Consider the following 72,089-nt stretch of genomic DNA (forward strand, 5'->3'; position numbering starts at 1 on the left):
ATGACAAATTGGGTATCTCGACATATGTGGGTGTCGGAGAGATGTAGGTGCAAATGTCTCCATGTGCGGTCGCGTAGCTTGACTCGGAGTATGAGTCCAATGTGGGCGCCGTCTTCATGTTGTTAAAGAGGTTCGCGCTCGTCGCCGTGGTCGAAGGGGATGGCCCTTGCTCGACCGTCTTGTCGTCGTCTTGTTGTAGGAGGCCCATATGATGTGGCACCTCGTAGCTCGTCTCCATGACCGAAGGGAATTTCCCATGCTCGACCATCTTCCTTGAGGGGCTTCCGAAGATGGAAGTGTCACCCTCACTTGTAGGTGGTTGCCTTGGACTTGATGAAGTTGTTGTAGGCGTACTCGTGGGAAGTAGGTGAAGATGTCGTACGTCCAAAGATGAAGATGCCTTGATAGCACTTGGCGAAGATGCCGAAGTGGTGGTGGTAGCCGTAGCTCCGTCTTGGTGGTACTCGTCTCGCGGTCTTCTCTTTTGCTCATGAATCTCGGACTTGGTGTGAAGTAGGGCTTGTTGGGACTTATGCATTTGCTCTTGTGGAGCATCTTCATGATGATGATGTCGTTGTCGTGCTTGAGCTCATAGTAGATGTCGTTCGTTGTCGTCGTGCACATGATGCTTGGAGGTGACTTGCCCTTCATGACGATGTGGATCACGAACGTGATGATGGTCGCCATGTAGATGTGGACATGGACGAATTGCGCTTTGATACCTCTCTGTCGTATCTATAATTTTTGATTGTTCCATGCCAATATTCTTCAACTTTCATATACTTTTGGCAACTTTTTATACTATTTTTGGGAATAACATATTGATCCAGTGCCCAGTGCCAGTTCCTGTTTGTTGCATGTTTTATGTTTCGCAGAAAACCAATATCAAACGGAGTCCAAACGGGATAAAAACGGACAGAGAATTATTTTGGAATATTTGGGATTTTCCGGAGGAAGAATCGACGCGAAACGGTGTCCGAGGTGGCCACGAGACAGGGGGGCGCGCCCACACCCCCTGGGCGCGCCTGGCACTCTCGTGGGCCACCCGTAAGGCGGTTGATTCCCTTCTTTTGCCGCAAGAAAGCTAATTTTATGAGAAAAATCTGGGCGAAAGATTCACCCCAATCGGAGTTATGGATCTCCGGATATAAAAGAAACGGTGAAGGGGTAGAATCTGAGAACGCAGAAACAGAGAGATAGATCCAATCTTGGAGGGGCTCTCGCCCCTCCCACGCCATGGGAGCCAAGGACCAGAGGGGAAACCCTTCTCCCATCTAGGGAGGAGGTAAAGGAAGAAGAAGAAGAAGGGGGGCTCTCTCCCCTTGCTTCCGGTGGCGCCGGAACGCTGCAGGGGCCGTCATCATCACCGCGATCTACACCAACACCTCCGCCGTCTTCACCAACATCTCCATCACCTTCCCCCATCTATATTCAGCGGTCTACTCTCCCGCATACTGCTGTACCCTCTACTTGAACATGGTGCTTTATGCTTCATATTATTATCCAATGATGTGTTGCCATCCTATGATGTCTGAGTAGATTTTCGTTGTCCTATCGGTGATTGATGAATTGGTATGATTGGTTTGAGTTGCATGTTTTATTATTAGTGCTGTCCTATTATGCCCTCCGTGTCGCGCAAGCGTGAGGGATTCCCGCTGTAGGGTTTGCGACATGTTTATGATTTGCTTATGGTGGGTGGCGTGAGTGAACAGAAGCACAGACCCGAGTAAGTAGGTTGTTTGCGTATGGGATAAAGGGGACTTGATACTTTAATGCTATGGTTGGGTTTTACCTTAATGAATCTTTAGTAGTTGCGGATGCTTGCTAGAGTTCCAATCATAAGTGCATATGATCCAAGTAGAGAAAGTATGTTAGCTTATGCCTCTCCCTCAAATAGAATTGCAATAGTGATTACCGGTATAGTAACATAGTCAATTGCTTAGGGACAATTCCACAACTCCTATCACCACTTTTCCACACTCGCTATATTTACTTTATTACTTCTTTATCTAAACAGCCCCTAGCTTTTATTTACGTGCTCTTTATTATCTTGCAAACCTATTCTATCACACCTACAAAGTACTTCTAGTTTCATACTTGTTCTAGGTAAAGCGAACGTTAAGCGTGCGTAGAGTTGTATCGGTGGTCGATAGAACTTGAGGGAATATTTATTCTACCTTTAGCTCCTCGTTGGGTTCGACACTCTTACTTATCAAAAACTGTTGCAATCCCCTACACTTGTGGGTTATCAAGACCTTTTTCTGGCGCTGTTGCCGGGGAGTCATGCGTGGGGTGAATATTCTCGTGTGTGCTTGTTTGCTTTATCACTAAGTAATTTTTATTTGCTGTTCTTAGTTGTTTTCTATCTTTAGTTATGGGTAGGAAACACAAAATACCAAAAAAAATTAGTTGTTCCTACTGCACCAATGGTTGAAGAACCACTCAAAATCTATCACACTACTGAAGCTTTTTACTTGGATCATCTTCGATCCCTTTGTGCTCGTGCTGAAACCCCAACTAGCTTAGTTGAGGGAAAATCTTTAGACGAGCATGCTTGTTATGTGCGACACCGTATATCTGAAAAAGGGAAACTATTATGGGATCAAATTCAACGTTTGCAATGCTATGCTTGGACTTTATGTGAATTATATGATGTTACTTGTTGTTCCGAAAACCCTAAGAAACACCTTTCCTACCAATGCTTGTTTAGTGATAATGGAATTGTATCTTCATATGCTAAGGGTGTTTATAATTACTATGATGTTCAACAAATTGAAGAATTTGTTTCTTTTAAGGGTGCTTATGAAATTGCTTCTTTGATTGAAAAGTATGATGCTACTCTCTACAAATCTGAATTTTTTGCCATACTTGAATATTGCTATGATAATTATGCTTCTAATGCCTATGTTAAACTATATATTGAGGCCTACCCCGCTGTCCAAGAAGAGACTAATATTTTGCAGGAAGGTATGGAAGAAGAAATTGATGAAAGTGTGAGCTCATTGGATGAAAAAGATGATGAGGAGAGCGAAGAACAAAAGGAGGAAGAGTGGATTGATCACACGTGCCCACCTTCTAATGAGAGTAACTCTTCAACTCATACGTTGTCTAATTCCCCTTCGTGCTTACCGAAGGATGATTGCTATGATGATTGCTATAATCCCGTTGATTCTCTTGAAATATCCCTTTTCGATGATACTTGCTATGCTTGTGGCCAAGATGCCAATATGAATTATGCTTATGGAGATGAACTTGCTATAGTTCCTTATGTTAAACATGAAATTGTTGCTATTGCACCCACGCATGATAATCCTATTATCTTTTTGAATTCTCCCGACTACACTATATGGGAGAAGTTTGTGCTTATTAAGGATTATATTGATGGGTTGCTTTTTACCATTGCACATGATGATTTTGATGAATGTAATATGCATGTGCTTGCTGCTCCTATTTGCAATTATTATGAGAGAGGAACTACATCTCCGCCTCTTTATGTTTCCAACACGATAACATTGCAAGAAACTGTTTATACTATGCATTGGCATTTACTTGGTGTGCATGAATTGTTCTTTTATGACATATGCCGATGCATAGGAAGAGAGTTAGATTTCTTTTTTGCATGATATATGTTATTTTGTGCTCACTACTAAATTACAAATCATTGTTAATTAAATTTGGCTTTGATATACCTTGGGATCCGGGTGGATTCATTACTTGAGCACTATATGCCTAGCTTAATGACTTTAAAGAAAGCACTGCCAGGGAGACAACCCGGAAGTTTTAGAGAGTCATTTATTTCTGTTGAGTGCTTTTATATAGTTTAAAAACAAAAAATAAAGAGGGGAAACCTAAAAACTTTTCAAAAAGGAAAGTGAAAGTGAGAGAGACAAGCATTGTTGAAGTGGGAGAGCTCCTTGAACTTTGTTCATGCTCATGGAAACTTTGTGAATCTTGATTACAGAAACTTTTCATCAAAAATAATTATCCCCTTATACAATTCCATTGTATTATAAAAATAATGTGCCAAGGTTTGCCTTTAGGATGTTTACAATGCTTGTTGGTTTGTACGGTGCAGGACAGAAACTTTGGCTGTAGTGCACGATTTTACATTTTTATCTGGAACGTCAAATGGTTCTGATTATTTTTGCATTGTCTTTATGTACAACTTTTTTATTTTTCCGAATTTTGGTAGAATTTTTGGGGTACCATAAGTATGGTGAATGTTCAGATTGCTACAGACTCTTCTGTTTTTGACAGATTCTGTTTTTGATGCATAGTTTGCTTGTTTTGATGAAACTATCAATTTATATTAGTGGATTAAGCCATGGAAAAGCTATATTACAGTATAAAAATGCAAAAAATAAAATAAAAATGAATTGGTTTGCTACAGTACTTAGAGTAGTGATTTGCTTTATTATACTAACGGATCTTACCGAGTTTTCTGTTGAAGTTTTGTGTGGATGAAGTGTCTAATCGAGGAAGTTTCGATATGAGGAAAAGGAAGAGAGGCAGGAGCTCAAGCTTGGGGATGCCCGAGGCACCCCAAGTAAATATTCAAGGAGACTCAAGCGTCTAAGCTTGGGGATGCCCCGGAAGGCATCCCCTCTTTCTTCAACAAGTATCGATATGTTTTCGGATTTGTTTCGTTCATGCATTATGTGCAAGTCTTGGAGCGTATTTTGCATTTAGTTTTCATTTTTCTTTTATGCACCATGCAGGTATGAGATAGTGCTTGGTTGATTTATAGAATTCTCATTGCACTTCATTTAAATCTTTTGAGTATGGCTTTATAGAATGCTTCATGTGCTTCACGTATATTGTTTGAAGTTTGGATTGCCTGTTTCTCTTCACATAGAAAACCGCCATTTGTAGAATGCTCTTTTGCTTCATTTATATTTGTTAGAGCGTGTGCATATCTTTTGTAGAAAGAATTAAACTCCCTTACTTCATTTATATCAATTTAGAGAGATGACAGGAATTGGTCATTCACATGGTTAGTCATAAAATCCTACATAAAACTTGTAGATCGCTGAATATGATATGTTTGATTCCTTGCAATAGTTTTGCGATATAAAGATGGTGATATCAGAGTTATGCTAGTGGGTGGTTGTGGATTGTAGAGACACTTGTGTTGAGGTTTGCAAGTCCCGTAGCATGCACGTATGGTAACCGTTGTGTGACAAATTTGAAGCATGGGGTGTTTCTTTGATTGTCTTCCTTATGAGTGGCAGTCGGGGACAAGCGATGGTCTTTTCCTACCAATCTACACCCTAGGGGCATGCGTAGTAGTACTTTGCTTTAAGGGCTAATAAACTTTTGCAATAAGTATATGAGTTCTTTATGACTAATGTGAGTCCATGGATTATACACACTTTTACCTTTCCATCATTGCTAGCCTCTTCGGTACCGTGCATTGCCCTTTCTCACCTCGAGAGTAGGTGCAAACTTCGCCGGTGCATCCAAACCCCGTGATATGATACGCTCTATCACACATAAGCCTCATTATATCTTCCTCAAAACAGCCACCATACCTACCTATTATGGCATTTCCATAGCCATTCCGAGATATATTGCCATGCAACTTCCATCATCATCATATACATGACTTGAGCATTTATTGTCATATTGCTTTGCATGATCGTAAGATAGCTAGCATGATGTTTTCATGGCTTGTCCGTTTTTTGATGTCATTGCTACGCTAGATCATTGCACATCCCGGTACACCGTCGGAGGCATTCGTATAGAGTATCTTTATTCTAGTATCAAGTTGTAATATCGAGTTGTAAGTAAATAGAAGTGTGATGATCATCATTATAGAGCATTGCCCCATAAAAAAAAGAAAAAAAGAAAAAAAAGAAAAAAAAGGGAAAGGCCAAAGAAGCCTAAATAAAAAAGGGGGCCAAAGAAGCCCAGCGAAGAAAAAAAAAGAGAAAAGAAAAGAAAAGGGGCAATGTTACTATCCTTTTCCACACTTGTGCTTCAAAGTAGCACCATGTTCTTCATATAGAGAGTCTCCTATGTTATCACTTTCCTATACTAGTGGGAATTTTCATTATAGAACTTGGCTTGTATATTCCAACGATGGGCTTCCTCAAATGCCCTAGGTCTTCATGAGCAAGCAAGTTGGATGCACACCCACTTAGTTTCTTTTGTTGAGCTTTCATACACTTATAGCTCTTAGTGCATCTTTTGCATGGCAATCCCTACTCCTCGCATTGACATCAATTGATGGGCATCTCCATAGCCCGTTGATTAGCCGCGTCGATGTGAGACTTTCTCCTTTTTTGTCTTCTCCACATAACCTCCATCATTATATTCTATTCCAACTATAGTGCTATATCCATGGCTTGTGCTCATGTATTGCGTGAGGGTTGAAAAGGCTGAAGCGTTTAAAAAGTATGAACCAATTGCTCGGCTCGTCATCGGGGTTGTGCATGATGGGAGCATTTTTGTGTGACGAAAATGAAGCATGGCCAAACTATATGATTTTGTAGGGATAAGCTTGCTTTGGCCTTGTTGTTTTGAAAAGACATGATTGCTTTATTGGTACGCTCGAAGTATTATTGTTTTCTATGTCAAATGATAGACTATTGCTTTGAATAACTCGTGTCTTAATATTCATGCCATGATTAGACATATGATCAAGATTATGCTAGGTAGCATTCCACATCAAAAATTATCTTTTTTATCATTTACCTACTCGAGGACGAGCAGGAATTAAGCTTGGGGATGCTGATACGTCTCCGTCGTATATATAATTTTTGATTGTTACATGCCAATATTCTTCAACTTTTATATACTTTTGGCAACTTTTATACTATTTTTGGGAGTAACATTTGATCCAGTGCCCAGTGCCAGTTCCTGTTTGTTGCATGTTTAATGTTTCACAAAAAACCAATATCAAACGGAGTCCAAACGGGATAAAAACAGACAAAGAATTATTTTGGAATATTTGGGATTTTCCGGAGGAAGAATCAACACAAAACGGTGTCCGAGGTGGCCACGAGACAGGGGGGCGCGCCCACACCCCCTGGGCGCGCCTGGCACTCTCATGGGCCATCCGTAAGGCGGTTGATGCCCTTCTTTTGCCGCAAGAAAGATAATTTTATGAGAAAAATCTGGGCAAAAGATTTACCCCAATCGAAGTTACGGATCTTCGGATATAAAAGAAACGGTGAAGGGGTAGAATCTGAGAACGCGGAAACAAAGAGATAGATCCAATCTTGGAGGGGCTCTCGCCCCTCCCACGCCATGGGAGCCAAGGACCAGAGGGGAAACCCTTCTCCCATCTAGGGAGGAGGTCAAGGAAGAAGAACAAGAAGGGGGTCTCTCTCCTCCTTGCTTCCGGTGGCGCCGGAACGCCGCCGAGGGCCATCATCATCGCCGCGATCTACACCAACACCTCCGCCGTATTCACCAACATCTCCATCACCTTCCCCCATATATATTCAGTGGTCCACTCTCCTGCATCCCGCTGTACCCTCTACTTGAACATGGTGCTTTATGCTTCATATTATTATCCAATGATGTGTTGCCATCCTATGATGTCTGAGTAGATTTTCGTTGTCCTATCGGTGATTGATGAATTGCTATGATTGGTTTGAGTTGCATGTTTTATTATTGGTGCTGTCCAATTGTGCCCTCCGTGTCGCGCAAGCATGAGGGATTCCTGCTATAGGGTTTGCGACATGTTTATGATTTGCTTATGGTGGGTGGCGTGAGTGAACAGAAGCACAGACCCGAGTAAGTAGGTTGTTTGCGTATGGGATAAAGGGGACTTGATACTTTAATGCTTGGGTTTTACCTTAATGAATCTTTAGTAGTTGCGGATGCTTGCTAGAGTTCCAATCATAAGTGCATATGATCCAAGTAGAGAAAGTATGTTAGCTTATGCCTCTCCCTCAAATAGAATTGCAATAGTGATTACTGGTCTAGTAACACAGTCAATTGCTTAGGGACAATTCCATAACTCCTATCACCACTTTTCCACACTCGCTATATTTACTTTATTACTTCTTTATCTAAACAGCCCCTAGCTTTTATTTACGTGCTCTTTATTATCTTGCAAACTGTCGGATTTCGGATTCCGGCAGACCCTCTAGGTTCGAACTCTAGGGTGCACGCGGAGATTGCACCTCCTACCTACCTATGTCTCGACGCCTCGCAAGGATCTAAACTACACAAAGAACAACACAAGGGACACGAGGTTTATACTAGTTCGGGCCACCATTGTGGTGTAATACTGTACTCTAGTTTGTGGTGTGGTGGATTGCCTCAGGGGCTGATGATGAACAATACAAGGAAGAACTACCCCGCGAGGGGTGTTCTTGTGCTGGTGCGATGAACTGCTTGGGTGAGTTCAATTGTTTCTCTCTCTCTCTCTGGTTGATTTCTAGATGCCTCTACCCTAGGGGTGGCTAGTCCTATTTATAGGCGGAGGCCTTGGGCCTCTTCCCAAATATCGAGCGGGAAGGGCGCCAACAATTGGCCATTTTGAAGGGGAACATCTAGTACACTTATCCTGAATAAAGTCGGTCCTCGCCTGCCAAAGACTCGGACGGTGACGCCGGCTTGGGCTCCATGATGACCTCCATCCTGCCGTTCTGCTGGTCTTGGTCTTGTTGCACCTAAATGGTTGCCTTTGCTTGATACTATTGCTTGCGCTTGCTCCCTTTGCACCAAAGAGGAAACAAGGACTCTGCGCAGGCCGACGCCCGCCTGGCGCCCGCCTGTCTTGGGTCGTCATGGCTTGCGTCACGGGCACTTCGCGAGGTACCCCGCCTTGATGTCTCCACCTCCTCGCGAGCCAGCCTGATGAGGCCGTGCCTGAGGAAGCTTCCTGTCGCCCGCCCCACGAGGCTTGGCCCCTCGCGAGAGTCTTGAACTTGTGTTGAAGAAGATGGGCCGTACCGGGCCACTCCTTGAGCCACGCCGCAGGCCACAGGCAGGCAAGTTTAGGTACCCCCGTTCCCAGAATGCCGACAATAGCCCCCGGGCCCACGGCGCGCCTGGACTTGGCTTAGCTAAGAAGCGAAGGGGAAAGTGCGAAGCGCCACGGGCCCCAACAGCCTGCGGCCTCGGCCGCTGCGTGGCGGTTGATTGGACGTGGGCGTCTCCGCTTCCCCACGATGCCTCGGCAACTACGCGAATTGACAAGTCCTGCATGCAAAGCGGGTCATGATTACCTGTGATCATGGAGGCCGACGGTTGGCCTCCTCTGACTATATGTATAGAACGACGTGAGCCTTTCCAGTCCATCTTCTCTTGCTGCTCTCCGTCTCCTTCTTGGTCTCTCGCCATCCCATGGCTTCACCGAAGAGATTTTCGGCCGCAGAGAAAGGTAAGGCTCGCCGGGAAGGACCGGGCTGTCCGCCGGCCAAGCGCGGACGGGGTCGCCTTCGCAAGCACCCTAGGGCCCCTGCTGCGACCTCCGGTGGTCGTGGAAGCCCTATTCTGCGTGGTGGCGAGCGCTCGGCTGCCCACGAGAGGTACGCCGGGGCTGCGCGACCCCCAAGGCCGCGCTCTCGCTCGGTGGAGGTGCTGCCGGAGTTCGTCGTGTGGTCGGCGGACCCGACCGGCACCTGGCTTCCGCTTCCCCGCTTCTTTGTAGGAGAACTTCCGGCTGGCGCCCCGGGCGGCATTTGGCTTCAGGCTGATGGTTGCTGCAGCCGGGCCTCCTGGGCTACACTAGAGGTCTCCACCGCCGGGGATGCGGCCCTGACCCGCGGTTGGCAGATGTTTGCCTGCGCGCGCGGCTTGAGCCGGCGATGCACTCTGCACTTTAAGTTCGACGGCGATGCACGCTCTACATGAGGGTGTTCGGGCAAGACAGTCTTCGCGCCGGATGCTGCCCCGAAGATGATGACGGCGGCCGGGCGCCCAGCCCCGGCGTCGGTCGAGACGAAGGCGGTGTGAGGTGCGCGGGCACCGGCGCCCGGGGCTCGCCAAGCTTCGGTGACTCCCCATCGAACGGCAGCTCCTCCAGCGGTGGTCGCGACCAGCCCCCTCACCATCGCGCTCGCCTGGGAGAGGGCGTCGGGTCGGCCCGGCCCCGCGTTTCCGTGAAGCGGGAGGCAGAATCCAGCTGAGCTCCGGAGGCAGCATGAGCTCCTGCCGAGAGTTGGCGCCGGGCGAGTCGTGCCCATTTTGCTTTTCCTTCTTTCCCGTGCAAAAGAGAATGTAGTCTGGTGCCCCGAGGGGGAGTATCGAACCATTGCTGTTTAATTGGCGCGCTGTTTCTACTGCTTCAGCGCTCTGTTTTTGTCCTTGTGTTTATGCATGGAAATCACTTAACTTGGGGGGGAAAGCTCGTCGTGGTCCTCGCCTCCCGAGGCGAGGGCCTCGTTGTGCGCCTTGTGTCCTGCAGGAGTGAGTCAGTTGGGGCAGCCTCCGAGCCTGGTGGCAAGGACAACCAACCCGGATTGCATGATCTCGTCGCGATGCCCGCGGGGCACGGACTGGGAGGGGCGCTCCCACAGCGAGCTCGGATAGGGGAGCTCCAAACCACCGGGGCAGAAAACACTCGCGAGGGTGCCCAAGTTCCTCCCTCGTGAGACTTTACGCGAAAGAAAACAGATCGAATAAGTGAAACGGACGAAGGGTCGCGAGCTCAAAACGGTAACAACTTCAGTAAATCTTCAAATAGAAACGAACAAGCCAACTGCAGAAAGCAAATGAAAGAAGCCGCGTCCGGCACCTAATCTAGTCTTTGACGTCTTCTCACCAGCGCGGAGCTAAGTGCAGCCACTGGGCGTGGGCGGGAGCCCCCGAGGCCCGAGGGCGGCACTCCGGAGACTCTAGGGCATGTACAACCCCACTCATTATTACGTGAGAGTGTCACGGGCGGCGAGCTTCACACACGTTTGCCTTCTTCACAGGCACCGGGCCTTTTCCAAGGCAACAACTTCACAGGCATTCGCCTTCTTCACAGCCACCGGGCCTTTTCCAAACGCAACAACTTCACAGGCATTCGCCTTCTTCACAGGCACCGGGCCTTTTCCAAACGCAACAACTTCACAGGCATTCGCCTTCTTCACAGGCACCGGGCCTTTTCCAAACGCAACAACTTCACAGGCATTCACCTTCTTCACAGGCACTGGGCCTTTTTCAGGGGTAAAACCTTCGGAGATGTTGAATGTTCCACGCGTTCTGGACGGGCACCCCCTCCTGGGTCTCCAAGCGCACGGAGTCGGGCCTGAAAACATGAACAACCTTGAACGGGCCCTCCCACATGGGAGAGAGCTTATGCAGTCCCTCCTTGGAGAGAACCCGCCTGAGCACGAGGTCCCCTACCTCAAGAGTCCTGGGGCGGATGTTGCGGCAGTGGTATCGCCGCAGTGCCTGTTGGTACCTTGCTGCTCGTAGCGCGGCCTGCCGACGATGCTCCTCCCCCAGCACGAGATCCGTGCCCCGCATGGCGTCCTGCGGTGCCTCATCGAACGCCAAGACCGTGCGGAACGACGCCTGACCTCGTGAGGGAGAACGGCTTCAGCTCCATAAACCAGGAAGAACGGAGTCTCGCCGGTTGGCTTGGTTGCGGTCGTGCAGATGGACCATAGTACGGACTGAAGCTCATCGTACCAGCCCCTGCCGCAGGCTTCCAGCTTCTTCTTGAAGGTCCTGGTTTTGAGGCCTCTCAGGACCTCTGTGTTGGCTCGCTCGGCCTGCCCGTTGCTCCGTGGGTGTGCTACCGAAGCGTAGCATATCTGCGTTCCAAGGTTAGCACAGTATGTTTTGAAGAGGTTACTGGTGAACTATGAACCGTTGTCGGTGATGATGCGGTTCGGCACCCCGAACCGGCTCACGATGCCTCTGATGAACTTGACCGCGGAGCCTGCGGGGTTGGTGCGGATAGCTTCTACCTCAGCCCACTTGGTGAATTTGTCCACGGCGACATAGAGGTAGCGATAGCCTCCTGGCGCCCGAGGGAACGGGCCCAGGATATCCAGCCCCCAGACCGCGAATGGCCATGAGAGGGGTATAGTCTACAGGCCTCCTGCCACCTGATGGATCTGCTTAGCATGGAATTGGCAGGATTTGCAAGCTTTCACCAGTTCCACGGCCCTCACTGAGTGCCGTGGGCCAATAGAACCTGCTGCGGAACGCCTTCCTGACAAGGGTCCGTGACGACGAGTGATGCCCACAGTCCCCACCGTGTATGTCTGCCAGCAGCTCCTTCCCTTGCTCCCTAGAAATGCAACGTAGGGACACATCATTTGGTTGTCTCCGTTAGAGCTCTCCGTCCTTGATGCAGTATGCCGTGGCCTGCCGCACCACACGCTCTGCCTCCTCCTCCTTTTCAGGCAGGGTCCCTTGGGTCAGGTAACTCCTAAGCTCCGTGATCCAGCATCCTTCATGAGGCTCCAGTGCCAGGAGCAGGCGCGCTCCTGAGCCCGGGCTGCAGACCGGGGCTCCCGAGGCAGGTGGCTGGGGGAGCTCCTCCCGAAGCTGTACCATGCTTGACAGCGATGGCGCCACCGAGGGCTTGAAGAGCCACTCCTCGAAGACGCCAGGTTCCTGAGGTAGTCGCCTGGATGCCCTTTTGGCGATGTCATCGGCCTCTTGGTTGGTGCCGCGAGGCACATGCTGCAACTCCAGTCCCCAGAACTGCTTCTCCATCCTGCGGACCTCCGTGAGGTAGGCTTCCATGTGCTCGTCCCTTGGCTCGTACACTTTGTTGGAGAAATTGACGAGGAGCTGCGAATCACCCTTAATGGTGAGGCGCTTCACCCCCAGGGCGACTGCAGCTTTTAGGCCCGCTATCAGGCCTTCGTATTCTGCTATGTTGTTGGAGACCTTTTCTCCGTGCTGGAAATAGAGTTGCACGACGTAGTAAAGCTTTTCTTGAGTGGGAGATATGAGCATTGTGCCAGCCCCCGCGCCGTGTCGGGAGAACGCCCCATCGAAGTACATGACCCAACCGTCCGGTGCCTCACTTCCGGGGGAGAGGGATCGATCCTCACCAGCCCTAAGGCCTGGCGCCTCTGCCCATTCCGCCACATAGTCCGCAAGTGCGGCCCCCTTGATGACTCTGGTTGTGCTGAATTCCAGTTGAAATGCTTGCAGCTCAATGTTCCACTCAGCGACTCTCCCAGCCGAGTTGGGGCTCCTGAGCACTCTTTCTAGCGGGTACGCTGAGATGACCTTGATGGGATGGCCCTGAAAATAGTGCCGCAGCTTGCGCGAGGCTACCAATAGCGCGAGGAGGAGTTTCTGGGGCATGGGGTACCGCGCCCTTGCGTCCCGTAGCACTATGCTGACGAAGTACATAGGGTGCTCGACGAGGTTGGGAGTGTTGGTGCCGCTAGCGTCCTCCGGAGGCGGGGGCGCCTCCTGAGGCAACGGAGCCCCCAGCGTCTGGTCGCTCGGGGGAGGGGCTTCTTCTGTTCTGGGCGTGCTTCCCTGCAGCGACTGATCCTTCTCGGCTGTGGTCATGGTCTCTGCGAGGCTCTCTTGGTCCTGCTTCGCTTCGACCTCGGCAGTTGCCACAGCTTTGGCCCTACACTCCTCCCTAACCGCCACCAAGGCTGCACTAGCGGAGTAGGGAGTGGCTGCAAGGTAGAGAACTAGGAGCTCTTGTGGGCGCGGAGCCACCATCACCGGAGGGCTGGTTAAGTACCTTTTGAGGTCCTGGAATGCTTTGTCGGCCTCTTCAGTCCATTCAAAGGGGCCCTTTCTCTTCATCGGCTTGAAGAAGGGCAGTGCTCGTTCCCCCAACTTGGAGATGAAGCGTCCTAGTGTGGTCACACGCCCAGTGAGCTTCTGCATCTCCCTGAGGGTCTTCGGCGTGCTCATGTCCTCGACTGCTTTAACCTTTTCTGGGTTAGCCTCGATGCCCCGGTGGGACACGAGGAAGCCCAGAAGCTTGCCCGAGGGGACTCCAAGCACACATTTCTCCGGGTTGAGCCGTAGGTCCACTTTGTCGAGGCTCGCGAAGGTCTCCTCCAAGTCCTGTATCAGGGTTTTTGCCTCCCGAGACTTCACCACAATATCATCAACGTACGCCTCGGCGTTCCTCCCAAGCTGCCGACCCAAGGCGATGTGCATCAACCGCTGAAAGGTCGCACCTGCGTTGCGTAGTCCGAAGGGCATGCATGTGTAGCAGTATACCCCACATGGGGTTAGGAAGGCCGTTTTCTCCACGTCTTCTATCGCCATCTTGATCTGGTGATAACCAGAAAAGGCATCCAGGAAGCATAACAGGTCGCACTCGGCAGTGGAGTCGACGATCTGATTGATACGAGGGAGCGGGAATGGATCCTGTGGGCAGGCCTTGTTGAGGTTGGTGAAGTCGATGCACATGTGTTCCTTCCCCCCCTTCTTTGGCACGACAACCGGGTTAGCCAGCCAATCTGGGTAGCGGACCTCGCGAATGACCCCTGCCGCCTCCAGCTTGCGGGTCTCTTGGACGATGAAAGCCTGCTTCTTAGTGGACTGTCGTCTTGCTTTCTGCTTCATGGGGCACACGTTGGGGCATACGTTGAGGTGATGCTCGATTATGCCCCTTGGAACCCCTGCTAGCTGATTAGGTTCCCACGCGAACACCTTCTTGTTTGCACGCAGGAACCTTACCAAGGCCTCCTCCTGCTCGGGCTCAAGGTTGGCGCCTATGGTGAAGGTGGCATTAGTGGATCCGTCCTCGTCGACCAGTATCTGCTTGGTTTCTGCCATGTCTTGGGTGAATAGCTGCTTCTTCTTGGTTTCTGCCGCAGTCTTGAAAACTAGCTTGAGTGCTTGTAACGCATCCCCGGTGTCTCCGGGTATGGTGAGGATGCCGCTGCTCCCGGGCATTTTCATGAGGTTGTACGCCGGGCAAGTTGCGGCCATGAATCGGGCTAGCGCCGGGTAGCCGAGGATGGCGTTGTACGGGAGGCCGATGGGGGCGATGTCAAAGTTGATTAGCTCCGTGCGGAAGTTGTCATAGGTGCCGAAGGTTACCGGAAGAAGAATCCGCCCTAGGGAGCCGATGGAACCGCCTCCGACGCCCAAGAAGGGCATGCTGGGTTGAAGCCGCTCTGGCGGTACGTGGAGGAGGCTGAAGGCTTCAACCGAGAGCATGCTGAGGCCACCTCCACCGTCTATGAGGGTCCTGGTGACGGCCACCTGGCAGATGATGGGGGTGCACAACATCGGGAGCGCTCCCGAGCCAGCTGAGTTGGAGGGGTGATCATCCGAGCTGAAGGCCAGATTGGCTTCAGGCACCGCCCCACCCGGAGGGGCCCCATGCTGCACGGAAGCGGCGCCGATCTGGCGGATGAATGGCTTGATGTGGCGGCCTGAAGGTGGTGCCTGCGAACCACCCAGGAGGGCGGCGACGACCGGGGGCACCGGCGCAGCGTACTGGGCGAGGAAAAGGCCACGCAGCTCCGCCCAAGAGGCCACGGAGGGCACGGGCAGGTGGAGCAGCCACATGCGCGGGACGCCAATGAGGGCCATGGGAAACTAGTTAGCCATGACCCTGTCATCGCCCCCAGCCTCGAGGACGGCCTCTTCGTACGCCAGCAGGAAGGCCAGCGGATCAGTCGTGCCGTTGTAGCACGGTGGCATCTCCGACTTGAACTTGTTCGGCCACCGCACCTACCGCAAGGCGGGGGCCAAGGCTTGGAGCCCCCCGACCCCTGTGCTGGCACTGGTGACCGGGGCGGGCGGCGCATCGCCCATCATGAGGGCGAGTCGCGGTGTTGGTGGAGAGCGGGTCGGTGGAAGGGAAAGCTCCAGTGCACCCCTACCTGGCGCGCCAAACGTCGGATTTCGGGTTCCGGCAGACCCTCTAGGTTCGAACTCTGGGGTGCACGCGGAGATCGCACCTCCTACCTACCTATGTCTCGACGCCTCGCAAGGATCTAAACTACACGAAGAACAACACAAGGGATGCGAGGTTTATACTAGTTCGGGCCACCATTGTGGTGTAATACCCTACTCTAGTTTGTGGTGTGGTGGATTGCCTCAGGGGCTGATGATGAACAATACAAGGAAGAACTACCCCGCGAGGGCTGTTCTTATGCTGGTGTGATGAACTGCTTGGGTGAGTTCAGTCATTTCTCTCTCTCTCTGGTTGATTTCTAGATGCCTCTACCCTGGGGGTGGCTAGTCCTATTTATAGGCGGAGGCCTTGGGCCTCTTCCCAAATATCGAGCGGGAAGGGCGCCAACAATTGGCCATTTTGAAGGGGAACATCTAGTACACTTATCCTGACTAAAGTCGGTCCTCGCCTGCCAAAGACTCGGACGGTGACGCCGACTTGGGCTCCACGATGACCTCCATCCAGCCATTCTGCTGGTCTTGGTCTTGTTGCACCGAAATGGTTGCCTTTGCTTGATACTCTTGCCTGCGCTTGCTCCCTTTGCACCAAAGAGGAAACAAGGACTCTGCGTAGGCCGGTGCCCGCCTGGCGCCCGCCTGTCTTGGGTCGTCATGGCTTGCGTCACAGGCACCTCATGAGGTACCCCGCCTTGATGTCTCTGCCTCCTCGCGAGCCAGCCTGATGAGGCCGTGCCTGAGGAAGCTTCCTGTCGCCCGCCCCGCGAGGCTTGGCCCCTCGCGAGGATCTTGAACTTGTGTTGAAGAAGATGGGCCGTACCGGGCCACTCCTTGAGCCACGCCGCAGGCCGCAGGCAGGCAAGTCTTGGTACCCCCGTTCCCAGAACACCGACACAAACCTATCCTATCACACCTACAAAGTACTTCTAGTTTCATACTTGTTCTAGGTAAAGCAAACGTTAAGCGTGCGTAGAGTTGTATCGGTGGTCGATAGAACTTGAGGGAATATTTATTCTACCTTTAGCTCCTCGTTGGGTTCGACACTCTTACTTATCGAAAACTGTTGCGACCCCCTACACTTGTGGGTTATCACGCTTGCATCATTTTCGCGCTCCGAAGACTTGTGGCTTGAACATCGCCACCTTGAAGATGATGAAGTGGAAGAAGACTTGATCAAGGCCCGAATCTCCTCCATCCTTGCATCTTGCTCCTCTTTATGTGCGGAAAGCTTCTTGTCGATGTAGTCCCTTTTCCTTGCTTCGGAGTGACGAATGTCGATGGAGATGTTCTCGATGCGCTCTCGCAATCTCGATTGTGCGCCTTGCATTTGTCATTGTAGATCGAAGATGGATGCTTTGGTGATGTAGTTGTTCACGTCGTCGTTGTTATCAAGGACCGGAGATGAAATTCCTTGCCTATCCATCACAAAACTTGAGCAAATATGAGTGGCTAGACCAATTGTACCTTGACCGATGTTGAAAATGGATCAATGATCACTCAAATGTGTAACAAGGAAATAGCACAGTTGGTACCAATTCTCGTCGATTTCTCACACCTACACAAGTAAGGCTTATGGTGGAGCTCGGTGAGGATAGTGGCATAAAAATTTTGATGCAAAATGTTAGCAAGAGCCAAAAATGTTGAAAGAGATTCACAAATTCGCAAGTGAAACAAGTAGGCCAATAGCAATGAATGGTACACGGAAACACACAGATGGATAGATAAATGGGGTCGTGCAACAAAGGAATGAGCACAAAATGTGGAATCCACGGAAAACGCTCGTGTTGCACAACTCAAGAGAGACGCTAGCACGATTGCTCAATAGGCGGATACGACACTTGTGCACAACCTATAAGATGCAAAATGGATAAACTGTCTATCCCAAGTATGCTATGTATGTATGGTTCCCGGTGTTTCTCTCAAGATGATCCAAGATGATCGGATATGACAATCTTATATGCAATGTGGTATAATGCCATGGCACTTGCTTACAAGATCTTTGCTCTCTCTTTTTGCTTAAAAGCTTATTCTTTTTTTGTATGACCACTTTTGCACAATGCACAAACCAATATAGCAATTGTGTATATGCGGGAACAAACTTGTGACACAAGATATGATACCAATATATGCACCACGATGATATGGTATGTATGCAATGGGAAGTATAGATCACTAATGTGCACAAGTAACGTTGCCGACAATACTCAAATGGCTAGTCTCGATAGGCAAGTAACGCAAAATGGGCTAGGGTTATCAAAGCAATTGCAAGGGGAATATACAATGGTGTCGTCGAGGTTACCGTCCTTGGTGATGATGAGAGGCGGTGTTGCCGATGTCGACCCGTTCCTAGTTAGCCGAAACACCCTAGGAAACGGAAGAACCGCAAACTCAAAATCTCAAAGGCAAATGTCAAATGGTGGTAGCGGAGAGCGGTGGAGGTTTGCACTCGGCAATGCGAAAGTGGAATGATGGGCTATACATGTCTCGGAGTTGAAGTTGCCGTCCCTAAGTAGCCGAAACACCTTACACTACAAAAAAAGACACATTCATGACATTTTGGGCCGAACGAATTTTTTTTCTGTCATACATATGACACTTCTATGACGATAATTGTGACAAAACCCGGTATCATCATAGATGTGGTGGGCTCCTACTTCTATGACAAAAAATCATGACAGAAAATGGGCTTTTCGTCCTGGGCGGGCCAGAGACGCAGCTGCATGACATTATTTGGGCCGTCCATGATGGAAAAAAGTGGTAGAAGCGAGGGCGAGGAAAATTTCGGCGAGTTCCTGGTTACGGTGGGCGGTCGGGGGCCGAGCGATACACGTTTCTCTCATACACGTATGCATGTGCGTGCGAGGCGTTGGCTCTAACTGAACCCGAGCGAGGCGTTGGGCTCTAACTGAACCCGAGCGATTGCACTGCAAGCTACGCTCTGTTGAACCCGAGCGATCGATTTCTTCACTACTGCTGCTAACTGAAGCAGATCGATGCTGTCTCTCTGGATGAACAGTGAGCGTTGCGGGGGGGGGGGGGTTGGATGAACAATGAGCGGTGGGAGTGGATGAACAGGACCCGTGGCATTGCCTCTGGATGAACAGGACCCCGATCGATTGAGCCGGTTGGGGCTGGATGAACAGGCCCCCGTGGAGGGCTGGATGAACAGGACGACCCCGTGGAGGGCTGGATGAACAGTAGACGGTGGAGGGGTGGATGAATAGTAGCCCGTGGACGGGTGGTTGAACAGGAGCCTGTGGAGAGGGGTGGTTGAACAATAGCCGGTGGAGTAGCACGTGGTGGAGGCTGGATGAACAGGAGCCCGTGGATGAAAAGTCGCAGGTGGAGGCTGGAGGAGGTCGACGGTGGATGAACAGTAGCCCATGGAGACTGGAGGAGGTCGACGGTGGAGATGAACAGTCTCCCGTGGAGTCCCGTTTTGCGGTACGCCACACCCCTCCCGATGAACAGGACCCCCGTTTCGACCGTAGCGCTCCAACACAAGTCCATTTCGTCCGTTTTGCGGTACGCCACATCCCTCCCGATCAACAGGACCCCCGTTTCGGCCGTAGGAGGTCCGTTTTGTCCGTTTTGCGGTACGCCACACCCCTCCCGATCAACAAGACCCCTATTTCAACCGTAGGAGGTCCGTTTCCTCCGTTTTGTGGTACGCCACACCCCTCCCGATGAACATGATCCCGTTTCGAACATGGCCGGTCAAACACAAGGTTGTTTCCTCCGTTCTGCAGTACGCCAGGCCTCGTTTCCATCGCCTGTTCTGTCCAAGCCCTCCCGATGAACATGACGACGCATTCCATTCTAACACAGCCGGTTGGCTCCCCATGAACACGACGAAGACGCTGTTTCTCCGTTCTGACCTAGCCATGTACATGAGCCCTGGCCGTACGTATGCACTTGCTATGTCTTGAGCTTGCGTTGGTTTTCCTTGAAGAGGAAAGGGTGATGCAGCACAGTAGCGTAAGTATTTCCCTCAGTTTTTGAGAACCAAGGTATCAATCCAGTAGGAGGCTTCTCAACAAGTCCCACGAACCTACATAAACAAACAAAGAACTCGCAACCAACGCGACAAAGGGGTTGTCAATCCCTTCACGGCCACTTGCAAAAGTGAGATCTGATAGAGATAATATGATAAGATAAATATATTTTTGGTATTTTATCATATAGATGCAAAAAATAAAGATGCAAATAAAAGTAGATTGGAAGCAAATATGATAAGAGATAGACCCCGGGGCCATAGGTTTCACTAGTGGCTTCTCTCAAGAGCATAAGTATTACGGTGGGTGAACAAATTACTGTCAAGCAATTGATAGAAAAGCGAATAATTATGACGTTATCTAGGCATGATCATGTATATAGGCATCACGTCCGCAACAAGTAGACCGTCTCTTGCCTGTATCTACTACTATTACTCCACACATCGACCGCTATCCAGCATGCATCTAGAGTATTAAGTTCATAAGAACAGAGTAACGCATTAAGCAAGATGACATGATGAAGAGGGATAAACTCAAGCAATATGATATAAACCCCATCTTTTTATCCTCGATGGCAACAATACAATACGTGTCGTGCAACCCTTTCTGTCACTGGGTAAGAACACCGCAAGATTGAACCCAAAGCTAAGTACTTCTCCCATGGCAAGAAAGATCAATCTAGTAGGCCAAACCAAATCGATAATTAGAAGAGACTTGCAAAGATAACTCAATCATATAAAAGAATTCAGGGAAGATTCAATTATTATCCATAGATAAATCTGATGATAAACCCACAATTCATCGGATCTTGACAAACACACCGCAAAAAGAGATTACATCGAATAGTTCTCCACAAGAGAGGGGAAGAACATTGTATTGAGATCAAAAAAGAGAGAAGAAGCCATCTAGCTAATAACTATGGACCTGAAGGTCTATGGTAAACTACTCACAACTCATCAGAAGGGCTATGGTGTTGATGTAGAAGCCCTCCGTGGTGGATTCCCCCTCCGGCAGAACGCCGGCGACGGCTCCAAGATGGGATCTCGCGGATACAGAAGGTTACGGCGGTGGAAATTTTATTGTGGTTGCTCCTTGGATGTTTTCGGGGTACGTAGGCTTATATGGGAGGAAGAAGTACGTCGATGGACGCCTGAGGGGCCCATGAGACAGGGGGCGCGCCCTATAGGGGGGCCCTCCTATCTCGTGGAGGCTTCGGCTGTTTCTTACTTGCACTCCAAGTCCTCTGGATCACGTTCGTTCCAAAAATCACGCTCCCGAAGGTTTCATTCCATTTGGACTCCGTTTGATATTCCTTTTCTTCAAAATACTGAAATAGGCAAAAAAACAGCAATATGGGCTGGGCCTCCGGTTAGTAGGTTAGTCCCAACAATGATAATAATGTATAAAATAAAGCCCATAGACATCCAAAACAGGTAATATAATAGCATCGAACAATCAAAAATTATAGATACGTTGGAGACGTATCACGCCACACCCCTCTTGATCAACAGGACCCCCATTTCAACCGTAGGAGGTCCATTTCCTCCATTTGCGGTACGCCACACCCCTCCCGATGAACAGGATCCCGTTTCGAACATGGCCGGTCAAACACAAGGCCGTTTCCTCCGTTTTGCAGTACGCCAGGTCTCGTTTCCATCGCCTGTTCTGTCCAAGCCCTCCCGATGAACACGACGATGCATTCCTTTCCGACCCAGCCGGTTGGCTCCCCATGAACACGACGACGACGTTGTTTCTCCATTCCGACCCAGCTATGTACACGAGCCCTGGCCGTACGTATGCGCAAGTAGGCGTTCGAGACCCCGCCCATATGTACGTACGTGGCTGTATTTTCTTTCTTGCACCCTGGCCGCTATACGTACGTGTACATGCTATGTGCGCGCCTCTACTACGACACGTGCGCGCCTCTATATCGACCAGTATATATGTACGTACACGTTCGCGACCAGAATGACAACGCTACGTACGCTTCGACCAGGTGGGTCCCGACTGTCAGGCACTTCCTTGCATGCGAAGATGTAGCTGGTGGGTCCCAGCAGTCAGGGGGGCAAATCATTTTTTTGCCCGAACGCACTTCCTTGCGTAAGAAGATGTAGCTGGTGGGTCCCAGCAGTCAGGGGGTGAATCGTTTTTTTTGCCCGAACGCACTTCCTTGCATGCGAAGACGTAGCTGGTGGGTCCTAGCAGTCAGAGGGAAACGTTTTTTTCGTGAAATACGGTGGCCCGTCCGGTGGGTCCCTTCTGTCAGGTGGAGGAATCATTATTTTCCGCGTCATAAGGAGGCACTTCCTTGCTGCGGCCGTGGACCCACCTGTCAGCCTCTCCAAGTACAGTCCATGTCCGATGGAAGTCGTTACTTAACCATGTTGACCACGTCGTGCCAAGAGCACCACGGTGGTGGTAGACGGCGAGGCCTAGGAAGGGGACGAATCAGAGCCGGGGAAGACGCAACAGTGGATGCCCACGCGAAGAGGAGTACGAGGGTTCACTGTTTTGGCTGCGGTGTGAGGCTGCTGTTGCCGCAGAATAACAGGGGGTGTGGGTGAGTAGAGGGATGGCCTAGCCTGCGGTGGGAGTAGTAGGGGGCGGTGAGGCCTCCGCGGCATCATAGCCGGCCATGGGAGGCAGGAGCAGGCGGCACGACTGGCGCTACTTTGGGCGGCTGGAGCAAGAATACCAGAGGTTGAAGAAGCACTATGGCCGTTGGATGGACATCATACGGTCACTGGAGTATTGACTAAGTTGACAAAGCCCTCCGTCCTCGTCAACTTAGTAGGCCCACAAGTCAGCCACCCACTTTGGTGGGTCCCATCTAGAGGGGGTATTCATTTTTTCGTGCGTAATAAGGAGAAACTTCCTTGCGTGCAAAGATAGCTAGTGGGTCCGACCTGTCAGCGGGGGGCATGTTTTTTTTGCGAAATACAGAAGCCCTTCCGGTGGGTCCTAGATGTCAGTGGAGGAATCATTATTTTGCGCGTAATAAGGAGGCATTTCCTTGTGTGCGGCCGTGGACCCAGCTGTCAGCCTCTCCATGCACAGTCTACTTCCGCTGGTGTCGTTCGTTGACCACGTTGACCATGCCGCGCTGAGCGCATCCAAGGTGGTGGACAACGGCGAGGCCCCGTACAACAACGAGCCAGAGATGAGAAGACGCAGGAGTAGAGTCGCAGACGGAGAGGTGTACAAGGGTTAACTGGTTCTAGTGCGGTGTGGTTCGGCAGTCAGTGGAGAAGAACATGAGGTGTGGAGGGGTGGAGGGATGGCCTGGCCAATGGTGGAGTAGCGCTTCATAGTGAAGCGTGCTAAGCAGAGCTGCTAGCAGCAGGAGGCGGGAGGTGGTCACGGCGGCGCTGGAGGAAGAAGACGAGAGATTGAAGATGGATGCCGGTCGTTGGGTGTAAATCCAATGGCTAACATGTCAGAATCATTTGTTGACTAAATTGACAACAACTTGCGTTGGCTTCGACCAATTGGCCCACATTTCAGCCTCAAAAAAGGTGGCACGTATTCAACCCATTTTTTCAGAATTTACAGTCTTTTTTGCGAGGTAGAATTTACAATCAATTTTATATTTGTTTTTGAATTACAGCCATTAGCTGGGCTGGTGAACAAATTATGTAGCATCCATGCGGCCCATTTATTTTATTTCCTAAAAAATTATAGGCCATTTGCTCTTTCTCAAAATACACGATTTTGCTGGGCTAATTCTAATTATAATGTTGGGTTGGGCCAGCAATGTTATCAAAAAATAAAAAGGGGCTGAGCATTTTGTTATAAATATATTTAAATAATAAGTGATATTATTAAATTCGTCCTTAAATCTTACCAAGCTTTTGTACACAATCACTAGGATTTTCGTGCCAAAACAATCCAGGATTGTATTGTTAAGAAATTATTTTTATAAGTTAATGAGATGTGGGATATTGTTTTCTTACATATGTAAGTATCTGTTAAATATATGATGACAATAAAAATAATATATAATAACATATAAAATAATTTAAATATATATAATATAGTTATAAGAGAAACATAAGTTGGACCTGGCGTTCCTATTCTTATATAGAAAAATAGAACAGACCTCTGCGTTTTCTTCAAAAAAATACATAAATTGGGCTGCCGATATTCATGAAAAATAAAACCTCGGATCGGAGGTCCATAGGCCGGTCAATACATGACGGCCCTCAAGAAAATACAAACATGCCTATGGACCTCCCATCCGAGGTCGTGGGCTGCGCATGTTAAAAATGAAAGCCTAGACAGGGCAGCCCAAAACCACGTCCAACACTTGCCAAAACTTCGTCCCTCATTTTCTCTGTGTTTTGCACACTCGACATTGTGTGGGCATTTTGACTGTGCATCATATGAAGATGTGCTATGCATGAATGTTGATCAACATGATGTTAACTGGCTGGTAGTTCCATTTTCCACCATGAATAAAACTTCCAACATGGTGTTAACCCTGTTTGAAAAGGCCATGTTAATATTAATGCTCTGCCTCTGAAAGTTGCAGTTTCTTATCTGAAACTGAACTTGCAGTTTCTTATCTGAAACTGAAACTTGCAGTTTCTTCTCTGAGAATCACATTGTCTGCACTTTTATACTCCTATGAAACTACATTTTTAAGTGCTAAAAATAGATCTCTAGAATTCATAAAATACTTCATATGCTTAATACTGCAAATCTGAAATTCAAAAGACATTCATATCTTAAAGTACTCTCAAAATATACAACACAAAACACAATTCACAACCTACAAATACTGACAACCCTAAGCTCCTCCTGACAATTCACAACCTGCCCGACTATTGGGCTGGAGGGGGGGGCAGTCCCCTCCTATTCCTCGGCGGCAGACAGCCGCCCCGTGAGTTGATATGAACGACGAGGGAGATGATGGCGGGGAAGCGTCGTCGGGCCAACTGATTTTCTCCTCTTGCAGTTGGGTTCGGTGGACGAAGACTCCACCGGCTCGCTCTGGCAGGACACCCTCACAAACGGCACCCTATAGATGCTCGATCCTTCAATCTCTGGTGGATTCTCCATCTGGGATCGATACTCCCACCATCGCCCCCTCACGATCGGATTCAGTGAATCTGTTTGCTCCATGGCCCAGAGGAGCAGCTCTATGTACTCCGGTGCAACTCCCTCCGGGAGTATCACCGCCTTTTCGCTCTGTTGGAGATATTTGGCCATGGATGTCGCTGTCGCCGCTAGTTGGTCCTTGTTGTCAAACCAAGACTGTATCTCCAACATCCTAGCTAGCTTCACAGGGTCACCGTCTACGATCCTTACATATCGGTTGTACTCCTCCATCGATCTACTTCTCCACAGCACCTTCACTCGTCGGCGATGGTTTTTGAATGGAAGAGGAGAGGAGCAGCGCTGGTTTTGGATTAGAACGAGAGAGGAGTGATGCTGGTTTTGGACTGGAATAGGAGAGGAGGGGCGGTGGTTTTGAAATGGAAGAGGAGAGGAGCGGTGCTGGATTTAGATTGGAACAGGAGAGGAGCGGCGGTGGTTTAAGAGGAGAAGAGCGGAAGAGCGGCGCTGGTCTTGGAATTTTTTTTTGTTGTTTTGCGTATTTTGGGTCAAAGTTTGACCACATACTGTATTTGACAAGCAAAATGTGAATGCATGTCACCAAAAATTGTATCGTTTGGTTCGTATCTGAATGTACTTTCAAATTATATTATTTTTGCAACGTATAACATATATTTTATGTGTGAAAATCATGGTCAATTATGACCCAGAATAAAAGGGAGACTAGTTAATGTGGGGTCGCTTTCTTAATTGAGGGGTAAATTGATTTTGATTTTGATCCAGTCACAGCGCACCGGCCCTCTCGTCCAATCCTAAATCGTTGCCGCACGCTCCTCTCCCTCTTCTCCATTGCAAAACCACCTCCTCTCCTCTCCATCATCTCCATTCCAAAACCACCGTCTTGCCTCTCCCTCTTCTGATCTTCTCCATTGCAAAACCACCTCCTCTCCTCTCCATCATCTCCATTCCAAAACCACCGTCTCGCCTCTCCCTCTTCTGATCTTCTCCATTGCAAAACCACCTCCTCTCCTCTCCATCTTCTCCATTCCAAAACCACCGTCTTGCCTCTCCCTCTTCTGATCTTCTCCATTGCAAAACCACCTCCTCTCCTCTCCATCATCTCCATTCTAAAACCACCGTCTCGCCTCTCCCTCTTCTAATCTTCTCCATTGCAAAACCACCTCCTCTCCTCTCCATCATCTCCATTCCAAAACCACCATCTCGCCTCTCCCTCTTCTGATCTTCTCCATTGCAAAACCACCTCCTCTCCTCTCCATCACCTCCATTCTAAAACCATTGTCTCGCCTCTCCCTCTTCTCTATTGCAAGACCACCGTCTCGCCTCTCCCTATTCTCTATTGCAAGACCACCTCCCATCTTCCAAAGCTAGAACTAGACCACTCAGAAGGACATCTATGGAGAGGCTGCAGCAGCGAATCAGGCAGATCGCCGGCGGCGACCAAGACAAGTTAGCCAGGTTGAAGGAGATCCTTAGTTGGTTTGACAATGAGTGGGAGATTTCGAGGACGGTGCAGGCCATGTGGCAATGTATGCGAAAGAGCGAGACAGCGGCGATGAGGGCGGCGATGTACATGTACTCCTTGGCGGTAGTCACGCTGCAGTCCTCCGAGTTCATTGAGTATCTCCTCTGGGCGATGGAGCAGACAGATTCACCCAAGGCGATAGTCAGGCGGAGGTGGTGGGCGTACAGGTCGAAGGTCGAGCACCCAGAGGATAACGAATCGATCGTGTACGGTGTGTCGTTCATGAGGGTGCAGAGCCAACCGAAGCCACATGAGTATTCGCTCTCCCACCGCAAGAGGAGGCCGGATGGCGCGACGTCGCTTCCCCGTCATTCTCCATGGTTCCCTCGATGCTCTCCTCGTTTCAACGGCGGCGGTAGGGTTTAAGGTAAGCTTCGCACTAACCTAATCTTCCACCTTCTCATGCTTACAATCAATGTGACAGCTAATGAAAATCATGCTTACAATCAGTCTCCGAGTACTACGCCAATCACCCTAAAATAGCTCTGGACCTTTGGGTCAAAGTTGTGACACAGTGTACAAATAAAGAAAAATAGATTGGTGCTTCTTTCAAAAAAGAGTACTCCCTAGAAAACTGCCAATATATGCTACTAGTATTTGGTTAGAGGATTTGATGCCGAGAAAGATCCGTCCACAGAGAGCGCCACACATCCCACTGGTGGTGGTGGATGCCAATGCATGCATGCAGCATGGTTGGTGTCGGTATTTTTTACTTGGCACACCTCGCACTCTGCATATATGCCGGTTCCATACGTACATTTGTGCAATTCGACCAAAATGCAGCTGAATAACCCTGTTTGCACAGATAATGAAAAAGCATGATTACATTATAGTGGCACTAGTTGATGAAACACACAAAATAAATAGAAGAAAATATTGCGATAGTATCATAGTATGCCATGCTGCGAGGGCGAGATGGGCCCTGCGACGCCTCATACAATACACCTCATACTGGACATCGTCCCAAGTCTCCCAGATACACCTTCTGCCGGTGATGAACATCAGTGTACAGCGGTAGTACAAGGAGGTGCCTTGAGACATTCAAATCTCTATTTTTGTACATATCAACTAAAATTAAGCACCCCAGTTTACAGAAACGCTTAAACATTAACAATGGGACTAGTTGATGAAACATAGATTAACAAAGAGAAGCACTTTCTTTATCTACATTGGAAATGAAATGATAGAGATGACACTCGCTCTATTTTAACTGTATTATTACTTCATTTTATCAGTGACACTAGGTCGAGCAGGTGGCAAACGAGCTGTACCGTGCGTCGCAAGGATGGAGGTCGGGGTGCTTAGACTGGGATGCTGAAGCTGGCTCTTTCAGTCACCAACATGGATGATTCAATTCATGGGACCTTTTGGTGCAGTTCACCTAAAATGAAGCAATGTCCCGTGAGCTAGCAGCCTCTTCTTCAATTTTTTTTAAGAAAATGGCTCCAGCCCCGGTTCCATTTCCATGAGAAAACGAAACCCACAGAGCTTCTTCTTCATTAGTTGCAATAAAATTGAGCAACATCAAGGTTGGTTGTGAAGCTCCTAGAATGCTCAACTATAATTTGGATATCATTTGTGCAGTTCAACTAAGATCGAGCGTGAAATGTATATCTCTGTTTGCACAAAAAGGTGGAAAGGAGGGTGACTAACAAGTGATGAAACATGCATCAAATGAAAAGAAGCATGTTCGTTATCTGAATGGCAATCCTATGAGGACAGTAGCAATTTCTAAAGGAGTGGCATTGCTAGATATTAGTGTGGGCATTAGGATTAACTATGACAATCATTAAATACGACATTACTTTGGGCACGGGAGAGTAGGCGGACCAGGACAGTTGCATTTCTAACGAAAAGAACCAACTTATCTTAATGGGAAATTTAGCAGGACATGTAAAAAAGTGCCATTGATTCATATTACTGGAGGCATTACATTGAAAACAACATTGGTTTAACGTGTCCTTACTTTTAACAGTGCAGCTGCTACATTATACTGTGTGAGGCTAGCAAATCTAGTGCTGGACTTACTCTGTTGACTTGTCCCCCAGTCCCCACTTTCTTTCCTTTTTTCAACCAATAGATCGGGTTTATATTGAGTTTGTACTGCGTTTCCCTTTATTTCGCTATTAGACCTAGAGACCAGTTGGATAGCCAGTCTTTGCTACTTTTCGCCCCCATTATTTCCTCTTTCGACCAAGTCCTAGATTCAGGTAACAAATCCTCCCCACCCCCACCCCCTTTCTTCCTTGTTTGAACCAAGTAGTACTAGATTCGAGTGCATGAAATAGTCTTACCTCTTAAACGTAAAAAAGGTGGTTTTTGAATAGCCGATCGATCCTGTCTACGAGGGGGCCTGAGAAATAGTAGAAGATACAAATGCAGCGATGTCAGGAGCTCGAGAAGTAGAGCAAGGCCGGTTTCGAAGGAAGTTATAGCTGATGGTCGCCGAGATGTCGCTAGGTGGGCGGCGGGAGGCCAGATCTACCCACACTACGACAGCAAGGAAGAAGGGGCCGGAGGCCCTCCCTCGCCAGCGGTGCTTGGGAGAGAACGACAATGCAGGCTGATCGGGACGCGCCCAGCAGTGGGAAAGAGCCGTCGCCGAGGATGACCGCGTGAATGTTGCACCTTCTCACCTTCCCCAGCAGAGAGGATCTGGCAGGATCTGTGACCAGCGGTGGGCAGAGAGAGAGAGTGTGTGGCCACCACTGTCGTGTTTAGATCTGGAGAGGCCGAGACAGTGTGAAGAGAGCAACACTAGCAAGCAAGCTGGAGGCTCCTGCTTATATAGTGGAGTAGTACTAGTGTTCTTTTGTCTACCGGAGCCGGCTTGACCTCGTCAATGACTGTCGAGAAGTCTTCATGCATGTGGCCCGGAGGCGCAGTTGTCGTCATTTTGATCTGAAGCGCCGGATTATAACATATAACACGAAAAATGCCAGATGACAAGAAATCATAACCTCACTGCCTAGAGGAGACAACATAAATCCCGACGGACAAACTAGACGAGGAACAAAGCTCAAATTAAAGATAAACTCGCAGAAAAGGGGCCCATCGATAGATATCCTAATTAACATAGCCGGCTTGACCTAGATGGCAGCCGAGTAGTCTTTGTGCATGTGCCCCCAATGACTAGCCCAACTCAGTTGTCGCTGTTTAACCCTCGCAGTGATCCGAAGCACATGACACATAATTTTGCGAGATGACAAGAAACCTTTTTTTAGATTTCTCACCACAACTACAGCCATGTACAACACAACCTGCACGATATGTAGACGATAGCCAATCCAGGCGTGTCTGCTGGAGTCTGGTCACATGCATGGACGAACTGATCTTCCGTGTCTTGCAGGGATCGTCCAGGCACCAACGTAGTACAACACTTCTCTAGTACTATCGCTCGTATCCCTCTTCTATTAAGTCACCCGACTTGCGGGGCCGGGGAGTGTACCTATGGTCGGTTCTCAATTGCCGCCCCACATGTGTGTGCAAACGCAATATGACGCACGTTCCATTCGGAGAGCAGCGTGCCAGACTGACCGACCGTCTGGGGTGCAACGCGAATGCGATGGGCTTGCTGTATACTCCGTACATGTGTACCGCCATTTTCTAGAGGCTTTGCTCCATGGCGCAATCCATGGATACAAAATTAGTATACTGTATACTATTTAAAAGTCGAGGGCGGGACTTTTCCTGCGCGGTAGGAGGCGGGGAAGTTCCGCCTAGTCGGTTCAATAGAGACACGAGAAGACGAGGGAGTAGGCTGCTGCAAACGTAGGGCTGTGTGATTTGACATCGAGTTACTGCTGGACAGGTGGGGCCCCATGATTTGACTTGCCATTATCATTTTAACTGTGGTGCTACGACCGGCGTGAGTCTCCCGATTCCTGACCACCTCCATACAGGTGCCTCTCCCAATGCTCCACCATGTAGTAGAGGCTGGCTCTTGCATGAGAGCCCACTTCTCCACTTTTGCCTTGCCTCTCTTTCCTCCACATATGCAAAAATTCCATGTAAAGCGCACTATTGTACTTAGGTTGGTCGTAATGGAGAGTATCATATACTAGTATCATGCATATGATACTTTTGTATGATACTACATCCGTAATGCATAGTATCATGTGTTGGTATCATAGGATAGTTTATTTATTGTCATGCATGACACATCCATAATGCACAGTATCATATTATGATACTCAACTCTCTCTTTTCTTCATTTAATTCGACGTCACCTCATCAAGATTGCATAGTTGGCATGCATGATACTACTCCCATTACAAGCAGCCTTACTTGCTCCTACAGGTGTTAAGCTTGCCACATAGGCATAAAGTCTGATGTGGCAAGTTAATCAAGAAGAGAGAGACTAGTTTGGTGACCCAAGGAAGAAACGGTGATAAGCGCGTGTACCTAGGTGAAAAGACAATTTTGAGTCTATAGCTAATTAAAAAAGCAAACTTAGCAACACCATTTCATTGGGAGAGGTCACTCCTTGGCAAATGCAATCAATACTAGTACTCCATGTGTCCCATAATATAAGAACGTTTTTGGCACTACACTAGTGTCAAAAACGTTCTTATATTATGGGACGGAGGGAGTACAAAGAAAGAGATAGAGAGGAGTAAAATAAATAAATACACTTATAGCCAACCTTATACCCAACCTTGTTGTAGTATGAGTGACTAAGGCTGGCCATAGTGGGGGTAATATAAGTAGTATCATGTACTTGGGACTCACAAATATGCTTATGTGGCAGGCAATTAAAGAAGAAAGAGATGGTTATAGTAACATAGGTAGATACCATAACATAATAAATGTGTTGCTACTATGTGTCATGCATGGCAATAAATGAGACCACCTATGATACTAATCTATAATACTATTCACTATGGATATAGTATCATACACTAGTATCATATGCATGATACTAGTATATGATACTTTCCACTATGACCAGCCTAAGTGATGACTATGTATGACATGCCAACATCAGATAGCCTAACGCACCATGTTAAATCTCCAAGGGCGCGACCGCGTGAGCGACGCGACGGTCGTGGTAGGCGCGACCATGATATGGGCTACTGGCAGCCCTTGGATCTGACATCAAATGGTCGCATGCTAAGTTGCTGAAAATTTGCAGAATAACCCTCTAGGATAGGATATTCACCCATAGGTCTAGAATCACGCCATGCAACCTTTCGATCTCAGATCCAAGGGCTCTCGGAATCCCGTATCATGGGAGAATGGAAAGCCACTACCCTGCCGTTCGCACGCTGGTAGTTCGCTCCTACTCGTCCCCGCACGTACTTTAATACTACGGCAGTTCGCTCCTAGTCGTCCCGTCCATTCACATTACGACAGTTCCACTAATCCTAACCCTCCTCCCAAATCCATGGCGTCCAAAATCTCCATGATCGGCGGTGAGTACAAGGTTAGAACCATCACCGGTGATGAGTTCGACGTCATCTACACCCGTTCTTCCGCGACGGTGAAATGATGCCTTTCTCGCTTCAGACGCACGTTCGAAAACTCAGATGATGAGTGGGTCACTGGGCTAGATGTTGAGTACACCATAGTCCTGGGACGAGAGAAGGATCTAAAGGACGAAGAGAGGAAGAAGCCCGCCATGATCCAGGTTTGCGTGCATGACTTATGCTTGGTCTACCACATATGCCATGCCGAAGTTGAATGCCTAGATTTTAAGGACTTCCTCAAGAGCAACCTAGTCAAATTCGTTACTGTAGACTTTGGGAACGACAAAGAAGTCCTAGGTTGGATAGGCCTCGTTATAGGCAACCCCTTCGACCTCTAGAAGAATCGGCTGGTGTCCTCTCATCAGCCTTCAATGCTGACCCTGGCAGGAGCCATGGTTCATCCTTCGTACGGTAAACTGGAGAAACCTCCATACACGTTTCATCGTTATGCATGGCAGCGGAATGTACTAGATATAGACCACATCCACTACGCTGCAATGGATGGCTACCTTTGTTTCAATATCTACAAGGGTTGGAGGAAGAGCAAGAGCCAAGTGTGCAGTTCAAGCAAAGAAGTATCAGCCAAGAGGAAGAGGGGCAAGGACGAAGTCAAGGACGTGGACGAGGACTCTGAGTAAGGTGGCAGTGTCATCGCTCATGGTGGTTCTAATGCAGTGTCTACCGGAATAGTTGCAAAGTTTAATTTCAGGTGTGCTTAATTTAATTTGAGGTGTGTGTTGTGCTGAGCCCCCAGCAGAACTATGTTATGTTTCTTCTCGTTACTTTAACTCTTCAGTACGTACATACTACTAGTATTTCTTACGTTTCATCTTTTAGTTGGTATAGTACTACCACTCTTTTCTATAGCCAGCAGTTTAGTTGTCAAAGAATTCCAGGATGCTTATTTTTATTTGAGGGGTGGGTTGTGCTGGACACCATTATTGTGACTAGCATTTTTAATAGTACTATATGCATAATTTGGCGACGAGCGCTCTCTATATGTACCACCTTTTTTTAATTTCAAGTTTTTCTCCATGGCGCAATCCATCGATACTACTGCTGTACAAAAGTATACATTTTTTAAAAGGCTAGAGGGCGGGGCAGTCTAGCTTGGTCGGTTTCACGAGTGGCGAGGGCCTTTGTGATTTGACAGCTCATTACTACTGGAAGGCGGGCCTTGTGATTTGACTGCTCGTATAAATGCGCCGACGACCTGAGGAGGAGCAAAGAACCGTGCGGTATACTCAAGTTTTCCACTGGAGTAGTACTGCGACAGAGGAGCACGAAACACGGCAGCCCAGTGCCATATGGTGATAAAAAATGATCTAATTTGCTAGTCATCTCATTGTTAGCATTGTTCTATTCATTCCCTCAAAAAAAGCATTGTTCTATTCATGCCTCACAGAGAACGTGACACGTGCGGCGAAACACCCGAAGCAAAAGATGAAACACAGGAGTAAAAGAAGGAATATTATCACCCCAAATGATCTAATTTTCCGCGGAGTCGTAACTGCTTCTTCACCACCTCCACGACCTCCATCACCTTGCGTGTCTCCTCCGCCATCTTCTTCATTCTGTCCATGACGCGGGATTTCTCGACGCGAGCCTTCATCATCTGTTCCACGGCCACATTACATACCTTGACAGCATAAATTGGCACAAAATACAAAGGAGACCAATGGAAGTACTACTAGCAACCCATGATTTAACTACTCGCATGCACGCAGTGGAGTAATAATGTCTTTCTTCTGCCCTCACGTCCACTCAATTTGCATGCGCTGTATTAATTGACCATCAATGAAGTAAATGACTTTACACGCGTCCAATTATCACATGGGGTGGATCTTGGTACAAAATTGCGTCCGCCCGTGTACCCGCGTGTGCGTGCGAGGGAATGAGTGTGTGTGTGGCATGCATGCACATCTTCGCTTCGTGCATGTACCGCCAGTATGGCTTAGGGAGGACGAGTACATTCTTCTGGAACCAGCTGCACGTCACTATGATCAATCCACGCAAGGAGGTCGCGACAACACCTACACATGTACCACGTGGCTTCATGAACTGTAAGAGAGACACTGTGTGGCATGCCATTGGTATTCTAATTTACGTGTTTTGCACATACTCAAAGTACTAGTAAGGTACACGTGCATTGCACGCATCAGATTCTGCAACCAAATTATGAATAAATATCACACTATAGCATGTAAGCTCTGAGTCATATATGCTTGATGTAGCCCTTTGTTTAATTCTTATAGTTCATATCATTCAAAATCAATTAGTTTTTATAAAAAAGCTAAGAATGCGGGAATAGGAAAAACATGGGATTATAGTGGAATATCGTCTTGAATCCTACAGGATTGTACGAGTGTTTGATTGTGCATAGAAAAAATGCAGAATTCTTTCAAAGAGGTTTGAGTGGATGGGATGTTTCCTATGAAATCTAGTGCAAATGAATCATATGGAAAATTTCCTACGGTTTACAATCCTACGAATCAAACAACCAAGATAGGAAAAAATCATAATGATTAGAATCCTCCAAAATTCCTTTGAGAATCCTTTGAATCAAAGAAGCCCTTAATCTATTTTATGACTCATGGAATTGTGCATTGTCAAGCATAAAGTAAAAACAAATAATGGCAATTCAACTAGAAAAAAACTTTGGGCAGTTATGATACGGAAGATTCTAGAACAAAAGAGAACCACTGTTGTTTTGAGGTTTGTGCATTATGCTTAAGTTCAACCATGGAGTCTGCTAGATTGTACATGTGCAAAATCCAGTGGGGGGCTAGAAGATTGTGCGAGGGGCCGGGTGGAGGGAGACTATGAAGGAATGCACAAGTGCGAGATTGATATTTAAAGAGAGGGGGCGAGAACGTGCGCTGTTGCACGGACTGGCGGAGCCATGAAAAATAAATGAGCTAGGGGGCCAAGCATTGCTAATCCTTTACGAGGAGGGTCAATTCATGAACTTAAACCATTTTTAGCAGCAATTGTCTAATGATCACATTCATATTAGCCTTGATATATAGTGATGTTAGGGGGGGGGGGCAGGGCCCTTACCGCCCCTGTCTTCGCCATTGTGCACGCGTCTAAGAGATGAAGCGGAAGGCATGGATGATGAGGGGGACGTTGGATATATAATTAATGTGGGTGTATTAGCTATATATGTTAATCCTATACAGAGAGGTATAGATTGATCGATGTGGGCGTGGGAAAGAGGGTGAGACCTCATTGGATATATCGATTGATCGATTTGTGTGGAAAACTATGAAAGACCTAGCTATATACACACATACATAGAGGAACATCGATCGTTGTGCATGCACGCGTGAGAGATAAAGAATGCCCGATATGATGGAGAGGGGGATGTGTGTGGGTGTGTGCCTTCATGGGAGACCGACCTGAAGAAAAAGATAGCATGTGCGCGATGGATAATGCCGACTAGTAGTGTGTGTGCATGCATGCACGAGAGAAAGTTAGTGGGACAATTATAAAGAGAAGACGACTGTGTGGGTGTAAAAGACTAGGTGAGGTCATAATCAATGTAAAGTTGAATTCAAATATTTGAATAAGAGATCCTGATGTTTGAAACCCATGCATGCATGAATATAACGGAGATCTGCACGGTGTGGTTTGGAAACAAGCATGTTGTAATGTATACACATTGAACAAGGTCAGACTGATTTGAATTTGAGATACCGATGACAGACATCATTTGGCCATGTCGCATCCGTGCATGGACACACTATTCTAATTGGAGATGATGGGCGGCTTTCGCATCACATATCTATATCTATACCCCCTATATATATATATTATATTTTATATTTTTTTATATTGTGTGCGTGTAACTTTAACTTTGAAAGATGGTCGTTGGATGAGGCGAATCGATGGTCCAAACATGGCAAATTTGAGCACTACTGGCCGTTGGATATCATCTAGATTCCACCAGATTTCGCCACATTTATAATCTAGAAGACTCCATGGTTGAACTTACACATAATGCACAAACATCAAAACACAAGCACTTCTTATTTGTTCTAGAATCTTCCGTATCAGAATTGCCCAAATGTTTTTCTACATGATTTGCCATTATTTATTTTTACTTTATGTCTTACAACGCACAATTCCATGAATCTTAAAATAGATTAGCTTTGTTATAAAAACTAGATGATTTTGAATGAAATGAACTCTAAGAATTAAACGAACATCTACATCATGCATATATGACTCAAAGCTTACATGCTATAATGTGGTTGCCAAATCTCATGCGTGCAATGCACATGTACCTTACTCTAGTCTAAATGGTGTTTGTGTGTGTGTTGTGCGTGTTGAGGTGCAAATTGTCCTTTTTTTGGGTACACGTTAAGCTTGTTCTTCTGAATTTCAAGCCATGCCTTGTTATGCCGAAAATTCAAGCTAGCGTCTCTGTCTATCATGCTGCGAAACTCCCGCCTCTTCAACCCGCGCCTTGTTAGCCTGAAATATTTAAGATATATCTTTGTCTCATCGTGCTCTAACAACTCCCTCCATCTGAACCCGCGCCTTGCTATTCCAAAATTACAACACGCGCAAAAACTCCCACCTCCTGTGAAATCCCGACACGTGAAATGCGAGTGGTACCCCTGAACTGAAAGAAGCGCCTCAAATCGGTGGGGGTACTTTCGTAACTTACCCCACATTTTGGACAAGCGCGTCCCTGAGCCATGGTTCCCCACTGCCATCCCATCCGCCTACCCATTCATACACCGAGGCCGCGAAAACCCGCGACGAAGCCCCACAGCTTGCTCCGTCCGCCACCCAGCCAGAGCCTCTTCCCTGACGACGTCGTCCACAGCAACACCTCGACGTCCCTCATCCACCGTACCGGATGAGGATCCGTCGGTGATCTCGTGGTCCCGCCGGTTCAGCCACCCCGTCCTCCACCTCCAAGGAGCTGCCCCGACGTTCCCCTCGTCTTTCGCGCCACCTCCATTCCCACACCGCCGTCTTCACCTGCACCACCGGAAGAGCATCATCATCGCCGTTTCCTCGGATGAAGCTGCGGCCTAATCGGCGCCAGCAAAGAGGTTGTACACTAACCGCCGTATTTTCTTCTTGATTCGACCTCACGGTGTTGCCGGCTCTCGGTCCCGAGCCGACACGACGTGGCTCCATCCACGGCGGCGTCACCGACCACTTCCTCCACGGCGTCGCTCCCTCGGCGATGACATCCACATCAGTAGGAGATGCTGCTGCTTTAGCTCTCGCTTGCGCTACTACTCTACTCTTGCTCTCCGTCCCCTGCCTGGTCTGCTCTTGCTATTGCTATTGCTCTTGCTCTTGCTGCTGCTCTCGCTCTTGCTCTTGCTTGCGATGCTGCTCTGATTTAGCTACACTTCAGTCAGCTAAATCGACTTTTGGGTCAGTAGATTTTCAGGGGTGGGGGGGGGGGGCTCGCCGGGGTGAAGGAAGAACCAGCCGCAGTGGGGAGGGGGGCTCGCCAGAGAGGTACCCCACTATCTATCTTAGGGTTCAGGGTGGGGGCGGTGGTCGCCGGTGGTGGCGGGGCGGGATCGCCGGAGAAAAAGCTCGGCATGGGGGGGGGGCTAGAGGGATGGTCGGGGTGGCGGCGGACCGGCGGTGGGGAGTGTTTTCGGGGCGGGCGGGGCGGCGCACCGCCGGCCGCGGGCGGCGGGGGGCTGCTGTTTGGCCGGTGGTGGCTGGCGGCTCAGGGGGTGGAGGTTGAAGATGAACCGCAGGCCCTTGATTTTGTATCCAACGGCTGCAAAATCGACTGACCAGAGATGAAAAAGTCAGTCGACCGACGTGTAGCCTCACCTTGCTAATGCGTTCAGTTTCGACAGCAAAATTCAGTTTCGACAGTTAAGTTCAGTTTCGACAGTTAAATTCAGTTTCGACAGTTAAGTTCGGAGATGAGCGGCTGATGTATTTTACATCTAGCACTTTGTGGTTATGTATTTTACATCATGTATTGGATATGCTATTAGAATTCCACTTAGGTTAACGTTGTTCGTTGTCTCTCTTGTCCTACTTCAACCTCGGCGTCATACAAGTCACCGGAGCTGCTCCAACAACGAAACCCTCCATCACAGCGGAGCAGTACCTCGGGCTCCATCTCCAGACGCCTAAGATCTTCTTCGCCTCCTCCGATAGCAAAGTCAGCCGGAGCATCCTCACCGAACAACCCTATCACGCTGAGATCGACATGGCTACGCCAAAGAGGTTGTACACTTATTGCATCTCTTTTTACTCTACATGTTATATATATTGTCCACTGAGCACACGGATTTGTTCCTTTAGTGTCTCCTTGAAATAAAAAACGTAGGAATTTTAATTTTCACTTGTCCTCCTTTTCAGATTCCTATTCATGAAGCACAAGACTAAGATATAGTAGCATAATAGCATTATAACCGTACATTTTCTTGTGGTTTGACTTAATCTTACCATGCTTCTTTGCATCCCGTGATCTTCCAATTGTTGTGAATCAAACACCTAGATTGGCAGAAATCCTGTGTTTTTAAATTCTCTGTTTTGCACGTGCATACCTATCCTATTCCTGTCTATTTCCTATCCCTGCATTGTTAGAATCCTCAAATTCAAACAAGCCCTTACTTAATTACTTCTGTTACAGATATGTGTCAAAGAAAACCTTGTGTGGTTTGTCCTGCTCCTGCGGCGCTGTGTTCCACCCCAGCTCAGCTGCTCCAACGACGGAAGGGTTCACCACAGCAGGGATCCGCTCTCCAGACTATCTTTTGCCGCCTCGGATCTTCTTCCCCGCTGCCGGCAGCCACCACAACTGCATTACCATCATCAACTGAGCAGATGACCTTGAGGACTACACATGTCCGCAAGAGAGGTTGCACTCTTCCGTGTCTGCTTACGTTATGCATCGCTTAATATGATGACATGCTACATTATCGTCATGTTCACCTATTAGACTCCGAGTCAGGTCCAAACTAATGTTGAAACTTGAGTTTTTAAATGGTTGTGGGGTACATATTGGGGCAACAATCAGTAGTATCTGTCTACTATCTGGTTAATCTCCGGTGTCTACTATGAGTTTCATGTTGGGTGCAAACAAACATTAAAGGAGCCATTATCTGTATTTTTTAACTAAAGCTATTATCTGCCTGCTATCATTGGTTTTGGGTCTATCCACAGTTTGCTACCATCACTCTGGATTGGTGCAAGCACTCCTCACATAATCTCACTATGTTTTATTCCTATGCATGCTAGTTATTCTACACAATGGAACTGATCATGTAGAGCAAAAGAGAAGAGCCTTGCGTGGCAATAAAATTTCATGCAGACATTGTTCCATGGTGGGCGCAAAGGCAGCCCCCCCTCCACCCATTTTGGATCATAATCAAGAGGAAGATAACTGTTCTGAGGGGGATTCAGAAGGAGAAGACCACTCCTATTTACCCCATTAGGTCTTCGCTCTAACTTGGCATGCTGATGTTGGTAATATCATGCATATGGTGCCTTGCATTGCTTACTGTATACATTAAAGATGTCATCTGCTTAGTTTAGACATGCTTTGTGTCAATGCCATCTGTTTAGTTTCTTTATCGTATATGTGAATCATACAATGCCATCTTGTCTAGCCAGGCATCATATATGTGAATTTTGCAATGCCACCCTGGTTAGCCAGTCATCTTATATGTGAATTATATCATGCCATCCTTTTTTTATTACGTGTTAAATTTGTCAACAATTTTTGTACATTCAATTACTCTTCATGTGCATCAGCCATTCGGCACGGTCATGGAAAAATCTGGAGTGGAAACAAGGTCTTCAGAGCAGACAATGCTATCTGATGAAGCGCATGTCTTGCTGGTTACCGATAGCTCCTCAGAGCAGGATTCAGAGATAGATGACCAGTCATATCCCCCCCCCCCGAGGTGCATGCCCTAACTTGGCAGGGTTATGTTGCTCATATCGTGCGTATGGTATCTCGTATTGCTATGTCATTTGCTTAGTTTAGACATGCTTTGTGTGAATGCCACCTGTTTAGTGTCTAATTACCATATATGTGAATTATGCAATGCCATCTTGTTGCAAGACATTATATATGTAAATTGTGCAATGTTATCTTGTTGCAAGGCATTATGTATCCGAATTATGCAATGCCATACTGTTTAGGCAAGCGTCATATATGTGAATTATATCATGCCGTCCTTTTTTTGTATTTCTCATTGCTTTTGTCGACAATGTTTGTATATTCAACTGCTCTTCCTGTGCATCAACCATTTGAATTGGTGATGGAGAAATCTGGAGTGAAAACAAGGTCTTCAGAGCAGACAATGCTACCTGCTGAAGAAGATATCTTGCTGGTTACAGATAGCTCTTCAGAGGAGGATTCAGAGGCAGATGACCAGTCCTATTATCCCCCTGAGGTGTATGCTCAAACTTGGCAGGGTTATATTACTCATATAATGCATATGTTGTATTGCAATGCTTAGTTTTTACATCATATACACAATATTGAATGCCATCTCCTTAGTTGACACATCATATATGCGATTGCCCTCTGCTCACTTCCTTAGTATATAAATCATATATTTGAATTATGTCATGCCATGATGTTTACATAGACAACATGTATCTGAATTATGGCATGCCAACCCATTTTCTAAAGACATAATATAGTTATATCATCTCATCCTGTTTACATAGTCATCATATTTTAAATTATGTCATTCTATCCGTGAAATATATCATGCCATCATGTTTCCATCGACAGCATGTTTGTGATTTATGGCATGCCAACCACTTTAATAGACACATCGCATAGTTATATCATGTCATCTGGTTTACATAGTCATCATATTTTGAAGTATGTCATTCTATCATGTTTAGTTAGCCATCATACATGTGAAATTGTGTCATGCTTTCCTGTTTAATTAGCCAGCATATATGTGAAATTATGTCTTGCTATTCTGTTTGCTTAGACAACATAAATGTGAATTATTTCATGCCCTGTTTTCTTCCCTACTATCCATTGCACCTGTCTATCTTACAATGTCTGTACATTCAATTAATTTTCTTGTTTATTAGCCATCTCAATTGGAGGGAGTGATGGCAGTATCTGTGGGAGTAAAAACACGGTCTTCAGAAAAGATCGTGCTACCTATCGATGCAGATAGAACCACGGTTGTACTTGCCCTAGAACCAGCCCCACCACACATAACCCACACTCATGCAGATTGTACCCTACCTAGTTGGACAGAGAACTAGCTACACCCCTTCTAACCCCAACCCCAGCAGATAGACACCCAGTTCCCGTTGATAGAACACTGTCTCCACCGTAGAGCACCCAAACACGAGCAATTAGTAAGGCAACTGCAGTGCCCAAATCACGAGGACCACCACTCCGAACCCGAAGTCAACGCTTAAAGTAGAAGAAGAATTGTTCTCAGGTCAGGTTCCGTAGCTATGGTTCATACTACTTTGCTCTTGCATCACTGTATTTACTGATACCAACTAATTTCAAATTTGAAGGATGCAATTGAAACTCCAATGGCGCAACAGGTATGTTTTAAACCTGTTTCTTCAACGTGTTTGGCTGTTTGCTGTTGTAACTTGCTCTATGTTGATTTAAGTTTCAATTGAATAAACAGTTATGTTCTCATGCCATGCACATTACAAGTGTTGTTATTGCTGTGTAGTTTCCCACACTTATATTCTGTCTATGCTGCTTTGTCTTAAATAGATATGATTCGAACTGTATCTATCTTGATTTGGCAACATAAACTAGAATGATATAGACCATACAGTGACCATACTACATAGATATATGTTTGTTTCATGCTGTTATCCTGTCCACCTTACTACTGAACTGGTTTACCAAAATGAGTTTCATATACTACATTGTAAACCTGAGATGTGTTTGTTTGTTTCTCTTTTAGAACGCGGATAAAATATTGGAGAAGAGTACCCTGTTATGCAATGGTAAAGGAAGTAATGCAGATAAGGTTCAAGATAGTGAGACATCCCTGTTGGTCTCCAAGAAAGCTGATAAAAACTATATTGAAGACACTGAGACAACCCCAAAGTCCTGTCTTGATGTAGTGTTCGAGTTACTGGCTACCACTGCTGGCACCAGCTCTTCGAACTCGTTGCCTGAATCAGTTCGGCTTCTTGAGTGTCAACTTCAAGTTGAAAGACATCGTCAGATGTTATGTGACAAGAAGCTGAAGGACTGAGGAAGTCCCTGCAGAATTCAGATGCATACTTTCTAGTGCAACAGCAAGTGCTGGAGGACTTAAGCGCCAAACAAGAGAAAGTTAATAAGCTTGCTAAGCATCTTGCCAGCATTATGGGTACCCAGGATATTGTTTCTTGAGCTCTTCTGAATAGGTTTCAGTTCTGGACTTGTTTTGTTGCGGCGTTTGTATGCTGCTGTGTTCCCCATATTTGCACTGGTGGCGAACTTTGATGCCCAGTGGATGTAATATGTGTAATAGCTGTGATAGCCTAGTGTAAGTTGCTTGCTTATTTATTTCCTTGTTGTCTTGTTTATTTGTTTGCTTGTAGTCAGTGCAGTTCTTTTTCCGTGGTTTGCTAGTGGCTGCAATAACCTATTTTTTGAAACTAGGCCACAATAACCATGGGCTAATATTTATTATAGTGACATTGGGCCTCCTACGGGCCGTAGAAACAGCGGGCCTTCTATGGGCCGTAGAAACAATGGTCCTTCTACGGGCCATAGAAACAATGGTCCTTCTACGGGCCGTAGAAACAATGGTCCTTCTACGGGCCGTAGAAACAATGGGCCTTCTACGGGCCGCATCATCAATGGGCCTTATACGGCCTTATGATCGATTGGCCAAACATGGGCCAAACAGACCGCATTCTGGCCGTAAACGGGCTAGAGTTGGAATCATCCGTTCATGGGCCGACCATAACGGGCCATTGTTAATAGGCCGTATTTGACGACGCTATGAAAATGACCCAAAGTATTAACGGACCACAAACGGGCCGACTATAACCACGGGCTGAATTTGGCCCACAAGCAGAAAATGACAGTAACGAGCCGTAAGTAAACAAATACAGGAAATGAGCCCAAGAATAAATGGGCTCTGAGAAGGCCGAAAGATAACATGGGCTGGAAACGGCCCAACGGAATAACGGGCTGTTGGGTATAAAGTGATACACTGTTCTTTACGGGCCAGTTTCACCACGGGCTGTTAATGGGTGTAAAGTGAAACACTGTTCGTTACGGGCCAGTTTCACCACAGACCGTTAATAGGCCAAGAGTTACATAGGGCCTCATATGGGACGAAAGACGTCATGTGCCATACATGGGCCAGAAGTGAAAACGGGCTGGAATCATATTGGATGGCCTAGATGGCGCTACTGGGCCTAATTCGAATAGGGCGTAACGGGCCTTGGGTTAGTGGGCTGTAAATGGGCTATATGCGAACAGGCCGTTAACAAGCTTTCCATGGGCCGTCCCGCCACCTTTTGACCAAGTCAAACGGGCCGGCCTTTTCACAGGAATGGGCCTCCGTTGGGTCATGCCACGTGTCAACGTATCATAGGCGCCTTCTGTCCAATGAGTGGATAACATCTGTCCCAGCAATGAGCCGACACGTGTTTCCTCCTGCCAATAATGATTTTACACGTGGAAAATCCCCATTGGTCAGGCTGTTAATGGGTTATCGGATCCAAAACCCGACCCGATAGCTTAACGGCGTTCCGTTACGGTGGATGCCACGTGTCGATCATCCTTGACGAAAGCACTTCTATGACGCGCGATTTATCGTCATGGAAGTGGACACTTCCGTGATGATAATTTTGGTAATGTCATGGAACACTTCTATGACAACACAGGTATGACTATCTTGATTCTGTCATAAAATCGTCATGGATGTACATGCATGACAGAAAACGCGACCTACTGTGACAAACACGTATCATCACGAAAGTGTATTTTTTTTGTAGTGTTAGGAGACACAAGCCACAACTCAAACAAGCTCAAACAAAATTGGGTTAAGATGGGGTGGTGGTATGTATGGTGGGCAAGGTTATGCGGAAATTGAGGTGGTAGTTGATGAAGAAGCAACCATCCCTAAGTAGCCAAAACACCTTAGGAGACTCGAATCACTACTCAAGCAACCACTAATGCTATATGGATCAAAATGGGTTAGGTTGCGAAAGTCGATGGTGGTGTAGCGGATGATGTGGTGGAAGCCCTAGGCAAAGATGCCAAAATTCACAAAATTTGATGGAGTCAAATGATGTTGGTGGTATTTTTGTGAGAAGGGGGATGTCAAGAGCTTTGAAACGAGCTAAAGAACGTCAAAATCGGAGTCCGGATAAATTAGTTATGGCCGAAACAAGAATCACCCAAAATCAATATCTACAGGTAGCGGACGTCCGCTAATGGACGGATGTCCGATCGCCGGACGTCAGGTCGGGTCAGAAATCCGCTATTTCAGCTCGGGTTAGGGGTTCTGGATGTCCGGTAAGTACCGGTCGTCCGGTGATTCCTGCGGCTATGGACGTCCGGTAAAGTGGCGGTCGTCTGGTGGCTCGGGGTCAACGCGAGATTTGAGCTCCGGAACATGATTTTGGGCGGAATTTGGGGATTTTGGGGTCAAAATTGATGAGATTTCGTGGATGAAAGATGGGGAAACTTGAGGATATGCTAGATCCACTCGAAACCAAGCAAATCCATGGATCAAAATCAACAAAACATCATCAAACCAACAAATCACAAAAAAATTGGGGCTATTTTTGGTGGGGATTTTCGAATTGGGGATGAACACAAAAAAATTAAGCTCGAAAACACGGGGTAGGGGCTCCAAAAACGTGATCAACTTGGCTCTGATACCATATAATGTAGGGTGGAACCCTAGTGGTCAATATTTCATGTTTGGAGGGGAATCCTACCAAGAACACGAAGAATAATAGGAGGGAAGCGAGAGGAAAACACGAGAAACACTACAAAAAAATACACTTCCGTGATGATACATGTTTGTCATAGTAGGTAGCGTTTTTGTCATGCATGTACATCCATCACGATTTTATGACAGAATCAAGATAGTCATACCTGTGCTGTCATAGAAGTGTTCCATGACATTATCAAAATTATCATCACAGAAGTGTCCATTTCCATGACGATAAATAGGGCGTCACAGAAGTGCTTTCGTCAAGGGTGACCGACACGTGGCATCCACCGTAACGGAACGCCGTTAAGCTATCGGGTCAGGTTTTGGATCCGATAACCCGTTAACAGCCCCGACAATGGGAAATTTCCACGTGTAAAATTCTTATTAGCCGGACGAAACACGTGTCAGCTCGTCAATGGGTCAGATCCATGCCTATGATATGTCGACACGTGCCACGACCCACCACTGGCCCATTTAGCTTACAAAGCCGACCCGTTTGACTTGGTCAAAAGTTAACGGGCTGGCCCATGAAAAGCCTGTTAACGGTCTCTTCGCAAGTAGCCCATTTTGCGGCCCATTAACTCACGACCCGTTAGGCCCTGAAGGAAATCGGCCCAACAATGTCATATGGGCCGTCGAATATAACACCAGCCCATTTCACTTTCGGCCCATGTATGGCCCACGATGTCTTTCGACCCATATGAGGCCTTCGTATCTTTCGGCCCTTTACAGGCCCACGGTGACTCTAGCCCACAATGAATAGTAATTTTCTTTGTACCCGTTAACGACCCGTGATTTACAGGGGCTGTTTCCAGCCCGTGTTAGCTTTTGGCCTATTGACGACCCATACATTCTTGGGCACCTTTTCGGCCCTCGATTAATTCTGGCCCGTTACTCGCATGTTCCCCTAACCGGCCAAATTCGGCCCATGGCAAGAGTCGGCCTGTTACTGGCCTGTTACCCTAATGGGCCGAATTCGGCCCATGGCAAGAGTCGGCCCGTTTCTGGCCTGTTCCCTAATTGGCCAAATTCTGCCCATGGCAAGAGTCGGCCCGTTACTGGCCTGTTTCCCTAATGGGCCAAATTCGGCCCATGGCAAGAGTCGACCCGTTTCTGGCCTGTTAACCCGTTGCGCCGTTTCTAGCCCGTCCTATATTCTGGCCCATTAACGAGCCGTTATGCCTATGATAGAATTAAGCCTTTGCTGTCCTAAGGCCTGTTAATGGCCCATTACCATGCTGGGCCGATACCAATTACGCCCGTTTATGGCCCATGTAGACCCATTTATCCGACGGCCCGAGGCCTACCGATTCTACGGCCATGTTGGAGGCCCATTTATCGACGGCCCGTAGGAGACCCATGGATCCTATGGCCCGTAGGAGACCCATGGATCCTACGGCCCATATATGGCCCATGGTAGTTGTGGCCACTAGCAAACCAGGGAAAAAGAAGACTAGGAAATAAATAAGGCCGAAACTAACGCTAGGCTATTAAGGCGATTGCACAGACTACATCCACTCGACATCAAAGATCGCCACCACTGCAAATATAGGGAACACCCTACACTATACAAAAATGGCTTGCTGTTTGCTTCAGCCGGTGGCTGCACGTTAAGAATAAATTTTGTATCGCACCAAAACAAATTACAACTATATAACAAAAGGAAGGTTGGCATAAAACTTAACAGTCTAGCAGATAAATGCACCACCAGAAGTTCAGAAGCTCAGTTCATTTGACCTGACTATTATGTTTTCATGCTGTATTGTCCGATCGAGCACCATAACCCTCGCCTTCATTTCCCCTAGGCTCCCGAACAACATAGCAAATGTCTGATAGTCTGGTTTCAAAACCATGCATATCTTGAAGACATCGAACAATGTCTCTCCTTGTTTCATAAAGGGTCTCTGTTAGGGAATGGACTTGTGTCTGGAGCGCAGATACAACATTGCTTTGAGCTTGCATATCTTGATCATGAGGCAGTTTGGATGATATTGCCTTAACAACCAACCCAGTATTACGCAGGAACGCGCTTTTGGCACTGTTAGTGGACAGGTACTGACCCACTGCAGCAAGAGCTGACATTGCGGTTATAGTTGCCTCGCCACCTTCAGAAGGTGGCGGTTCCACCATTTTTTCCATAGCTCGCTGAAAAGTTGAGGTTTTACATTAGTAGTACCAGAACAGAAGATATTAAGGAGGCAGCAAAACCAAACAAAATAGCTTTGGTCTATATACAGAACTTATTCTGGTGAACCCATGTAAAATATTAGTTGTATTTTATTGCAAAGTACATAATAAAACCAGGTTCCAAACATATGACCATGTACCATCGCTAATGTATTGTCTATTTCTTCACATTGTATTGAGGGCTAAGGATAAAGAGACGAAGTTTATAATACGGTAAGCATAGTATGACATCATTCATATCACAAAACAACTGAGAACAGACAAACAGGCAATTGTAACGTTGTGTGGGCAAGTCCAGCACGGAACTAGATTACGGGTCAAGATCAAAGGAACATCACTCCTCTCTTTTAAACCTTGTAAGGTGCAATGATACGCTAAGACAATTGTGTATAAAATTGAAAAGAGTAATAGACATTGGCTGCAAACCATGCAGTTCAAGGCACAAGTCAGAGTAAGTAGTAGTTAAAAGGCATGAGGATTAAGGACTTACAACAGCGGCTTTGACTGGTGTAGTCATGCCCTTCTTCTTGCTGGTGTGACAGTCCTTGAAGATTTCCACAACATTTGGTTCAGGTACTTTTTGGTCCTTGCGGGCTTTCCTCTGCATTTCGAACAAGTCAATATAGATCTGATAATATGGTACAGCGAAAAGAGTGAAACAACAGCTAATTACAAGAGCCTCGCAGTGTGCAATATAGCTACGAGATCCTATCGTCTGTTGGAATTTCACTTTCGTACGGTTGGCCTTGTTCTTTGAACAGTTCACCTACAAGAAGATAGATTTGTGTGGCACATGCGTAAATAGGACTTCAACATGTGATCTGATCACATATATATAATGTACCTGATACTTCGGATCAGACCAGTGTTTAACAAGGCCCCTCCAGTCTTCATCCGATATATTTTCCACTAGAGATGTTTGGGAAAGTTCACTGTTAGCCTTGCCTTCAAAGTGAGTTTTCCTCAAGTTATACCGATACTGTCGCAGAGCAGACTTGAAAACATGGGTGCAAGCTTGTCTGGTTGCATCATCTTGGCTATCCAACTTGAACCTCATCTGTTGAAAATTATGGGAGTCTCATTATCAGCAACCTAGAAAGTATGGGACAGAGCAAGACGATATTACTAGTTTCCATACATAACCATACTTACAGATAAATGGTCGAGGAAGGTGTTGAACTGGGTTTCGTCTTTGTCATTCCTGTACTGAATCCATGTTGGGAGGATACGTACATGACACCTAACGGCAACCGCTGCCTCTGATACTAACTTGGCTGACTCTGTAGCATCACGTGGCCTTTTTAAACCTGCCTCAAAACGGATCTCCATTCTTCCTCCTCTAGATTTAGTTAACCTATCGAGCAATATCCCTGATGTTTGTTTCCTCTTGCGCCTAGGTGCTAGTCCAACAACGAACATAGGAAGTGTTAGTGTACATCAAACTGTGAGACTACATATAAAGAAGCATGCAACTGTAACTTGACTCCAGCAACTACCTTCTTGCTGTTGAAGCTCACAAGGTTCATCTGATATTGCCAACTCGTCTTGTGTCAAGAGTGCTTGGGAAGTAGTGTCAGGTGGCAAGGGAGCTTGGGAACATGCTGCTAGCTCAGTTGACGCACGAGTAAGTCGTGCAGCTGGTAGTACTGTGGTAGGTGTTGCAAGAACTAGGGTTGTCTCTGCTTGTTTGGTGGCAGCTATTTGTTTCTGTTTGGCTTTTTTTGCAGCTCGTGTAGCATGGGATGGCGTGTTTGTAGAATTTTCCGCTGGACTTTGACCTTCTATTGCACCATCAGTACCAGCAGAATCTGCAGGATTCATCCGCTTCTCATTCCCTGCCATTCTGTGTTTCTTCCTCTTTCTCTGTGCCATGTTAAGTCAAGCCGACAAGAAAAACGAATAACAATTTAGTTCTTCAGAACAAATTGATGCGTGATGCAGACGAACTGAACTTTGATGTTAGACAACCACATGATAGGAGGATGTAATATGTATGAAAAACAGGACGGAAGAGATAACCAGAACTATGATGTGTAAACTAAGAAGAAGACATTTCACCAAATTAGAAGCAATGCAATGGAAGGTAGACACCATATGAAAGATGCTACAAATATCGCTCTGCCAAGTTAACAGTGTCTCATCATAAATGGCGTTTAAACAAATGTGAAGCAGTACAAGAAATAAATCATATGCAAGATGCAAACAACATCACACTACCATGTTAGAGGTCTCTCGTCATTAGTGCCATTGCATATTCACAACATTGCATATTCACAGCTTATGATGTGTAAACTAAGGAGAAGGCATTTCAACAAATTAGAAGCAATGAAAGCTAGACACCATATGAAAGATGCAACGAATATCACTCTACCAAGTTAAAATTGTCTCGTCATAAGTGCCATTTCAACAAATTAGTAGTACAAGCTAGAAAAGAATGTGAGATGTAACCTATATCACACTCCGAAGTCAAACGTGTCTTATGATAAGTGATTGTTGCAGGTTACACAACAGTAGTAATTTGATGTAAGAACATGGTGTGATAGACAGATATTGTATGTTCTAGAAACAGGAACACGTGTCTTATTCAAGTATAATGTGTAAAGTAAGCAGATGGAATTCAACAAAATTAGAAGCAATACAAGCTAGACATCACACATAACATGCAACCACATATAACAGTGCCAAGTTAGAGGGAGCACCGGTGATGCTGCACTAGGGGAGACGTGCTCATCATAAACACAACTTTGTTGAGTGTCTATGCATGTGTTGTCTTGGAAATCATCTTGGGGTGTGGAGGAGTAGAAACTGTAGAGGCCCTCCATTCGGAAGGAGCACCTTTATCCGCTGCCTTGCTAACTTCCTTCCGCTTTATTGATTTTGAATTGTCAAGTAAAACCGACAAGAAAAAGCAATAAAATTCTCTCTTCAGAACTCATTCATGCATGATACTGACAATCACTACTTTGATGTAAGGCAAACACATGATACCAGGATGGAATATGTACGAAAAACAGGACGGCATGGCATGTTCACAACTGTTTGTGTAAACTAAGCAGAAACCATTCCAGCAAATAAGAAGCAATGCAAGCTAGACACCACATGAAAGATGCAACCAATATGACTCTGCCAAGTTAAAAGCGTCCCATCATAAATGGAATTTCAACAAATTAGAAGCAGCGCATGCTATAAATCATATGAAAGATGCAACTAATATCGCACTGCATATACTAAAGGTGTCTCGTCATATTGATTGATGCGGGATACAAAAAAACAATAGTTTTATGTAAGGACATGCTTAATAGACAGATGTACTATGTACTAAATACAGGAAGGCATGTCACATTAACAGGTATAATGTATAAGCTAAGCAGACTAGCACATGCAGTTTAACCAGATTGGAAGAATTACAATCTAGACACCATATGCAACATGCAACCACATATCACGCTGCCAAGTTAGAGCAAGCACCTGCGATGCTAGTGTAGGGGAAATGTTGTAATCAACTACAGAGCTACATTCACTATCTTCATCTAGCATTTCTATTTCTTGAGAATCATATCGGGAGGTTGACGCTGCATTCTTTAAATGAGGAGTAGTCCCCTTGCCTGCCTGCCTCGTCATAAGTGATTGATGAGGGATACACAAGAACATTAGTTTGATGTAAGAACATGGTTAATACACAGATGTACTAGAGAAAGGCATGTCATATTCAAAGGTATAATGTGTAAGCTAAGCAGATGCAATTTAACCAAATTGGAAGCAATACAAGCTAGACATCCGGCTCGAGTGGTGAGCATGATCATCTAGGACCTGAGAGCCTGGTGGGAAGCAGGCTGCTTCGCCACCATCGCAGCTTTTTAGTTGGCTTCCAGGTGATGCCTATCTTTGCTGGGCTTGTCACTGGCTCAGCCAGTGCCCTGACTAGCTATTTGTCTTCTGGTGCTCACGGGATGGTGGTTCATGTAAAAAAAATATCTTTCCTTATCAGACCGACTTCGGCCTTTCGAATACAAGCTAGACACCATATGGAATATGCAACCACATATGACACCGCGAAGTTAAAGCAAGCACCTGGCATGGTGGTTCATTATGAGCGAGGTCATCAACTCCAGAGCTACGTTTACCGTCTCCATCTGCTGACACTACACCCTTTATAGCGTTGTAACGTGTCGTGCATACCCGCGAAGAAAGCTGGCGCGACTTCTCTCTTTTTTTTGCTGCTTCTCTTTCGGCAGACTCTGAAATACCCTTGCATAAAAACACAATAGTGAGAGTATGGGTGAAGTGTGTGCAGAACTAGTGCACCGTAAAAGTAGTAGATAGCAGGTGGCTAAAAAATAAATGACATGAGACATATGATAGTCTACAACATTGCATGGCAAACAAAATTAGGTTCTACCCCGTATGATTTTGTAATATATGAGCACAGGAAATGCAGGTCCAGCACACCACCACATGTGGTCATATCTTAGATAACAATCGACTGAAAATAAATAGGTCAGTCGATTTTTTTAATGAACCATCCGATCTATAAGGAACGGGCAGATGGCCTTCGTCTACCTCCCGCCAGTCACTGTTAACGATCTTTCTTGAACTGCCAGCGACCACCGGCCCAGACCCCTGCCTCCGCCGCCCCGCCCTCCCCTCGACCTCACACCACCCCCGTGCTTGGCAGTGCCCCCAGGCCATCCCTTTAATCCCGGCCAACCTCCAAATCGGGCGTCAGTAGCTCTAGGCCGCACACGTACCTAAGATAAACACCAAGGCGCTGCTTCCCCGACATAATAGGCGTACTAGCGCCTGTTACACCGAGGAATGCTTCCGTTAACTGGGAATCAACTGGCCAGAAATTGAAATTCAGGGGGGCGACGGACCTCTAGCTAAGGTGAAATAGTATATGAGGAGAAACTTTGTGCATCGCGAGTTATAAGGAACATCTAGTATCAAGAAGAAGCGGTCAACTAGTGTCTTCTGTGGGATGAATACCATGCAAGCAGAGAGATTTGCACGAATAAGGGAAGAGGAGTACCTTTTTCGGTTGCCGGTGTGGTCACCTCCACATGTTGCACCGACCTTCTTGTTTTTACCGGGGAAACCGATGTTCTGGAAGGTGCAGGCTTGGATGAACCCATGGCCAAATTGTTGACTGTGTTTCCGTGGCTGTATGTCAGCGGAGGGGAAGCAGATCCGAGGCGGTGAAGGACGGCATAGCAGGAACAGCTCCGGTGCGGTGGGGGTGGCGAAGTTGGAGCGAAAGCCGTGAGGCGCAGGACGGCGTGGTTGAACTGGCTCGGGTATGGACGGCTCGACCTCGGCTTCAACTACTAGCCATGGAGGGTGTTGCGGATGAGGTTGCGGTGGATGGCGACGTCGGGGTATCGGCTCCGGCGTGATGGAGGAGGGCGGCGGTTGATGGGTGGGATGGGGTGGCGGACGGAGGACGCCAGGGTTTTGTGGCTGGTGGAGAGGTAGTTTTGGCGCCCACGGAGTACGAATGGGGAATCAGACGGGTGGGGGGGAACCATGTTTAGGTCTGGGACGCGCTTGTTTTTGGCTTTTTTGAACAGAAGATGTGACGCGATTGTTTGAAATTTTGGGAAAGTACAAACTTTGCCCCCCTCTTAAATTTCGGACCTACTGCGGGTCGTGGGTAGGATGGTAATCCCGGGTGTCCCAAATAGTGGGCGGGAGCGATTTCGGCCGCGCGCATGTGTGCTTAGGTGGCCATTGTGTATGACTGTTTTTCGGAGGCGTTTGTGTGGCGTCTAGATGAAGCTACAAACCTACCCCGGTTTAGACCTTTGGACGTCGGGCCGGTAGGTTTCACGGGTCGGAGTTATTAGAAAAGTAATTTCCTTGTACTAACAAACATTGGTCTCACGCGGTTTCGGGCGAGTAGAGGCTCTTTTGGCGCTTCGTTCGAAATTTTGAAACACAAGCATTCACGTTTAGAGTACTCTTGAACTATGAGGATTGACCTAAATAGACAACGTTATATTTGACCTTGTATGTTTGAAAACCTAATTAAATTATCAGCTTCTTTTTGAAATTTTGACACTTGAAAATCCTATGACTACGATTATTTTGGAATGGAGGAGTTAAATTTGAATCTATTTTGTACACGACTACATATGCTATTATGTACAAAATCAGAGCAAAGATTGGTGCCCCCATAATTTAGGTATGGTTTACAAATGCCATGATATCAAATTCAAATAATTGAATGGACTTCATGTTGAATTCGATTTTTTAAACCACCTTAAGTTGAATTCAAATGTATGCTAGTTCATAGGTAGCTATTTATAATGTTCATTGTGTAACTTTCGTATGTATAATGTGCTTTACACACACAACATGAACTATACTCACGTTTATATTCGATTGCTAAAGCGATGCATTGTCTGGAGTTCAAAATACTAACTATGTGGATCAATTGTGTCGAATAATAACATAGACATGCTCAAATTCGATAGAATCTAGATGTCTGATGGATCAATGACCGCTCCTTACGCGAATTGCAAATATCATGATCCCATCCTAATATTTGGATACAATTTATATCTTTAATCAATGTGTACAACAGTCTTTTACGTGTAGTTTCACTCTCCATCGGTGGTCTCTCACACATGCTCACACACTCTCTCCCGAGGTGTCTTTCTCGCACACATGCTCTAGATATTACCCTCCCTCCCTCTCGTAACCATTTACAACTGTTTTCACTAACCTTTATCACAAGCACTCTTCCTCTCGCAAACATACACACGCACAATCCCCATCGACCCTTTCTATATACATGGACCTGCCTACGTGTCTCATGTACGCACATTATCTTTAGGCCTGTCTCTCACGCATTGTCTCACACCTCTCTTCCTAATCGACGAGTATGATTCTAGCAGAGCATTCTGTAGGATGCCCCTTAAAGTTAGGTTGGATGAATAGTAATATCAGAGATAAAGGGGTTACCTTAGTCCGAGAACCTAGGGTTACAAATCCTAGTCGGCTTTGTCAGTGGACACAGAGTCCTTCACAATTCTGCTATCTTTGTCTTGTACGACTAGTCATCCATGGGTCTTCCTAAATGCGTCACGGGCCGACCAATGTGGCGCAGGATGGAACCGAACGAAGGGCCTCACCTCGACCCACCGGACCTCACGCGGTGACACACCCTCTGCCCCCACGTCTCATTATCTTCTCACACCCACACATACCAACACAAACACCACACACATAGAAAATTTCTCCTGGTGCCTCTATTCCCTCCCCCCTTGCATATACACACTCAAGGGAATGGAATCTCTCGCCGTGACGTCATATTTGTCTCTCTCTCTAGACCACTCTCATTTCTCGTGCTATCTCTCCCACTCCCCCCCCCCCCGTCGGCCCCTCTATCCATGCCTCTCTCGAATACGTAATACACACACATACCTCTCTAGGCCCCGCCAAATGCATCAACTACACATTCACACATGTTACATCACGTACCCCATTGATCTAAAAAGCCCTCTCTTCACGTTTATTTCGCATACAACATTCCTTTTGAATAAAGTGTGGCCAAAAAATTATTTTAGAGTTTCTACATATATACAAAATTACAAAGTTATATGAAGGAGTACAAACGCTAATTTGCATTGCATGGTGCCCACAATGATATTTATTCCGCACTGTGAATTTGTATATTTTTATACTATATACAAAGTTAGTCATAATAAAGAGAAACTAAGAGCATCTCTCTCTCCATCGCATACCCCCCTGTACGCCCCTTTCACGTATGCACACAAAACTATCTCCAGGTCCTCTAAAAGTAAGCCCCCAGAAAATTCACGCATGTTTCATCTTTCTCTCGCGATATATGCAATGATGATCATTGTATTTGAAGCGAAAGCATGATACGCACATTGGACTTTAGAATCCACTCATTACGGTCACCATTTATGTTTAGTGGTTATTATACAGTCACGGGCTCACCGTACAACTCTGTATTTGCTCATGACATGACTAGTTGACCAGTTAAACGCTCCACGTGGCACCTCTAGTGTTGCATCACATTATCTCACTACCATCATGCCCACCTGTCGACTTGTATCTACTCTACATCTACACTCTTATAAAATACATAAAATACACTCTTATAAAAAACAGAGTTGGTGATGATGGTGTGCCTGCCATCCTGCAATATAGGCCGTCCGATTTATATCTGACGGATTGGAAAGAAACTATGGCAATTTTGCAAAAAGGTACCCACACACCTCTCCACATTTGCAAATAAGGCCTTCCCTCGTTCATCCTTTTCTCTCACAAGATAAACAAGTCATACAAATGCATCTTGATGTTACGTGCAACGCACGGGCATCTTGCTAGTAAGAATGAAAACAAACGGAAAAAAATATTTGGACAGTGGTTCGAAGTCATGACCGCGGGCACAATGGACAAGGTGGCCTTGTATTGGTATGTTGAGCCGTCTGTTTTAAAACACAGGAGCTTGTGTGGTGATTATACACACACGCACGCGTGCACACGAACTGCATCCATGCAACACTCACACAAACACATGCACCCACGCACGCATGCAACACTCACACGCACACACGCACGCATGCATGCACAGTTGCACACACCAGTACACCACACGACCAACACACACTCTCACGCTCAAGTGCTCAACCCACACGTGCATGCGCACACATCAGGCCCCGACAGACACATACACAACCAGGTGATTCCCCCGCACGGTATGGAGCCTTGTCGCGCCTGCATAAATTTGTGTTTATCTGACCTTTTCCCTATGCGAACTGACGGGTGGGGCCCACAAGGAACATGGTCGAATTAACTAGTCAACATGGCGCCATGCAGACTATTTGGCCGGTCAACAGAGTGCAATCCGATGCTGAACCGTGAGCAAGTGACCGTATAATCACCGCAAAACATATATAGTGACCGTAATCAGCTTATTCTGAAGTTCGGTGACCGTATTACGCTTTTCTCTCTGTAGGCCCTCCAAAACTACATCTCTACACATTCTCGCATGTTACAACACTACTACTACACTCTATCACAATAAATCATATGTGTTTTTAGTTTTACTAGATATCATATTGTTACTTATAATTATTCAGTTTGCATACATTAAAATTGCCTTTGAAATGTATGGCCAGTATCATCTACCGCGTGGGAAAAATCCTGCCCTTTCCTGTTTAATCGGGTTTGTATCGATGGATCGTGCGAAACAACAAAACTATAGTACTATATAGTACAAGTGACAGTTCACTGGGCCGTCGTGTTGTCTACTCCTCCGTCGTAAGAGTGGAGCGCTCGCATTCATAAATCTTCTAGTCCCTTTCACCGACATGTGGGGCATCAAGCTACCGGGTCCACGTGCCATACCGGAATACAGTGCAGAGCAGCTGGGGTGAAGCACCCCAGTCATAGCGCCGGCATAGTAATGAGCAATGAGGCGTCAAATCACAAAGCTGCACCTTTCCCGCAGTTAATTTGGAGGGACGAAGTAATAATGCTAAAAAAGAAGTTGGAGGGACGAAGCAACCATCATTTCACTCGTTGCTGAATCCGCTTCTCCCTCATCTTCTTCAACTTAACCATGTGTTGCTTCTGTCGTTGTTCTACCTCATGTGGGACGCGGATCGTCTTGGTAAAGCACTGACGCATGGGACCGCATGTTAGCAAACCTCCAGGACAACGTCCTCCGAAAATAAGAAACCTCCCCCGCCATCCACGCGGCAAAATCACCTCCTTTTTACTAATCTTAGTTCTATAGTTTTTTAGATCAATATAATTGAGATTTGTATAGATAGCACACAGGAGCAAAACCAAGTGGTATGGTTAAGGGCATCCACAATGTGTAGCCAAATGTGAAAATAGCTTTTGTCATCGTGGGAACCATTGTGGACGATGTTGCCAAAGCCAAGATGGAACCGAAGCTCCCTGATTGATTGATTGAAGGAATAGAAAAATGCAACGCCTCTCCTCTTTCTCCCATGCTTGGACGCATGTAGTACAGTATAGAGCATAGAGTCTACTCCCCTGTCCCTTCTATCACAAATCACAAAGCAATGAGGCGTCAAATCACAAAAGCACGGACGAAGCAACCATCATTTCACTCTTCGTTGACTCCGCTTCTCCATCGTCTTGTTTGAGAAACCATCTCACCGCACTAGTACTCCTAGTAGTACTAGTCCTTTGGTTCAACGGACTTCCTGGATGCAAATAAGGCGGCTGTCTCAGCTTGCAGGCGACACTTGCGAACGACTTACCGTGGTCTCCCTCAATGGTGTTCTCCGTCGAACGCACTTCGCCAAACCCAAAAAAAAAGATATCGTCGACGTCACCGCAATGGGGAAGGAAGTCAAATATAGTTACTACCTCCATTTTTTGTACACAAGGCCAGTATATCCAAATTACAATTTGCAAAGGGCCACTAACACTAATTGAGGCAAAATTGACGGGGTTAGCAACCAAGGACATTAATATCCCCTGCATGCATGCGGAAGTGAGAAGGTTGGTTTGCATGGCGCTGCATTAATCAAGCGATGAGGAGTGAGATGGTTAGCTCTTTGGTCTTTGGAGAAAAAATACGCATTAATTGACACGTGAAACGAGGATTTGTATCGATTAAATCCCGTGAAGGAAAACCTTGCCTTTCTTTTTAAACACTAGTACTCCTAGTACGTACGTACTTATCCTGTCTGGGTCTAGGCCTTGCATTGCCAAACTTTGCCACACATTATTGCCAAGCTTGCCTAAAGTTTTCAAAATGAGAAGGAGGTACACTTGCGCACGGCTGTCGCGGTCGCACCACACCCTCACACGGTCGCTCCTGCACGCCGCGGTCGCACCGCACCCTCACACAGTCGCTCCTGCACGCCGCAAACCCAACCAAGGGAACGCACCCTCACTGACATGTGTTGTCGCATGTGAACAAACCAAACTCATCCATCCTATCGCTGACACATAATTTTCGTTCATAGAGTATGTTTATGCAACTGCATGTTGGGGAGTATCCGTACGGCCCGTGCGGTGGTCTGTTGGGGAAGAAGAAGAGGTGAGGAAGAAGGAAAGAAGGGTTACGAGACGTAGGATATTCATCCAACTGCCTGAAATGGTAGACTGACCCAAGTCAGGCGACTTGCATAACAAATATAAGTTTTTACACAGCAAAAGATCCATAAAAACAACAACATAAAGAAAAACTCTCACTGCTCGCGGAAAGAGACGGCCTCGTCATCTTTGGCTGCCGGTGTGAACCAGCCGTAGCTACCGACGTGTGTCTCCGCATCGTGGTTGTCCTCGGCCTCCAGCTACTCGTTCAAGCGGAGCGTGCGGGCACTCTGCACGGACGAGAGCACAACCCGGTTCAAGTCGAGGATGTCCGGTTCCGCCTGCAGGAGGGCCTCGATGGCAGCGGCATCCGCGCGCTCCTCGTCGAGTCGAGCCTCCGCCGCCCGGTTCAAGTTCAGGACGTCCGTTTCCGCCTGCAGGAGGGCGTCGATGAGAGCGGCATCCACACGCTCTGCATCGAGTCGAGCCTCTGCCGCCCGGTTCAAGTCCAGGACGTCTGGTTCCATCTGCAGGAGGGCCTCGATGGCAGCGGCATCCGCGCGCTCCGCCTCAAGTTGAGCCTCCGCCGCCCGGTTCACATCCACGACATCTGGTTCCGCCTGTAGGAGAGCCTCGATGGCAGCGGCATGCGCGCGCTCCGTGTCGACTTGAGCCTCTGCCTCCTGTCCCTCCTTTAGTATCGCCATGTTGAACCACTGGTCCGCCTGCACCATGGGGGACTCGGACACCGGCACGAAGTCGACGCCCATCGTCTCATACCCATCGGGGGCCTTCTGCGCCGCGACCTCTGCCATGAACATTGGATCGGCTTCCTCCTCCTCGTACCTTGGCTCCAGAGAACTCGAGGATTGGTCCGCCGCAAAGTGAGCTTGGGAACGAAGGTCTGTGGCGCCGACCGCCGCCGCGATTTCTGCGCGCCGCTCCGGCGTCAGCATCTTGTAGTAAGTGATCTTGCGGCGCACCATGGCTTTCCGGCAAACTAGGGGACGCTTGATGCGGGCTAGGGGATCGAAAGGTGGGGGAATGGTCTGGAGATTTGGTGTGGTTTTAGGGCAGTGGCTGGCGTAGACCGGTCAATCGATTTTGAGTGTACATCACTCTTGTCGCGTTCGCGTTGCAGCCCGACACGCTGGACCCTCCACATCGCTCACCGAATGGAACGCGCTTCATCTTGCATTTTCGCTCGCTTGTGGGACCGCAGTTGAGAGCAAACCGACGTCCGTCCCGCTCCCCCACCCGCGTCATTTATTATACTACCACTCCCTCCGTTTTATGCGGAGTAAATAAAAACAAAGGGAGTATACTACGGATGAGGATCCCCTGACGTGGCCGAACCCATTGAGTAACTGACATGCGGGGCCTAGCAAGCATGGGGTCCGCTAGTAAGTGACCGAAAGGGAGGGTAAGGCAGGGATACCTACGTCATATGATCCACTTCCACTACTACTCCCGCCTTCCATTTACTGTACAGGGCCTAATGCATTTTTCGAGGCTAACTTTGACCAAATGTTAGAGTAATAATATATGACATGCAACTTAAACAAACCATATGGTCAAATTCGTATGTTGTGACGCCCGGGTAATTAAGCTACAGTAATCCCCGCTAATGATGCCACGTCACCTCGGTTACTGTGGATAAACTCGCGTTAGTTCGGAACCTAGTTCGAATTTCAAATTCAAAATCGAGCAAACAATAAAAGTTTTCAAATATTAAAATTTAAATGTTCGGAGTGAACCAAATAATACATAGGTAATTATGGTGATGAAACCACATTTTTATAAATTTTTTAAATGCCCTTAGGTGAATAAAACAGTAGCAAAAACCAATATCTAAATGCTTTTATAATTAACAAAATACTAAACTAATTTGTTTTGGGGTAAGACCTATTGTTATAGTGGGTTTTAATGTATTACTAAATTCGGGATCATTTTAATATTAGATAAAAACTAAATGAAAGAGAAACTAGAACTAAAACAGAAAGGAAAAATAAATAAATAGTGAAAAAATACAAAAAAACAGAAAACAAACTAACCAAAAAGAGAGAGCAAACACCCTCCCCCATTGGGCTTCGGCCTCGCTGGCCTCTGGGCCACCAGGCCGGCCCACCCCACTCCCCATAACCCCCGTCGACCGAACCCTAGCCGACCCCCACTCCTCTCTCCCCCTCCCCACGACCCCTCGTCCCTTCCCCGATCCAGATCGGGATCGGGACGAACCCCCACCCCCCGACGCCCGAACCCCTCCTCCTCGATCTGAATCAGGATCGCCCCGATCCCGCCCCGCTCGCGACCTCGACGACGGCGCCCGTCGCCGGCGCCGCCCTGCTGCCGTCGCCTCGCCTCCCTCCACAAGCCTCCCCCTTTCCCCTCCTCCGCGCCCCCGATTGGATCGGGGGGATCGAACCGCCGCCGCCGCACGGAACGCCACTGCCGCGGCCTTCCTCACCGGACCACCTCCACGGCCTCCTCCTCACCGGACCTCCCCGCCTCGTCGCCTCCCCGACCCCGGAGGCCGCCGCTCGCCGCCCCACCGTCGTTACCTCGCCGACGCCTCATCCCCGCCGGCCTTCTTCCTCTTCATCGGCGTCCCCGTCAACCCCCACGAGCCCGCTGCCCCGTCCCTACGCCCGATGTGAGCCCCGCCGCCGTGCTCGCCTCCGCCCCTCTCCTCTCCCCCTTCTGTTCCATGCCGTAGGATGCCCCCACCGCGCCGGAGCTCGCTCCGCCGTGGCCTCCCCCTGCCACTGCTCCCTACCGCCGTTGTCGTGCCCCGTCACTGCCCCGCGGCGCCGTTTTCCCCCCTGTCGCCTCGGCCCACCTACCTCCGCCGCCCCCTCGCTGTGCTGCTCCGGCGCGCCCCGCCGTGGCCGGCGCACCCCCCTGGTAGCCTGGGCGTGCGCCCAAACGGGCTAGCGCCCAGCACCCGCAGTGCCATTCGGGCGGCGCCCGTGCCCTGTGCTCGCTCGGGTGCGCCCACACCCGCTAGCCCGCCCCGCCTTGGCCCCATGGCCCTATGACACTTGGGGCCCACAGCCCCAGAAACGTTTAAAAAAATATATTAATAAAAATAATTAAATAATAATTAAATTAATTAATTAATTAAGGAATTAATTAAGTTAATTAATCATAATTAGATTAACCTAATTAACTAATTAGTTTAATTAAACAGTAATTAGATTAGGTAAACATTAATTATACTAAACAGTCAATGACAAACGGGACCCACACGTCAGTTGACCAGTCAACGCTTCTGTTGACTGCTGACGTCATGCTGACATCAGCGTGCACTGTTCTGGATAATGTTGGATTAAAATAATTAAATAAATGCTAAAAATGATTTTAATCTTTTAAAATTAATATAAAATAAATCGTAGCTCAGATAAAAAAACTTTGTACATGAAAGTTGCTCAGAACGACGAGACGAATCCGGATACGCAGTCCGTTCGTCCGCCTCACACCCCTAACCTATCGAACTCGCAACTTTCCCCCTCCGGCTCCTCTGCCCGAAAACACGAAACACCGGGGATATTTTCCCGGATGTTTCCCCCCTTAACCGGTACCACCTTATACCACGTTAGGGCACACCTAGCATCGATACTTGTCATGTCATGCATCGTTATGCACTTGCTTGCTATGTATTTACTGTTTCTTCCCCCCCTCTTCTCTTCGATAGACTACGAGACCGACGCCGCTGCTGCTGCCCCGTACGACTACGTCACCGACGACCCCTCCTTGTCTGACCAACCAGGCAAGCCCCCCCCTTTGATCACCAGATATCGCCTACTCTTCTCTATATTGCTTGCATTAGAGTAGTGTAGCATGTTACTGCTTTCCGTTAATCCTATTCTGATGCATAGCCTGTCATTGCTGCTACAGTCATTGATACCTTACCCGCAATCCTAAATGCTTAGTATAGGATGCTAGTGTTCCATCAGTGGCCCTACACTCTTGTCCGTCTGCCATGCTATACTACTGGGCTGTGATCACTTTGGGAGGTGATCACGGGTGTATACTATATACTTTACACAGTTACATTACCTGTGATACTGTTCGGAGATGGGGGCTGAAGGGGCAGGTGGCTCCATCCCGGTAGAGGTGGGTCTGGGTTCGCGACGGCCCCCGACTATTACTTTGTGGCGGAGCGGCAGGGCAGGTTGAGACCACCTAGGAGACAGGTGGGCCTGGCCTTGTTCGGCGTTCGCGGATACTTAACATGCTTAACGAGATCTTGGTATTTGATCTGAGTCGGCTACGAGCCTATACGCACTAACCATCTACGCGGGAGTAGTTATGGGTATCCCGGCGTCGTGGTATCAGCCGAAGCCTTCTTGACGTCAGCGACTGAGTGCGCGCGCCGGGTTGGACTGCGTTAACGCAACTTCCTTTGTAATGGAGGTTGCTAGGTCTGCTCACCGGCCGCGTACGCAACGTGCAGGTGTGCAATGGGCGATGGGCCCAGACCCCTGCGCGCATAGGATTTAGACCGGCGTGCTGACCTCTCTGTTGTGCCTAGGTGGGGCTGCGACGTGTTGATCTTCCGAGGCCGGGCATGACCCAGGAAAGTGTGTCCGGCCAAATGGGATCGAGCGTGTTGGGTTATGTGGTGCACCCCTGCAGGGAAGTTAATCTATTCGAATAGCCATGATCTTCGGTAACAGGACGACTTGGAGTTGTACCTTGACCTTATGACAACTAGAACCGGATACTTAATAAAACACACCCTTCCAAGTTCCACAGACAACCCGGTGATCGCTTTTCTACAGGGCGACGAGAGGAGGATCGCCGGGTAGGGTTATGCTATGCGATGCTACTTGGAGATGCTGCTTGGAGATGCTACTTGAAGATGCTACTTGGAGGACTTCAATCTACTCTCTCCTACATGCTGCAAGACGGAGGCTTCCAGAAGCGTAGTCTTCGACAGGATTAGCTATCCCCCTCTTATTCTGGCATTCTGCAGTTCAGTCCACTGATATGGCCTCCTTACACATATACCCATGCATATGTAGTGTAGTTCCCTGCTTGCGAGTACTTTGGATGAGTACTCACGGTTGCTTTCTCCCCCCTTTTCCCCTTTTCCTTTCTTTCTGGCTGTCGCAACCAGATGCTGGAGTTCAGGAGCCAGACGCCACCGTCGACGACGACCCCTACTACAGCGGAGGTGCCCCTACTACGTGCAGCCTGCTGACGACGTCCAGGAGTAGTTAGGAGGATCCCAGGCAGGAGGCCTGCGCCTCTTTCGATCTGTATCCCAGTTTGTGCTAGACTTCTTAAGGCAAACTTGTTTAACTTATGTCTGTACTCAGATATTGTTGCTTCCGCTGACTCATCTATGATCGAGCACTTGTATTCGAGCCCTCGAGGCCCCTGGCTTGTACTATGATGCTTGTATGACTTATTTATGTTTTAGAGTTGTGTTGTGATATCTTCCCGTGAGTCCCTGATCTTGATCGTACACGTTTGCGTGCATGATTAGTGTACGATTGGATCGGGGGCGTCACAAGTTGGTATCAGAGCCAACTGCCTGTAGGAATCCCCTTTCCAACTCCTTGGCCGAAGTTGAGTCTAGCCATTGCAAAACTTTTACTAACTTGGCTGTGTGCCTTACGGGGCCACGTCGCCATTGGGTGGTATTAGGATCTTTTACTCCTCGTCTATACTCTGGGACTCTGATCTCTCTTCTAGTCGGGTTAAATGATTTTCTAAAATCTAACTTTAGGTTCTCAAAAACGCTTTCTCCCGGAGAGCCCCTTCAGTCTAGATGATCGCCGACTGCACATGAAGATTTCAAAGTTACTTTCCGATACTCTTTCAGGACTGCCCATTGCTTTTGCAATTCACTACCACCGAAATATCCCTATGAATAAATTCATACACCGTTCTTACTTAGTCCCCAGTTGTTCTTTTTATTACAAGACGCCCCGAAATACTCGTTGTTGTTCTTAGAATACTTACGCCTATTGCCTTGCAGTTCCTTACCACCTGAATACCCATACGGATAATTTCTCGCACTTATCGAGTATCCGCTCATCCCCAGTTGATTCATGTATTTCACAAAAGTCTTCGAAATGCCATTCGATCTTCCGAAAATCCCGAGCAGCCTATTGCTCTTGAAATTCTTGCTTGCTTGCATTATGGTTAGTCCCATAAGTCTCATAGTCTTATTGACATTCCTTGTCATTATCATCTTGAGTCTGTTGACTCAATCTGTTTGCGAATACCCGCAAACATCATTCATCCTTATAAATTACCTTTCCGGCTGAGCTTCCATTCTTTTAACTGGAATTGGTTCTCGACCAATCCAATTGTCGTTGATCGTACCCTAAGGCTATTCAACTTATCCACCCCTAATCAGAGCATTGCTTCTGATCCCTTGATTTGGAAATCATAATTCCTTCGCATTTGACAATTGAGTTAGTCAGTTGTTTCTATAATCTGCTTCCTCTAGTTGAGTACCGATGCTCACGTCAGATCCCTTGTGGGCCACCAGATCCCTTGTTGGATTTTATCTGACAACGCCCTTCATATTCAATAACCTTGTGGGCCTTTTCTCGGATACATAATGCCTTTGGTAAATTGTATCGTCTGCTTTCTCAACCATGCTTTGCCTTCGAGCTTGAGTTATTTACTTCTAAAGATTCTGGTATATGATTCTAAGATGCCCAGATGGGTTGAACCTATGCCTTCCTTAATATGTGTGAACTCGAAAGTTTTCACGAGTCATACTCTTCTGGTATTTTGCCAGATAAGATTTCAACGCTATAACTTCATCGAAAGCGAGAAGTGAATGAAAGGGTATGCATTGGAGAAGTGGGAGTCGACCTTGAACCTTGTGTTCATGCCCATGGACACGATGTAGATCTTACCATTAGAGCTTCTCTTAAATTAATTATTCCTTTGGTATAAGTTCATCTTATATCTGGGATCTGGCCTTTTGAAATCGTGGTTCCGACCATGTTCTCTTTTAAATACCATTTCTCGTGCAAGTTTTAGCACTTGTCTTCTGTAGAGCAATACCCCGGTCCAACCTCTACTTTGATCTGTCATCGAGTATTACCCCCCCCCCCCTGGTATCTCGAGATTATCATGGAACTGCATAACTTCTTATGAGTTCTTCATCAAGTGCTACCTTCCAACTAATTCCAATTTTTCACGGGCTCTGAGTTATTATACACCCAAAGACACCGATAACTGAACCGAGTCCGCACTACGGTTCAACAACTCTTCAGTAAGCTTCTATAAATACGAGTTTGTACCCGATCACGCCATTCCTAGCCTGTTTGGCTATATCATTGTCGTGATGATTTTAACTGTGCTACCCGGTCCTTCTTCTCGGAGCACAATTTTTGACGATGAACTAACCTTACGTCGATCCTCATTGTCATACCATTTCGCCTTGAACAACAAGCTTGGTTTCGAGTTGTGTCGTACCCTTGGTTCCAATAACCTTTCACTTCATCATTACTTTGACTTGATGTCGTCGCCGATCGATTACATCTTCATGAACTCTCGCGACAAAGGTGTCGTGATCATCAACATTCTGAGCTCATCTAGGATATCAATTGAATTCATGATGAGAAATACCATCCTTGTCCCTCGATGAGTTGAGTTATCATCGGCAACATTCTTGCCTCCCCCCCCAACACAAACTTGTTCACAACTTGTGTTGTACCTTGGTTTCCTTGCTATCCAGCAATTGTTCTTCTTTACCTCGGAAGTATTACCATCTCTTTTTGTCAAGAATATGGTGAGAATTTCACCACCTCTTAATAATTCTTGATATCTTAATACTTCTTGCCATCTTCGTTCATTCCTTGGTCCCCGTATTGTTTTCAACCGGAATACCGACAATGGAGCTATGACGTGTGAATTCAAAACTTCTAGCAACCCTATTGCTTTGAAGTGAATGGGCGATAGTTCATTCTAAGTCCTTCGCTAATTGAATCACCATTCTAACATTGGTCATGCAACCCAACCCGTACTTCGGGCGCACCCTTCAACCAATGTTTAATTGTGTATGTTTTCCTCGAGCATACTTCCTTATATCATTTGATCTGACAAATGTTATCTCCTTGTTCACTTAATGGTGGAAATCCATCTTTTGGGAATCTCGGTGAATTGCCGTTGAGTTCACCAGACACCTCCTTGTCCTCTCCCTGGTTTAATGGTGAACTATTGCTTCAGAAACCCGCTCCCATAGTTCATTTCCCGAGAAGCTTGCAATGCCATTTCAACGATTTGTGTTGCGCCTTTTCTTCTCGGACATCCTGAGTCTCAGGTATCCTGACACCAATCGGATCTGAATCTCGGTCAGATATGATGGTTGGGACAACTTTCCAAGAGTTATGACGTTGATCCTTTGATGACCCGGTAACATGATGTCATGCCTAGCACCCCCCCCCCCGGCTGGAGGACCTATCATTATAGATTCCTTTTCAGCAAGGTTATCCATTCATCCATGAGGAAATTTTAAGGCTTATTCTACAAGTTATTCTTGATGGATCCTTCGTGTTTCCAAAGTCTGATCTTCACCTGAAGACCATGTCACTGCTATCTCGAAGCATGTCAATGGTACTCCGATTTTCAACAGGCATGTTTGAAGCACGATGCTATATTTTAATTATCAATTATCCTAACACCGTTGTATGAGTAATATCATGAGATTCCTCCCCCCTTACCTAAATGGTTTTCTACTTTATATCCTGTCATGGATATCTTGCTCTGCTTGTCCTTGGGAAGGATTTACCCCTGAAAGATGTGTTTAAACACATTTTCCTTTCCATTGTTCTGTTTAAACATAATAATCACTTTTCCTTTCCATTGGTTTGTTTAAACCTTCTTGTGATCTATATAATATAAGCAGTAATATCCCTGCTTATGTAAACACCTCGGTGTACCATCTTGCCTGGTGTAACCCTGTTACTATTGTTGATGACATTCCAGTAGCCATCGATGGACGAGAACTTTGCCTATTGGTCCGCCTCATTCAACGAGCAGGAATTGGTTCTCTTCGTCCCTCGCCCTTGGTACCGATGTTGTTGCCGACATAACTGACGGGCTATCCTCTGACATGCCTTACTTACATGATCGTGCAAGATGTCATCACCCTTTTTACTTTCAAACCACATGGTGGGCCCATAACCCACAGTTCCACAGGATCAAAACCTGACTCTCCTGTACACCCCCGGTTTCCAAAGTTATTCCCCACGCTTGACTTCGTATGTAATTCACGGGTCACCTTCCTAATGCTCTATTCTGGTATCAGACGCAATACTTACTCTTGTTGCTCTGAACCCCTTTCTCACTCCGGTTCAGACTTTGAGCAACTATCTATACGCTTGGAACCTCTTATTAAGCCTTCGTACCTTACTCTCGACATATTTTATTGGTTCAATTCGAGAGGTACTCTTATGCTCATTCATGGGTTAACCCCAGATTGTTTCCCTCATAAGCATTCTGTCGTAGCCGAGCTGCCCCTTACCTATTCGTAAGTACGTTGAAGATCCCGAAGAAAGGATGACGACTTCATCATTTTGACCTAAAGCAGAGGAATGAAGACATCAGTGTAATGGATTGATCTCTTCAAGAAGAGCAACCAAAGACGAGAAGATTCGTTAGGATTTCATAACCAGACCTTTCCCCCTAGTCCCCCGATTAAATCTCGGGACGAGATTTCTTGTAGTGGAGGAGAATTGTGACGCCCGGGTAATTAAGCTACAGTAATCCCCGCTAATGATGCCACGTCACCTCGGTTACTGTGGATAAACTCACGTTAGTTCGGAACCTAGTTCGAATTTCAAATTCAAAATCGAGCAAACAATAAAAGTTTTCAAATATTAAAATTTAAATGTTCGGAGTGAACCAAATAATACATAGGTAATTATGGTGATGAAACCACATTTTTATAAATGTTTAAATGCCCTTAGGTGAATAAAACAGTAGCAAAAACCAATATCTAAATGCTTTTATAATTAACAAAATACTAAACTAATTTGTTTTGGGGTAAGACCTATTGTTATAGTGGGTTTTAATGTATTACTAAATTCGGGATCATTTTAATATTAGATAAAAACTAAATGAAAGAGAAACTAGAACTAAAACAGAAAGGAAAAATAAATAAATAGTGAAAAAAAATACAAAAAACAGAAAACAAACTAACCAAAAAGAGAGAGCAAACCCCCTCCCCCATTGGGCTTCGGCCTCGCTGGCCTCTGGGCCACCAGGCCGGCCCACCCCACTCCCCATAACCCCCGTCGACCGAACCCTAGCCGACCCGCACTCCTCTCTTCCCCTCCCCACGACCCCTCGTCCCTTCCCCGATCCAGATCGGGATCGGGACGAACCCCCACCCCCCGACGCCCGAACCCCTCCTCCTCGATCTGAATCAGGATCGCCCCGATCACGCCCCGCTCGCGACCTCGACGACGGCGCCCGTCGCCGGCGCCGCCCTGCTGCCGTCGCCTCGCCTCCCTCCGCAAGCCTCCCCCTTTCCCCTCCTCCACGCTCCCGATTGGATCGGGGGGATCGAACCACCGCCGCCGCACGGAACGCCACTGCCGCGGCCTTCCTCGCCGGACCACCTCCACGGCCTCCTCCTCACCGGACCTCCCCGCCTCGTCGCCTCCCCGACCCCGGAGGCCGCCGCTCGCCGCCCCACCGTCGCTACCTCGCCGGCGCCTCATCCCCGCCGGCCTTCTTCCTCTTCGTCGGCGTCCCCGTCAACCCCCACGAGCCCCGCTGCCCCGTCCCTACGCCCGATGTGAGCCCCGCCGCCGTGCTCGCCTCCGCCCCTCTCCTCCCCCCCTTCTGTTCCATGCCGTAGGACGCCCCCCCACCGCGCCGGAGCTCGCTCCGCCGTGGCCTCCCCCTGCCACTGCTCCCTACCGCCGTTGCCGTGCCCCGTCACTGCCCCGCGGCGCCGTTTCCCCCCTGTCGCCTCGGCCCACCTACCTCCGCCGCCCCCTCGCTGTGCTGCTCCGGCGCGCCCCGCCGTGGCCGGCGCACCCCCCCTGGTAGCCTGGGCGTGCGCCCAAACGGGCTAGCGCCCAGCACCCGCAGTGCCATTCGGGCGCCGCCCGTGCCCTGTGCTCGCTCGGGTGCGCCCGCACCCGGTAGCCCGCCCCGCCTTGGCCCCATGGCCCTATGACACTTGGGGCCCACAGCCCCAGAAACGTTTAAAAAAATATATTAATAAAAATAATTAAATAATAATTAAATTAATTAATTAATTAAGGAATTAATTAAGTTAATTAATCATAATTAGATTAACCTAATTAACTAATTAGTTTAATTAAATAGTAATTAGATTAGTTAAACATTAATTATACTAAACAGTCAATGACAAACGGGACCCACACGTCAGTTGACCAGTCAACGCTTCTGTTGACTGCTGACGTCATGCTGACGTCATGCTGACGTCAGCGTGCACTGTTCTGGATAATGTTGGATTAAAATAATTAAATAAATGCTAAAAATGATTTTAATCTTTTAAAATTAATATAAAATAAACCGTAGCTCAGATAAAAAAACTTTGTACATGAAAGTTGCTCAGAACGACGAGACGAATCCGGATACGCAGTCCGTTCGTCCGCCTCACACCCCTAACCTATCGAACTCGCAACTTTCCCCCTCCGTCTCCTCTGCCCGAAAACACGAAACACCGGGGATATTTTCCCGGATGTTTCCCCCCTTAACCGGTACCACCTCATACCACGTTAGGGCACACCTAGCATCGGTACTTGTCATGTCATGCATCATTATGCACTTGCTTGCTATGTATTTACTGTTTCTTCCCCCCCTCTTCTCTTCGGTAGACTACGAGACCGACGCCGCTGCTGCTGCCCCGTACGACTACGTCACCGACGACCCCTCCTTGTCTGACCAACCAGGCAAGCCCCCCCCTTTGATCACCAGATATCGCCTACTCTTCTCTATACTGCTTGCATTAGAGTAGTGTAGCATGTTACTGCTTTCCGTTAATCCTATTCTGATGCATAGCCTGTCATTGCTGCTACAGTCATTGATACCTTACCCGCAATCCTAAATGCTTAGTATAGGATGCTAGTGTTCCATCAGTGGCCCTACACTCTTGTCCGTCTGCCATGCTATACTACTGGGCTGTGATCACTTTGGGAGGTGATCACGGGCGTATACTATATACTTTACACAGTTACATTACCTGTGATACTGTTCGGAGATGGGGGCTGAAGGGGCAGGTGGCTCCATCCCGGTAGAGGTGGGCCTGGGTTCCCGACGGCCCGCGACTATTACTTTGTGGCGGAGCGGCAGGGCAGGTTGAGACCACCTAGGAGACAGGTGGACCTGGCCCTGTTCGACGTTCGCGGATACTTAACACGCTTAACGAGATCTTGGTATTTGATCTGAGTCGGCTACGAGCCTATACGCACTAACCATCTACGCGGGAGTAGTTATGGGTATCCCGGCATCGTGGTATCAGCCGAAGCCTTCTTGACGTCAGCGACTGAGTGGCACGCGCCGGGTTGGACTGCGTTAACGCAACTTCCTTTGTAATGGAGGTTGCTAGGTCTGCTCACCGGCCGCGTACGCAACGTGCAGGTGTGCAATGGGCGATGGGCCCAGACCCCTACGGGCATAGGATTTAGACCGGTGTGCTGACCTCTCTGTTGTGCCTAGGTGGGGCTGCGACGTGTTGATCTTCCGAGGCCGGGCATGACCCAGGAAAGTGTGTCCGGCCAAATGGGATCGAGCGTGTTGGGTTATGTGGTGCACCCCTGCAGGGAAGTTAATCTATTCGAATAGCCGTGATCTTCGGTAACAGGACGACTTGGAGTTGTACCTTGACCTTATGACAACTAGAACCGGATACTTAATAAAACACACCCTTCCAAGTTCCACAGACAACCCGGTGATCGCTTTTCTACAGGGCGACGAGAGGAGGATCGCCGGGTAGGGTTATGCTATGCGATGCTACTTGGAGATGCTGCTTGGAGATGCTACTTGAAGATGCTACTTGGAGGACTTCAATCTACTCTCTCCTACATGCTGCAAGACGGAGGCTGCCAGAAGCGTAGTCTTCGACAGGATTAGCTATCCCCCTCTTATTCTGGCATTCTGCAGTTCAGTCCACTGATATGGCCTCCTTACACATATACCCATGCATATGTAGTGTAGTTCCTTGCTTGCGAGTACTTTGGATGAGTACTCACGGTTGCTTTCTCCCCCCTTTTTCCCCTTTTCCTTTCTTTCTGGTTGTCGCAACCAGATGCTGGAGTTCAGGAGCCAGACGCCACCGTCGACGACGACCCCTACTACACCGGAGGTGCCCCTACTACGTGCAGCCTGCTGACGACGTCCAGGAGTAGTTAGGAGGATCCCAGGCAGGAGGCCTGTGCCTCTTTCGATCTGTATCCCAGTTTGTGCTAGACTTCTTAAGGCAAACTTGTTTAACTTATGTCTGTACTCAGATATTGTTGCTTCCGCTGACTCGTCTATGATCGAGCACTTGTATTCGAGCCCTCGAGGCCCCTGGCTTGTATTATGATGCTTGTATGACTTATTTATGTTTTAGAGTTGTGTTGTGATATCTTCCCGTGAGTCCCTGATCTTGATCGTACACTTTTGCGTGCATGATTAGTGTACGATTGGATCGGGGGCGTCACATATGTGAAAGGAGTTTCCAATGATATAATTTTCACATTATACATCTCATGTACTATTAATCTTGTCAATAGTCAAATTGGAAACCATCTCGAGTACAAATCTAGGAGTACGTACGAATCTAACAATATTGATTGGGCGTTGTTGAATGTTGATACCTTGTTGATCAAAGTAGAGATACTTTGACTACACATAAAACCTATATGTAAACTAGAAAGGATAGGAGGGAGTATATTGTATGTTCAAAAACGAAACGAACATTGAATACCCTTTATATATGATTTGCGGATGCTATGATCACCGGTTCAAAATTTTGAATCTGCCTTAGGTATCACGTGCCCCCACTTGTTCCCTCTAGATCTCATCTCGGGGTCCGGAGATCTATTGAAAGAGGACCAGGGTGGGTACATGCGAATGATACTCGGCGGAATGTTCAAATGAGGCATGCGGGAGGATGGAATCGACT

Source organism: Triticum aestivum, chromosome 6B (assembly GCF_018294505.1).
Source record: "Triticum aestivum cultivar Chinese Spring chromosome 6B, IWGSC CS RefSeq v2.1, whole genome shotgun sequence".
Lineage (NCBI taxonomy): Eukaryota > Viridiplantae > Streptophyta > Magnoliopsida > Poales > Poaceae > Triticum > Triticum aestivum.